The sequence below is a fragment of the Tursiops truncatus genome, chromosome 14 (genome assembly GCF_011762595.2).
Source record: "Tursiops truncatus isolate mTurTru1 chromosome 14, mTurTru1.mat.Y, whole genome shotgun sequence".
Lineage (NCBI taxonomy): Eukaryota > Metazoa > Chordata > Mammalia > Artiodactyla > Delphinidae > Tursiops > Tursiops truncatus.
This window is the reverse complement of record NC_047047.1, coordinates 38,813,812-38,885,900: the sequence shown is the minus strand read 5'-3', so window position 1 is coordinate 38,885,900 and position 72,089 is coordinate 38,813,812. Positions and strand designations below refer to the sequence as shown.

The 72,089-nt window shown below is 41.9% G+C and overlaps 1 long non-coding RNA gene across 1 annotated transcript; it reads right to left on the bottom strand.

Moving 5' to 3' along the window:
* Window positions 1-36,429: 36,429 nt before the first annotated feature.
* Window positions 36,430-63,054, bottom strand: LOC141276393 (uncharacterized). Its single transcript, XR_012325891.1, has 3 exons — window positions 62,957-63,054; window positions 46,981-47,095; window positions 36,430-36,566 (listed from the first exon to the last, which is right to left on the bottom strand). It is a non-coding gene; the product is annotated as an uncharacterized lncRNA (long non-coding RNA).
* Between the last annotated feature and the right edge of the window lie 9,035 nt (window positions 63,055-72,089).

Here is a 72,089-nt window from a genome sequence, read left to right as displayed (position 1 = left end):
TCACCAGACAGGCTGACCAATGGTAACCAGCTGTGTCCCTGGTAATGTATTTAACCAATCTTGGCCTATGTTTCCCCATCTGTAAGTGAGGAAGGTGGTCTACGATCTCTAAGCCTCATGCAGTCCAAACGTCTTCTAGCCACACTTTTTTTTTTTTTTAACAAACTCAATTTTAACCTCTTCTCTCAGGAACACAGGTTTGAATTGATAAATGAATCCAGAAAACGATAATGCTTCTAAACTTCCAAAGTGTTAGAATCATTAGGTAAACTATTTTTTCCTGGTTGATTAAAGAGTTGGAAATAAACTGCCAATGCCAGACACTGGACTGGGTACTTTATCCATAGCCCTTCTTTTAATCTGAGCACCTGAAGGAAGAGAGGTAGGAAACCAACACATGACAAGGGCTATAGATTCCACGTACTGGGGTGTGTGCATTATATATATTGATATTACCTCACTAGGGGGGTATCATCACCCAGTGCTTACAGATGCCTAAAATGCCAAGTATGAAGCACAGTCACAATTCAAATATAGGTCTGACAGCCTCCAAAGCCCAGAGTCTTTCCTGGGCTGCCCGCATGGAGTCAGAATAGCTGCAGAAGCTACATAATGTGAAGCAGAAACTTACCCTCTCTGGCTGGGCCTTAACAACTGCACAGCAAAATTCTCCAGGTTAAGCCTCAAAGTTCTCCAAAGACCTCACAGCTCTAAAATGCAGTGATTCTCTAGTCAACTCAACAACCACAAAAAGTAAATGTATTACGTATCTGAGAAGCAAGGTTCATCTCTGTCTAATTGGATTTCATTGCTATCTGAATCCTATTCATCCCCTAGTTCTTCCCTTTTGTTTACCACCCCTCCGAAATAATAGCTAACCTCCAAGGATTCAGATACTGCAGAATAATTCAAATTAATGGAATATATACTGCATGGTAATATATTTAACCATAAAAAAGGCGGGACAATCAACCTACGAGAGCTTCAAACTCAAGTGACTTCTTATTTCTCTTACAGCTAATCAACCGGGGCTCAAAGGACAGCTATTTGTTGATCTTTGAGTGTAAGGCGGTGTCCTCTCTGGCCCTTTCAATTCAGACATCAACCAAAAGACCTAAGAAGTTATTGTATTTCTGGGACTTTCCTTTGTTTAAAAAAAAAGTGCAAGAAGATATTCAGTGGAATAAAAGAGAAGCATCAACGTTTCCATTGGTAATCTGGTCCGTGTGTTCCCTGCTACTGAGCATTTTCAGAAGGCCTGACTGTCTGGGTTAATTGTTTAATGCTTTTAGTTAGAATTAAACTTTGCACCTGCTCTGACAGTGATAAATTAAATGTGCTCCTTTTCCAATACTGTTGCCCTCTTTAAGTAGAGACCAAGAAGTGTATCTCCCTTCTTCCCCAGCGTTTGAGGAATCTCTGCTACACTGGAGTGTAAACCAGCATAATTTGTCACCAGAGCTAGCGCCAATTAAATTGATTGCGTTGGACTGAACTCTGGGACCCCTAATGCAAGCACTAAGGGAAAAATGGGCTCTTTGCTGCCCATTCCCCCATGTGGCACTTAGGCATAGCTCAACAGTGGAAGGCTTTCAAGGTTCAAAAGGGTTTTATTTTCAAAAGAAATGGGCATTGATCAGCGGCATTTAAAGGCAAAGATAATTCCAGAGCTTGAAGGCTGGATTTGTGTTTAAGGTCTAAATCTCTTTCTTTAACCTTGGGGGGCCAGTATAACATAAAAGCAACAAAGAGATTAAGATTACAAAGGGTTTGCAAGTGTAAATGATGCGGTGGTATTCTCCAAACATAACACAGTCCCCATTCACAAGCCCAGGCACAGGCCAGCATTTGATCTGTTGGTTTTACACCTGTAAAAACAACTTGTGTTTATTTGTCACTCAGCAAACCGTTTTGGGCAAGAGGGGATAAAAAAAAAAAGGAAAGTGGAGGAGGAGTGAACTTGTTCATACCGCAGAGTTCAAACGGGCCTTCCCCAAACCAACTGAAAAGTAAACACGCTAAAGGTCAGCATGGTAGAGACAATCAGAAAATTCCCTCTCTCTGTCGGTGTAGCACACACCACGCAGGAATACAAGGAGCAGGACGCTCTGTTCCAGCCCTTGGTCATTCCCCTCATTATCCCAGCCTCTGATGCTTGGGTTTGTTATGTCACGTCCCACCGAGGGAGGCTGTAAATAAGCTTGAAGCTAATACGAGCCCCTTCTTGATCCTTTATTTATGAGCTACCAATTATGTGTTCCTCCATCTTGCCTTTTAGCCCAACTTCCCACAATCAGTCCTAGAGAACAGCACCATTTGAGGAAGATCAGACGTAAATCAAGGCTACAAAGTTAAGAGACTCAGACTCCAAATTAGCTTATTCTATCACTGCGCAAGGTGAGACCAGTGGTAAGTGTGCCAATTCCCTCAAATTCAGATCTCTTTTCTCATCCGTCCTCTTTCTCTCTCAGCAACATATACCTTCTCACTTTATCTCCTGGTTCTTCACGTGACAAACTGAGGCCTTCTCAGGGACATCAAGCCTTATTGCTAAGCCAATGGAGTAACAATGGAGTCTTCCTGCTTCACAGAAAGAGAAAAAGTGATGCTTGTTGAGGCTTTCAAGGTCAGATCACATGTCTGGGCACCCTGAGAAGGTTAATAATTTGGTATGAACTTAGGTGGCTAATCATTCAGTGCTCCTTTAAAACAAGCAAGCAAACAAGAGTTCGCCATTACTTAGGAGAGAGACTATGTGCCAGTCAGAAGAAAAGTGGAAAGGGATAATTCAGGCGGCAGCTCTCTATCTCCCTAATACCCTGAGCAATTCAGCTCTGGCCCCAAACTTGCATAATCTACCCAGAAAATAAAAGCCACATCCCTCTGACCAGAAGAAATCTTGAACCTAATTACTGCTGCCTGATTATCTCTCCCAAAATACTGCTTTCAACCAGTCACTCTCTTATTCAAGGACCACTAAAGGCATCCCATGTCCTACCACATTCAAGCCAAACTGCCATATCAATTTTATTGGTCTCAGTCTGGCACTCAAATCCTTCTATCACCTGGTCCTACTACCTAACAAACCAGATTTCCTAAAACTGCTCACCACAATTCCTGTAACTCTGTGCTGTCCTACAAACAAAAACACTCATTCTTCTTGCCACAGTCAGCCTATCATGCCTTTCCTTGCCCTTCTTACCCATCAACTCTTAATTCTCTTATTTTATTCACCATCTACTGTCCCAGTTGCTGAAGGCCCAGATTCATTCTTACCTCCTCCAGGAAAACCTGAGACACTGACTTGAACCTCTTATCTTCCTCCTCTAAACCACGGATTGCATAATCTGAGTTGAATTTAGCTCTCATTGGAGATCTTCTCTAGTTTGCTGCTCCACAAATCTTGTTTTCTGAGATGGTTCTTTGCGCACTTCAGAATAGGGTTTTTAAATCTATGGGGGCAGTAAGATGTGAAATGAAGTTATTAGGTTGCAACCGGAATTTTTTATTGAAATGGTTGGACAGAAAAGAAATAGAAAGGAAAGATCAGTAGACTGTAAACAGCAAGGGCATTTGCTTTTATGAAAACTTTGTTTCTGACATGTAACTGTGTGCATATGTATAAACTGAAACCTAAGTGTGTGGTATTGTACAATGATATAAAATATATTGATAATTCTGGATTTAAAAACAGGTTTTAAAGCACCAGAATGCACTGAAAAAAGCATAATGTACATAGCTGAAGTTCATGCAAAAATCAGAGTAGGTCAAAGGATGTCAAAGGAAATCAGACAACCAACAGCCCTAAGAAATGGGGTAAACTGCCTTTGCAATCATGGAAGCAGATCATGCATCCTCCCTACAGATAAGGGGAGTGTTAAGAAGTAATATTTATACGTGACTTTACCATTTGCAAGAGGTTTCACATCCTTTATGTCATCAGCATTCCGTAAGGAAAGCCAAGCAGACTTTTTTCAGGATTCCCATTTTTAAAAATATGAGGCTGGAGAGGTTAGGTGGCTTGTGCATGGCCTAGAGTAGGTCAGTTTTAGAAAAAAAAACAAATCTTCTGACACAAATTCCAAGTTCTTTCCTCTACCTGCTTAGAATAGATTGGTTCATCAGAATCCTTCCCATTGTTAAGGCACTAAGGGAAATTCTCCCTCCTCCAGGAAGACTTCTCTGATAGTCTCTGTGACCTCACCCACAACTTCTAGCACCGTCCAGCAGGCATGGCTCTTAGTTGCTCCATGTGGGTAATGTTTTCTTAGTAGCTCCATTACAAGTCCCTCGAAGTTGGGGGCCATGACATTTCTCTTGCTGACTTCTCATTTATTGTTTAATCAATGGACTGCCTCAGCTTCCCATACCAGGCTAGGTATTAAGTAGCAGAAAATAAACTTAGTGTGGGACCAGGAATGGTCAAAGCAATTGGCAAAGTTGGAGTACCCCAGTACCATGGAGCCCCGTCCTTGTATTTCAAACCACCAGGTATTTAATGGGCACCTACACCAGGCCAGCACAGTGAAGAGTGCTGCAGAGTTTACAGCTTAGGGGTGCAGACAGGCAGGCAGGCAATTAACTGAAATGCACAGCAGAATGGAACGAGGGCTAACTCAAGGTCTGAAACAGTCTATGGAGACAGGAAAGAGTGGGGAAGGGAGGATGAGAGAGGGCTTCACAGTGAAAGCAGTATCTGAGCTGAGCCTTGAAAGTCGACAAGATGTCACCAGCAAAGGTTTCATCACTGGCTCCATTTGCAAGACTCATTTCAGATTCCCTGGAGCAGTAGGATCAAGAGCAACAGTGATTAAAGCAGGAGGTCACACGCAGTCCAGAAGGACACGCCCTGCTCACCTTCAAGACTTCTACCAATGTCTAGGCTGCAGAGGAAGTCAATCAGCTAAAGGTCAAAGATTTATCCCAGAGGCTGGCTGCCCAGGTCACCCTGGTGGTCAGCTCTGAGTTGCAACAGAGAAATCCTCATCATTGGCACCAAGGAGCCTGTGAAACCAGTTGCAATCACGTTGCTCTTTTCCATGGTGTAGACTGTATCAACCAGCGGCTCTAATCTGCGACTGTCTGGAATAGGAATGAGCGGATTAGCCTTTCAAACCCTCCCAGAGCAGGTCGAAGTCTGCAGGGCCAGTGCTCAGAGTCAGGTCGCAGCCACCCTAGAGAAAAGAAAGGCTTGTGCTTTCACATCATTGGGTTGGTGGGAAGGAGGTCCCTCCTCCTCCTGCCCTCGATTTGGCAGTTTTTCTGGTTGCAAGACAAACTATTTTCACATTTCTCAGGTGGCCCTGAGGGGCAGGGAGAAGAATCCATCGACTGATTTGCGGTCTGCATGGACCCACCATCCGGGGCTCTCAGGCTCTCTTGTTCGTCTGTGAGTGCAGACAAAGGGGCATCCAAATACTCCTTCTCTGAGGAAGGCCAATGTGAGCCCCAATAGCAAATACTGTCTCTAGGAAGGATGTGCAGGGGTAAAGTCCGTGGTGACAGAAACCTCAGCCTCCCCCGAAGTCTCCTGATCAGTTTTTGAAGGAGAAACCGGTTCAGTTAGGATTATTCCGTGCAAATTTGCCAAATACCGGCTGAGAGGATTTCCACGCGTCACTTCCAACACAGCAGGAGAATCCTGAGCAGCAGGATCCAGTCTTGTCTTTCCTTCACATTCCGGAGGCCTGAGCTGAGTTTCTGTGGGTCCCTTCTGTCATTACCACCCACTCACTTTGGCCTCTTTATGGCCAAGGATTTAAGACTTCCAAGGTGCTTATGAGTACGTACAGCTCCTTCCCACATAGATCTCCCTCTCCTTCCCCAGGAAAGGCAGAAAGATTATACCCATAAGAGAGTCCAGAAGACTGAGAACAGAGAGAGATCAAATGATTCTGGCCCAGAACCAATAAAGGAAAGAAAATTCAAATTCTGAATTCACCTTTCCTAGCCTTTCACCAGAGGTCCTGTTGCCAGGAGCCAGTTTGACAAGCCACATTTAGATCTGAATTTTAGATCTAAAAATAATGAGGTTTTTTGGGAGGACTGTATATAAATCTTCCTAATTTAGACTTTTTTTTTTTTGGCTGCATTAGGTCTTCACTGCTGTGTGCGGGCTTTCTCTAGGTGCGGGGAGAGGGGGCTACTCTTTATTGCGGTGCGCAGGCTTCTCACTGCGGTGCCTTCTGTTGTTGCAGAGCATGGGCTCTAGGAGCACAGGCTTCAGTAGTTGTGGCACATGGGCTCAGTAGTTGTGGCACGCGGGCTCTAGAGCGCAGGCTCAGTAGTCGTGGCTCACGGGCTTAGTTGCTCCACGGCATGTGGGATCTCCCCGGACCAGGGTTCAAATCCACGTCCCCTGCATTGGCAGGCAGATTCTTAACCACTGCGCCACCACGGAAGTCCCAGACTTCTTTTTTTTAAATAACATCTGTTGTTTCTCCCTGACATAAAAGTAATAAATCTCATAGAAAAAAAAACTGGAAATATGGAAAAGAAGAAGGTAAAGATCACTCCATAATCCAATATCCAGATATAACAATTGACAACATTTTGGTATCCCATTTTTGTGCACATGAATTTATTTTTTTTTCCAAACTAAGGTTATACTCCTATATACATAAGTATTCTGCTGCTTTACACGTGACACTCTACTGTACTTCTCCGTGTTGACAGCTATTATTCTACAGCATCATTTTAAATAACTAAAAGATAATGCATTCTGGGCATGTGCCATAATTTACTTTACCCATCTCCCTTTTGGACAGTTGAGTTGCTTTCAAATATTCTCAAATATAAAGAAGGCTATGGTGGAAATGTCAGCTATATTAAGGAAGGAATGGGCAACATGGTAGAACTCTCAAGAGACCTCATCCCTAGTTTTAATTCATTCTTTCTTTTATGGACATGGCGCCCAGGTGAGTTTTGGTATCTGCTTCCCTGGGTCCTCTTATGAACAGGATATATGGCCAACATGCCACAATGACACAGATGGCATCACAAAGGGGAAAGAGCACTAGACTAAGAGTTGAAAGACCAGATTCCATTACCAGCTCGTAATTCACTGTGTGACCTTGAGTGAATGACCTACCTCTCTGAACACTTTCCTCATCCATTAAATAAGGGGATTGAACTAGATGACTTTAATATCCCTTCCAGCCCTAACACCATTGTCCTACAATATTGTTAGGGAGATAACACTCAAACCCCAAACGGTGAACAGTATAGGACTGTATATTATCAAAGGTAGACTGTGCATGTCAGAAACACAGTTCAACTGTGTTGGAAAGCAACCGTGTGTCTCTAACAGATATGACCTAAGTCACAGGCAAATTGTTCCCGTAACAATTTATGGTTTGAAAATAATTTGTTTTGTTTTAATAATTGAGAAGAGATTCAAGATTTCCCCCATGATAAGGTCACTGTCACTTCCATCCCAACATGCTCTTGAGAGTAAGAGAGAGACTCCTCAAGACTGAGTCCTGTGGTTTCCGAAGTGTCCTAAAAGGACGTTACTGCTCTTCCTCAGCCCCTTCCTGCTCCTTCCCCAGGGGAAAGCAGACTAATTGCCTCCATTTGAGAGATGAGGAGCTCCTTCTCGAGACAGTGGAGGAGCCTCCCATCATTCCAGGCCCTGGTCCTAGGCCTACCCGCACCAGTCTGACATCAACTACTCACTGCCTGATGTGGGCGTGCCTGTGACGACGCCCCGTGCATCCTCAAGTGCGTGGCCATGAGATCCAGCGGACAACATGACCAGTGCTCCCCTGCCAAGACAGGGGTTTCTCAGCAGAACTGGGGTGTAGAACTGGACCCAGAGAAAGCAGGTGTGGGTAGGCGGAGAGGAGGGACGAGAAAGGAGACTCTCTACAGGGCAGGCCAAGGCCCGGAGGCTCTGTGCACCTTGCTCGCAGGCCTTCACCTGGGTCTCAGGAGCTGCCCCTGGATCCGCCCTGATGTCCTAGGGTGGCCAGAGCCAAAGGAGCCACTTGGCTCACATCCAAACTGGTCTCTGCTCCTGGCATCCACATTCACTGAAGTGAGCAAAAGCACGCCCTGCGCTGAGCAGGGGAGGGGAGTCGCCGTCATAAAGCTCTCCAGGAGGCTGGTGTGTGCATGCGGGGCCGGCTCCACCCTGTCTCTGAAATATGCAGGGTATGCCGAGGTGGACCCAACTCATCTTAATTCCCGCATCAGTATACTATTCCTGAAGGGTTCAACCTCTAGTGAATCATTCCCTCCAAGCCAGCGAGGATAAACCATATTTTATCCCAAACTGAGAATACAGAACAGAGCAAACCAAAGAGAGCTGGCAGTAACAACCAAGAGAAAGAAAAAAGCCTCTGGTGTGGGATGACACAGACTGATTCAAACACTCCAAAATTACCACCAGGGCCATGTTCCCAAAGGGAGCTCAGCTGAGGAGGGAGGAAAATTCAGTCACTCCCAAAGCAGCCATAACATACGTGTGTATAGAGATATAAGTATAGATATATAGATATAGAAATATATAGATACATACAGATATAGAAATATAGATATACATATCTGGTATACATATATATACTTATTTTGTGTGTATGTGTGTGTGTGTGTGTGTACGTTGTGTGTCTGTAGGGAGGAAGGGGCAACAGCAAGATTTTCCTGCCCCTCATTCAAGGCGCGGCTCTGGTCGAGGGGCCCACAAAACTAGACATTCTGTAAGACTACACTCCTCCTCCCCTTCCCCTCGCCCTCCTCCTCCTTCTCCTCTTCCAGCACGTCTCTACCCCATCGCCGGCACGATTTTCCCAAATCTCAGAGACCAGAAGTTGGGCAGTCTCAGGAAGTTTCCTGATCATTTTGGAAGGACCTGGATATCTGAGAAAGAATAACTCATGGTTGGTCAGCCAAAAATTAGGAGGACCTGGAGGCAACTGCAAGGAAAAGGATGGTCCTAATTTTCCATCCCACTGTCCCACTCACGGGGAGATGACGTGAACAGGAGCATAGAAGACTAGGCTCTTGGTGAAGTTCTACCAGGAACTCACTGTGGGAGCGTGGGCCACCCCAAGGCTAAGCCTGGCTCAGCCCTCTTACTGTCTGGTCCGGGGATTGTAATACCTGCCCAGCTCACCTATCCAGGTTCTGATAATGCTGCATGTGCACAACCAATTCAGCCAGCACTGAGGGTCCCTCCACATGATACTCCTAGGAGTACAGATGTGCATACAGTAGGGTCCCTGCCTGACAATTCAGTACAGACTACATACAGGTGTGTGAGCCAACACGTTACAATGTGAAACAACAAAATCTAAATGAGATTGAAAAAAAGGAAGAAAAAGGGCTTCCCTGGTGACACAGTGGTTGAGAGTCCGCCTGCCGATGCAGGGGACATGGGTTCGTGCCCCGGTCCGGGAAGATCCCACATGCTGCGGAGCGGCTGGGCCCGTGAGCCATGGCCGCTGAGCCTGCGCATCCAGAGCCTGTGCTCCGCAATGGGAGAGGCCACAGCAGTGAGAGGCCTGCGTACCACAAACAAAACAAAAAAAGAAGAAGAAGAAGAAAAAGAAAATACATGTACACAGAACACAGGTATATTAAGGAGGGTGCTCAAGACTCTGTAAGAGCAAGACCTGGCCAGCTGTGGAGGCAATGTGGCAGAGCATTTCAGCTGGAGGGGAAAGCACCGCAGAAGCACAGTGTCTGTGAAAACGCTTTGGAGACAACAAATCCATCCTTCCGATGGCATCATCCAGCCCTTCACAGTCTCAAAGGGCTTTAATACGTATTTCTCATTTTGGCCTTCAAAAATCTATGCAAGAAGTGATTCCCCATGTCACAGGTAGGGAAACTAAACTTGTCAGAACTTCAGCATTCATTGAGCACCAACTACACATCAGGCAGAAGAGCGTAATGGTTAATAGCTCATTCTCTGGCCACACCGCCTGGCTCCTCACTTACCATGTGACTGAGGAATTTTATTTACCTATCAGAGCCTCAGTTTTCATACCTGCAAAATGAGTACAATAATTGTACTGACTCATAGGGTTACTCTGAGAATTAAATGATAATACAGGGAGATCCTACAAAGAACTAAATGAGAACTTACAGTGTTTAGCCAGGTTTCCAGTGCATGGTGAACAACTGCTCAGTAAACCTTGGAAATAATTAGGGCATTTAATTGAAGTACACAGCTGGCTAGCTGTGTGATCCTGGGCAATCTTGTGTGATCTTGTGACCTGGGTCTTTCTGAACTTCAGTGTCTCTGTTTGTAGAACAACTTGGTTAGATTGGGTCAGCTCTAAAGTCCCATAACATTCTATGGTTCTAAAACACATCAAAGCCTGTGATACAGCATCTCAAAAATCACCCTTCAACAAAATCATTCTGAACGCTCTCGACCTGCCAAGCTCTGCCCTAGAAACAGAGAAACTCCCTCGAGGACCGCAGAACTTGAAAAACCAGGCAGACATGTGGGAAGATACTCCAGCACACTGGGATCACAGCTATCTACAGAGGTCACATATGGAGTCAGGCAGTGGGCCAGGGCTCGCCCCAAGCTTCAGGGGGTCTCCAAACGCCATCCCCGGACCTGTGGGACCAGCATCACCTGGGAGCTTGTTAGAGACACAAATTCTCAGGCCCACCTCAGATCTACTGAATCAGAAACTCTGGGAGTGGGACCCAGAAATCTGAGTCTAAACAAACACTCTAGGAGATTTGGACATGTGCTAAAATTTCAGAACCGCTGCTCTAGGATAAGAGGAAGTCTCTGTGGTTGGGAGTTAGCCCTTGTTATTACTCAGCTTTCCTCTTCTCAAATCATGGAAATCTAAGCTGGGACAGCAAAGGGAGGCTCTCTCCCGGCTCCCCTGTGCCCTATTTCCTTGCCCTGTGCTCTCAAGAATAAAAAGTTACTGGGGGGCCTCCCTGGTGGCGCAGTGGTTGGGAGTCCGCCTGCCGATGCAGGGGACACGGGTTTGTGCCCCGGTCCGGGAGGATCCCACATGCCGCGGAGCAGCTGGGCCCGTGAGCCATGGCCACTGAGCCTGTACGTCCGGAGTCTGTGCTCCACAACGGGAGAGGCCACAACAGTGAGAGACCCGCATACCGCCAAAAAAAAAAAAGTTACTAGGACTTCCCTGGTGGTCCCGTGGTAAAGAATCCACCTTACAATGCAGGGGATGAGGGTTCAATCCCTGGTCAGGGAACTGAGATCTCACGTACCGCGGGCAACCAAGCCTGCATGCCACAACTACTGAGCTCGCGCACCTCAACTAAAGAGACTGCGTGCTGCAAACTACAGAGCCCACACACCCTGGAACCCGTGCACCATAGAGCCCATGCGCCCTGGAGCCCGTGCACAACTAGAGAAGAGAAAGCCCGCACGCCACAACTAGAGAGAAGCCCACGTGCAACAAAAGATCTCCCATGCCTCAACAAAGATCCCGCATGCTGCAACTAAGATCCTGCGCAGCCAAAAATAAATAAGATAAATAAATAATAAATAAATCTTTAAAAAAAAAAAAAAGAATGAAGAGTTACAACCAACGTGGGGCTGTGGCCAGACCTAACCCCGGGAGAGGGTGACCTTCTGCATTCCCACCCTCCATCCTTTTGCCAAATGGTTCTCACTGCCAAAGCCATGTCCCCAGAATGTTACCCAGCAACCCCACAGGAAGAACCTGAAAACCAGAAGAATTTCTGCAAGGACTGGATGAAATGTGAGGCCACCTGCGGGAAAGGCCTGGGGAGGAGGAAACTGCTTGTGAGGAGCTAACAGGAGGCCCCTTCTTCAACCTCGGGGGTTTGGTGTCTCCTGGTCCCACAACTCAACGGCACACGGCGTCTGTCAGCCTGGCCCTGTACCTCCTCCCTGGCTTCTCAAAACACCACTTGAAAACAGTTGCATTACCACTCGCCTCCATTTCATCACTCACCATCCCCTTTGTGTGTCACAAGGAGAAGCAAAGCAGAGGTGTGTTTTGGTTTTGTTTTTTAAGATCAGGCAGGGCTTTTTTTTTCTAACTTAGGAGAATCCTTTTCTACATCTGGATAAATTGCCAACAGGCCACAAACCCTATCAGGAATGTCAAGCAATTACAAGAACCCCAGACCCAGATAGCACCCTGTGCAGAGGACTAAAGCGCTTCAAAGCAGAATCATCTTCCTCCATCCCAGCTCCCAATCTCTCCTGCTAATTCACTGCCCCTTCTGTCCCACAGTCTTCAATGAAAGCTGGTGAGCTAGTTTCAGGCCCCTTTCTGGGCACAAGGCGGGCACCCTGACTGACGGTGGGCTCAGGTTCTTACACAGCAAGGCCAGGGTCGCCTTCCTGACTTCCAGGCACTTCTAAATATGTTACCATGGAAGCCCCATGGACCCATTCACTCTTATCTACCCACACCCTTAGTTCCCCCATCTATGATTCAGGAGAAGAGAGATCAAGTAGGAAGGATAACAAAAGAGTGAATACTGAGATGACAAGATGGTAAACATAATAGAAAGAGAGAACATCTAGGTACTCAGAACTGAAAGGTGGTCCAGGTAAGAAGAGAAGTTCAACTCGGCTTCATATCCTCTGGCTAAATGGCATGGCCATCCCATTTTGCTTTTGAAAAACTGATGAGCATATCTTTGGATTTAGAGACAAACTGATTATTAATACAGAGGAGCAGCCAATGCAAAACTCTCCACCACCTACTGGAAGTTCCTCCTTTACCACTTCAGCTCTCCTCCGTGTTCTGGACAGCTGTCTTATGAGTGGATCTCAGCCTCAGGAGAGCAAAAGTAGACATGGACTTCAGACTTGTGACTAAATGATAAGCCTAGGCCATTAATAACCATGACTCCAGCCCCACAGACTGTTAAAGCCACTTCTCTATCACCTCTCATCTGATCTCATCTTAATTCCTTTCAAATGTTTAAAAACATCTGAACTAAAATTAAGACGACCATTCAGTCCTGATCCATACAAGGACAAAGTTGTCTCCACAGACAGTAAAGGAGCTGTTGTTTACTAACACTGTGCTCTGAATGTGAGCTATTTATGTATAAGAGTTGTTAAATTTGGAAGGGAATGTGGTTGAACTTGGAAGGGAAGGTCTGAGAAATCATCTCAGCCTCATGGCACAATATTGTCACCTCAGTGCCGTACTTTTTCAAAAGAAAACGTGTCCCAAGTTTTCTTTCTCTTCCTCTCTTTCCTCTTCTTTCCCTCTCTTCTTCCTTCCCTTCCACTATTCCTTCCCTTCTTTATAGTCTTCCTTCCTTCTTTTCTTTCTCATACTAAAGAAATATAAGACTTTTGCTAGAAGAGTGATTGCTCACAGATTCAAGTGGCTGAATTTTTATGCATTCCTTTCTCTTAAAAAAAACGGGGGTGGGGGGCATTCCTAGAAGAGAAGAGCTAATAAAGTCCTGTATCTTTGATGATAGTGATGCAGCAGTACAAATTATAGTGTTCAGAAAGTTTGAGAGACTGAAAAGAAATGCACGACGTGAAACACCAAATTTGCCTGTCAAGGTTTTTTTTTTATTATTATTACTGCTTGTTTCATTTTATTTTATTCTTAAAGCTGAGGTTTGCAGCTATTTGCTTCACTGTAGGAAATTCCAGATCTAAGAATACTGATTTACAGCTTCAATCATCACCTGACAAATACAGCCCTTGCTAAGTGAGAGCCGGTCCATAACAGGTATTTCAAATTCTCATAAGTCACAACATATCACCCCTAAAGTGAAGAGTTTCATTCACAGGAAACAATTTTCCAAAATCACCAAATACTTTTTTGTAAAGAAGAAAAAAAAAAAAGTAAAGGATAAAGGGGGAAAACCTTCCCATAAAGATAACTTCTTACCTGAATGTAAGACTCTATGTTGAAATATGGTGAGTTCTGTGGTTTTCATTATTTTTATTATACCTGTCTCCCATACGCCAGATTTAACTCTTATCTTCCCTTTCCCAGGTAGCTTTCCAGGAACTGATACAGATGGGCTAGTAGCCTTAACAGAACACCCAGAGTTGACCCATAAGTCCCAAAGCTTCTGCTGAGGGCTGCTGGCTGCTTACTGTCACAAAACGTTGTATCTGAACTATTCTGACATCCTACTTCAAGTTTTCATGGAACGTGAGACCATTTCAGCATTGAATTATTGCCTCAGATCAATTATGTATGTACCCCCTTCCCCCCAAAAAAATAGCTGTTGCTGCCACAACTGTTAATCCCTAGTCCGTTGCAGAATTACAAAGATGAGAAATGTCACTCTTTCAGTAAAAGTCCTTTCTTCTTTGGAATTCTTTCTACTACCTTTTTAAAAAACAGAAAAGCATATTTTCACTTCTTTCAAAAAATTCAATTACACCTGCAAAATTTATGCAGTTGCCAGTGAAATCAAAATATCTAGGTAATTTCTAGCTTACTCAGAAGAAAGAGACTAAACATTTAAACAATAAAAAAATTTATTTCAAAGATAGTTCCCAAGTTATTCATTTTGAATATATTTAATATATTTTCTTGTAAGAAAGATCTTTTTGCACGAAAAAAAAAAAAAGCATTCTGTAAAAGTGAAACCTGATAGCCTTCCTAGAATAGCTCACTAATTTATTTTACAAAAACTTAAATGCCAAACTTGGAAATTTTTCAGGTTAGGGCTGTGGCTTCCGATTTATTTAGAAGAAACAATATTTCTTCAAGCAAAAAGGTACCAAAATTTTTTTAAAGTATGGGGTGCTTTTGTGTCCTCAAATTAGTTGGGGTGGGGTGGGGGGAGGGGAATCACTGTATTACATGTTAAATGTTAAGGAGCAGCACCTAATGGTAAAATCAGGTATTGCAGGCTAGCTCTCTTAGGCATTGGAAATAAGCCTGACAAAGGAATATTAAGAAGGGCTGAGTTCTGAGTGTTTTCAATACAGAAAACGGACAATTATCCAAAGTAAAATGTGTTCCTTTGTCTCGAGTAAGTACAGATAAAGGAGGTGATAAATAGTGTCTTGTATTTCTAAAGTAACTGCAAAAGCACACCCAATACAGTTCCAGGAGCCCGCAGACCTGGCCACCACGTTAACATTGTCTTCATGTAACAGCCTCAGCTCATTATTTGGTGACTTTTTTATGGATATCCAAGTAACAATCTATGGAATCATTTGGAAAAATGAGATTTGATATAAAGCCAATTTTGTTAAACAGCAGCGATTTTGTAAAGTAAAAGATACTGATATCTCTGATTACTCTTGAAATAAAGAGGTAGGACAAGGACAATGCAAAATTATGCATCGTCTATTTTATTTCTATTTGGCTTTGAAATGCAAAGGCACAGTTTCACCGCACACAGAAACTGCCAACCCCACAAAATTCAGTGATAAAAATAATTAAGATTATATAGACTCATAAAAAATTATTTGACTCCGTTTTTTTAAAGGGGCTTCATCAACCTTTACTAACATACACAGTCTACACAGACAAACCATTTTAAATGAAAGGACCTTTTTAGAGAATGGCATCTTTGGTTACTCACCTACGGGCTGATTTGAAATACATTCAAAATGTAGAGAACCATTTTTAGAAATAAACAAAGATACCCAGATATGCTCCCACCCTGACTCCATGCCCAGCTTATCTTGCGAATTAGTTTGAATGTTGGCAACCAAGTGAGTAGAAGTAAAGGAAAGAGAGCTCTTACTTCTATGAATAAACCATGATTAAACACCAGTAGTTTATAAAAGAGCTGAATCTGTGGCCCTGTGAATTCAACAGAGCCCAAACCAGAAACTAAGCCTTTTCACTTTCAGAAGAGAGCTTCATTTTCCCCTAGATTATGGTGTTGGATTCAGAGTACTCCAAACCTGGTGCAGAGTTCTATTTTGTAAATATCCAAATGAAAGAAATGCATCTAAATGAGGGGTGGCTATGTTAGTTATTTATTGCTAGATAGATTACAACAAACAGCAGCTTAAAACAACACACATTTACTATCTCACAGTTCTATGAATCAGAAGTCCGGGCCTGGCTTTGCTTGGTCCTCTGTAAGGCTGCAGTCAAGGTATTATCAGGTCTGGGGTCTCATCTGAGGCTTAACTGGAGAAGGAAAGCGGTTCCTGGCCACAATCAGTTCCTTGCAGACTACTGGACTGAGGCCTCAGTTTCTTGCTGGATGTCATCTACATGCCACCCTCAGTTCCTTGCCAAGTGACCCTCTTCATAGGCAGCTCACTACATGGCAACTTGCTTCTTCAAAACCAGCAAGAAGGAATGTCTCTTAGCAAGACCAGTGTTATAATCTTATGTAATAAAAATCACATGCATGTAATCACACACATTGTTTTACCTTTGCTGCATTCTATTGGTAGAAGCAAGTCGCAGATCATTTCCTCTCTCAAGGGAGAACTGATTACATAAGGGTGTGAACACCAGGAGGAGAGGATCATGGGGGTGACCTTGGAGTCTGTCCAGCACAGGTTACTAGAAAGCTAACTGCAATCAATTTGTGGCAGCTATCTGGAGTATGAGAGTAGCAAAGATTCTGAGCCTCATCTCAGCTCATTTATTCAATAGCATCTGTTTTTTGAACATGTACTATATCCTCAATAAATGAGGAGGATACAACAGGGAAATAGTAGAGAACAAAACAGATACAGACTTAGTCCTCAGGGAGTTTACATTCTAGTAGGTGGAGACAGAAAATAAACAAATAAATATGTATTATCAGGGAGTTCATGAGGGTTTAGAAAGAAACATCATACCTTAGAGTTGAAGAGATTGTGAAATCCACTTACTTTATGCCATCACTAAAGAGGCTATACGGATGGAATGGTCAACTAAGACTGCAGCAATTTCACTAGCCCCACTGCTATCATTTATGAGCTTTGTGAACTTATATGAATCAGCTCCCCAATCTGAGCCTTACTTTTGGCAATGATAAAATGGAGAGAAGATGGGAATAAGTGGTCTCAACAGTCCTTTCTAGTTTTAATTTTCTATATATTTTATGGGTAGATTTTGCATAAAAACAGGAGTCAATCTGTTGAATGTTCTTAGTCTAAAAAAAATGTCAACTAAAAATAAATTTTTAATTCTTATATATTCCTCTTATATTCAAAACATTTAATGGCAATCCATGACAACTTACATAAAAGAGCAAATGTTTTCCTTATAACTCCCCTCAAGTGAGTCTAATTTACTATCTCTAGCCAACAAGTAAGTTATTGATTTATCAAGGCAAATTCCTATCTGTTGTTAGCTATACAGTTCTCTCTCTGGGTGATAATTTTGATCTCTTTTAATTTTGCCAATCTCCAGCTCCTTTGCAAACCCCGAACAATGACTCAGGGAGAAAATGTGCCATGATAAATGTCTGCTGTGGGTGAGGAAAGGGTTGAATGTCACATGGCACATACTTCCATTCCTGTTGTATCAATAGATGTTTCTCCTTTCAGACCCTGAACAGTTAACTATTTTAACAGAAGAATGACTAACTCCAAATCCATGCAGAAAACTGAGACATTTACACTTGGAAATATGCATCTACACTACCTGAACTAGGACTAATAGAACTCATCTTACATTACCACCATCACAAAGGTAAATATATAAAGTTGCAAAGTATTCATACCAGGTTATCACTGTGATCAGTATTCTAATGCTAACCTTTCTATCCTTAACTGTAGTTGTTCAACAAACATCTTTCTTTAACTCTTTTATCTATGTCTTACCATAATCTGATCCCTTTGTGAGCTTATGCTAACAGTCATACTATCATAAACCTGATAATCTACTTATTTTGCAGACAAGACTTGATAAGGAATCATTCCAAAGAAGCATCTGTGCACCTTCCCTTACAAAGTCTTTACAAACAGCAACAGTGTTCAAATCAGAAAACACTGGACCACCCCCCCCCCCCCCCCCCCCCCCGGCTATTAAAAAAGAAAAATCTGCCAAGAATCTCTTCAAGTCTTTGACCAACTGGAGTACAACGTGTTTTTTTTAAACTTTAATTCTTCAGTATTTTTTTCCAATGGAAAAGATTTTATTCAGATTTAGGATAATAGTTTGGTTGGTTAATTGAGTCTAATAATAAACACCATTCCATTTACCTACATGTTCTGAAAACAGATCTTTTAACCATTCTTTAGATGAGATTTTTCTTTTTACCCTTTTCTTTGTTTTCACTAAACATCTATCAATTTTTCAACCTCAAACCTCAGCAGGGATAAAAAATTTCACAACATGCTATATCAGGCCAGTACTAATATTTAAATAAGTTTTAGGTAGTCTAGTAATATAAAGCTCAGTAGGGATCAGACTCTTAGCTATAAAATAAGAATAAATGTATTTTTAAAACAATGTGTCAACTTTTCATATACAAAAAAGATTCTTAAGAAATTGTAATTACAGATATTTTGCCATAACCATTCCTTTACTTAATAAACTTTTGTTGAAAGCTTCCTCTGGGCTGGGTGCCAAGGTTGGTACTGAAGATACACCTGACTCTATCCCTGCCTTCAAGAAATTCACAATCTAATATAATTGAGTGCTTCCAACACACATTTTTAAATTATATTACTCGTTACCTAACAAACGCATCCCCAAAAGTCACATTAAAACTCATCTTTGATAAATTGAGTCATTTTGAATATTCCATTTAAATAATCCTGTGGTATGGTGAATGCTTTTATAATGCAAGCAATACTTCTAATTTGGTATTTCGATTTTTATATCTTGAGTTTTCTAAGAGCTATATGTAATTTATTTAGTTAGCCATATAGCTATGATATGTTGGAAAGAACACTTAGAGGGGAATAAACTTGGATTTAAGTACTGAGTTTAATCTTAGGCAACTCGCTGTCAGCCTTACTGCGGCATTCACCACGTTCTCTTATACTACTCATTCCGGGGAAAGCCAGCTGCCACATCATTGAGACACTGAAGCGGTCCTATGGAGAGGCCCATGTGAAAAGTAGCTGAGGCCTTCCAACAAGAGAGCAGTAAGGGAGTCATCCTGGAAGTGGATCCTCTAGCCTCAGTCAAGCCTTCAGATAACTGCAGCCCTAGCTGACATCTGACTCCGACCTCATGAAAGACCTTGAGTCAGAGCCACCCAGCTAAGTCATTCCTGAATTTCTGACCCACAGAAATTATAAGAGTTAATACATATTTATTATTGTTTAAGCCACTGAGTTTTTTGGTAATTTGTTATACTGCAATAGATATCTAATACAGTTTGCAAAAGTTCTGTGTAAATAACAAGTAGAAAAATAAGTTAGTAAGAATATCTTTTTTCAATCATTCTCTCAACAACTATCCACAAACAGACCTCTCTGTGCCCAGTTCTGCGCTGGGTCTAGAGTTACAGTGGTGAGCAAAACACAGGCCCTGCCATTGCAGAGCTTACAGTGTAGCCAAGAAGATGGCCGACTAAATAAATAATGACAATGAAGTGTGAAAAGTGCCATGTCAAGGAAATGCAGGATACTTTTGGACCCTGTTTCAAGAGCAGCTAATCTATTCCAAGAAGTCAGGGGAGGCACTTAGAAGGAAAACTTCTGAAGCTAAGAGACTGTTCAGATAAACAGAAGAGAGAGAAGGAGTTGCCTTTTTCGCTTAATCAGCAAATTTGGAAAAGATGAATTTAGCATTGAAAAACTCAGAACTGCCAATATCAACTTCCATTCATTCTTCCAGCCAAAATGCACTGAGCGCCTATTACGGGCCAGGGACTGTTCTAGGCTCTGGAGGTTCATCAGTGACTAAAAAGAGACCAAAATCTCTGCCCTCAATATTGTTCTTAAAGAAAATATGAAACTATACTTGGAGGGGTGGTAAAATAACAATGGTTAGGGGTACAGGTTTTGAATTTAGACCTGCCTCTTACTGGCTTTGTGAACTTGGGCAAGATTTTTAAACTCTCTGTGCCTCAGTTTCCTCAACTGTAATAAGAGCAACTAACTCCTGGGTTGCAGTAAGAAAATAAATGAGTTAATGCACATCAAACCCTTAGAACAACATCTAGCACATAGTAAGAGCTCAATTTATTTTAGCTAATTTTGGTTTCCTTGTGATCATACTTACAAAGCCCAGAACTTCACCATTCTGCACTCACTTTCTCCTGTTCCCAGCTGAAGAAAAGGCACAAGGTTAAATTTAAAATACATGAGATCCTCGCAAAGTAGGTCATTTCTGTTTCAGCATAAGGTTGACATCCTGAGTAATTTATTGTGTGAATAATTCTGAAACACAGAAATGCAAATGTACAAGAGTTCTAACCATGTTGCAGATGGAACAATGCTGCTTATCCAAGAATTCGTTTCATCTGTTAACCCCTAAAACAGGCTCTTTCTATACAATACTAAAACAACCTGCTGAGAAATAAGAAATTTAGTATGGTCTAGTCCCAAAGAAACTGCCTTTATATTCAAATACAACCTTTAAGAATAGTTTTGCAATTGATCAAATATTTTGAATGAATAAATACAGACTAAAATAATAATACCAGCTCTGAGAACAATAAACTCTGATTTCTTGTTTCCTTTATCCTGTTCATTTCTCTCCAGCCCAGTTTTGAATGGAAAAAGATGGCCAAGAACGAATGGTTCCTCAAAAATGTTTCATCGCTGGATTTCTTACTAACAATTATTTCATATGTTTCAAGCCCCAGAGAGTAGCTGTAGTTGGAACGCTTCAGTGAAGAGCAGACGATCACAAAATCGTAGACACAAAAGATGGAAAAACCTCTGAGGTCATCTTGTCCACTCCTGTCAACTCAGTCCTGTTCCCCACAGCATATTCTCAGGGGCTTTCAACAGCAACTTGTAAATGATTCCAGCACCACTGGCCCTGCCACCGTTCTCCTGGAGACACCATGCCACGATTTAATAGACTTATGTGTTAGGTTAAGTTTTTTCCTTGATATTCAGCCCAATTTTACCTTCTATTAGCTTCATCCCATTATTCATTGACATACTCCTTTGGACCAGGCTAAGTATCTCTTCTCCTCTTTCAGTGTAGATACCTTGTCAGATTAATTACGGCATGTGCAGCTTCAGCTAGCCACGTTCACAAGGTCCAGCACAGTAGCATTTAGGCAGAGATCCTGGCTCAAAGGCCTCATCGAGAAATCTACAGAAACAATGCCACGGATGCAAGGAGATCTTTTCTTCTTTGTCCCTCATTATCTATTTCCACAGCTTGCTCAAGGTTCATGTTTGTTAAAGGCAGCAATGTTTGATACCCTCAGTTTTCCCTAAAAATCCTTCTCTTTCTCTCCATTCCTTTTTCTGGCTCTAGGACGATCAGAAGGGGCCTCAAGAATGCCCCCCTTCAGACGGCAGTTTACCAAGCCATGGTCTTTTACATCCCAATAATAGATCCCAATATTGACTCCAGCCTTTTGCCCTAGGACAGAACATTCCTATTCTAACTCCCTAGATTGCCTTGGATTTATAAAACTGAGGAGAAACTGGTTTCAACTGGGCTTTATTCATATTTCCAATGTAAGATGCCAAGTCTGTGTGTTGCTTTGGGGGAAAGCAGTTAACTCTGTGTGTGTGCGTTTGTGTGTGTGTGTGTGTTCACGCGTGTATGTGCATATGCCTCTGTCTTCGTAAAATCACTCGTGGTTTGTGAATTTTGTAATTGTCTTTTGGTCATCAAAATTAGTAGTGACTGCGGAACACATTTTGCCACATGCTACATCCTAAGAAATTTTGCCACATCCTAAAAGAGAAACATTTTCTATCACAACTCAATGCAGAATATGTATGTGTATACACATATGAGTATATAAATTTTAAATATATATATATGTATAACTAAAATAAAATGTCAGGAAACAATATTTATCCTCACCTAATAGCAAATCCTCTATTTGCTATTCTCATCTTTTTCAATTATTTAAAAATGATGGGGGACTCCCCTGGAGGTCCAGTGGTTAAGACTCTGCACTTCCACTGCAGGGGGCATGGATTCAATCCCTGGTCGGTGAATTAAGATCCTGCAAGCCATGCGGCGCGGCCATAAATAAATAAATAAATAAAAATAAAGGGACTGCCCTGGTGGCGCAATGGTTAAGAATCCATCTGCCAATGCAGGGGACATGGGTTCGAGCCCTGGTCTGGGAAGATCCCACATGCCACGAAGCAACTAAGCCCGTGCACCACAACTGCTGAGCCCACATGCCACAGCTACTGAAGCCCACGTGCCTAGAGCCCGTGCTCCAGAACACAACAAAGAGTAGCCCCCACTCGACACAACTAGAGAAAGCCTGCGTGCAGCAACGGAGACCCAATGCAGCCAACAATAAATAAATAAATAAATACATTTACTTAAAAAAGTAAAATAAAGTGAAATTAGGCTATCAGCACTGGTCTCAGCATTGGCAATAATCAACATGGTGATGAGAACAGACAAAGTTCTCTGCCCCTTAAAGTTTATCACTGAAGCCAGGGATCCTTCATTAACGCTGGAAGGCAGACCCCTTGCAAATAGTAAGCAGTGCTCCCTCTGGACATGAGGTGGTCCTCGCTCCCTTCCTTCCAAAAGGATCCTTAAACCCTGTTTTTTCCATGGTTATAAGTGCTGCATAGGAGAAACTTCAGTCCAACCTTGACCTTTCTGCTGAGGCCAACATGCAATGTGTTTATACACTCAAAAAGCCTCGTAAATCATTTTGGCTTCAACAGAAACCTAGCTGAAGAGACAAACTAAGGATAGTGAAGAGGAAATGAGTAGCCAAGGTAATCTGAGATGGAACACGTAGACATTTCAATTGACGATTTGGAGTCAATCTCCAGCCAAAGATATTGACTTGCAATTTTTACCACATCAGGCCTCTGGATCATTTTAAAATAATGTTGACCTCCCTCCCTGAATCTTTTAAGGCTTAGGATACATGTGGGGTAATAAAAAATGTGAATAGATTGAGAGCTTGGTTCTTATGAAGTAAGATGGTTCACTTCAAGTTAACCTGTCTAGACATGTGAATAAAGTCTTTTAAAAGTAGAAGGCCCAACAGGGCCAAGATAGGTTTTTCCAGGGCTGTCCTGTGGCTGAATAATGTTCCATGAGCTCAACTCACTTCATGGAACAACTTTAAAAATAAGAGGGAAATAATAAATCCCACCGTATGGAAATCTCTTTGGCCTCCACTTAATCTTCTGCCTCCTCTCTGTATCATAGCTTTCCATAGGTGGAACTAAATGAGCTAATATATGTAAGGCGCTTAAAGTAGTACCTGGGACAAGACCAGTGCTCTATCACTGTGTGTTATTAACCAGATGGAGACCCCACAGGAGGCAAAGCCAGACTAGAGCCATTTTAAGTCCTGCTCAAGAGGACTGGGGTCCTGTGTGGACTGGATCCCTGGAGAAGAGGGGACTAGTGGGGAGCACTTGGCCATGTCAGGGGCCATGCTAGCCACAGGGTCTGGAGCCTCTGGAGGCCCCAGGAAGGTGTACATGAGGGAAAGTATCAGCTGAAGCATCAGCTGGATCCAGAGATCCTGAAGCTGGCTTACAAGAGTGCAATTCCCACCAGGACTTTTTATGCTCTGTTCCCTAGTCACTCCCCATGCACTAACCATGGGGGGTCAATTACAGCAGCCAGCCAGAGGGCAGAGAAAATTACCAAGAAAGAGAGAAGACGGGAATTCCCCCCACCTCCTACCCAACCACAAACATGCAACCCACAAGGGGCTCTCACCCCACACAGAGAGATGTGACCTTCTCTCATACTGGGACTCTAGGTTACTACAGAGGATTGGGTATTCTAAGGACAGTGAGAGAAGGACAGGTTCTCCAGAGAGCCAATAAGATGTATTTAGAGATATATATACATATATTGTGTATATGTGTGTGTATATATAGATAGATTGCATATATATGTGCACATATCTATATATACATATATATTTATAGAGATAGAAAGAGAGATTTATTTTAAGGAATTGTGGAGGCTGTCAAGTCCAAAATCTGCAGGGTAGGCCAGCAGGCTAGAAACCCAGGGAAGAGTTGTTGTTGCAGCTCAAATCCAAAGGCAGTCTGCTAGCAGGGTCCCCTCTTCCTATTTTCTATTAAGTCTTTTTCTATTAAGGCCTTCAACTGACTGAATGAGGCCCACCTACATTATGGAGGGTAATCTGTTTACTCAAAGTCATCTCATTTAAATATTAATCTCATCTTAAAAATACCTTCACAGAAACATCTAGAATAATGTTTGACCAAATATCTGGGTACTGTGGCCTCCCCAAGTTGACACATAAAAGTAACCATCAGAGGTAAAAATGTTTCACGTTGATGTTGATCATATCCCCAAAAACAGGCTTTTCTGATGTACCTTTTACACACACACACACACACACACACACACACACACAATTCATTGTGTGCTTTATGTGTTAAATACATTTACATAGATATGGACTTTGTTTTCATATTTTGTTACTAATGTTGGATAGTTTTCTACTCACCAGTAGTAGAAAGTAGCATTAACACACCTTGTCTCCCCCAAAAGACCATAAGTCCTGTGTGGGAAAAAAAAGGTCCATCTTCCACGTCTTTGTAGCACCACCCTGGTGCCAACACGTATGTACTCTATGTTCAAGGTGTATGTACTGGCTGATTAGCCCTCCTTTTGAAACAGGAATGCCAGGCCTCCATCTAAATCACATGACTGTATTTTTAGGTAATGAAGTTAACAAATGCAGAGTCCCTGGGTAGAGAATTTCTCCTTTACTTGTAGGCAAAGCCAGGAGCGGAAAAAGGAGGGATGGAGGGAGGGAGAGGGGGAGGGAGGGAGGAAGGAAGGAAGGAAAGAAGGAACAAAGGAAGGAAGGAAGGAAGGAAGGGAGGGAGGGAGGAAGGAAAAGGCCAAGAAGAAAAGCAGAGGTATTTACCACATTAGCCATTGGATCGCATTTGCCATCAGTCACCCTTTTCCCTTCCTCTGCTAAACAGGATGGCAATTATAATGACTTAACTACTCGTGGACATGTTATAAAGATCAGTGAGGTAATGCACGTGAGAGCACTCTTTAAAAAATACAAGTGAATACAAATATCAGGTATTTCTAGACTCTGCCCTGGAGAGTTTTCCTACTAGCCTCCCTTTAGGAGGAGCCAACAGAGCTAATTGGCAAGAACGTAAGGCAACAGCCACGTTAGGGTGAGACTCTGGAACTTTCTATCCGCTTGGTACCCCCACCGGGGTCCCTCAAAGGGAACATACCAGCAAGGCCTGCTCCCAAATAATTCTCTCATTAGCCTACTGTACATACCTAATACTCACCCACCGAAGTGTCATTCCTTTGGGTTAATTTTCCTCCAAAGAATCAGCATATTAAGTTATAATTTACAGCATTTTCTATTTTAATGTGCCTTGGTTTACTGAGCCCCATTCTAACATCGCAGCCCAAAGAAAGACCATCGTTGGAGAGTAGAGGAAAGAGGAATCTGTGAAAAACCTTATTTTACGGATTGGGAAACTGAGACTCAAAGGAATGAATATAATTGTCTAGCATCACATAGCTAATCAGTGACATAACTGCAGCAATCTCTCAAGCCACTGTCTTCTCTCCTATACATACTCCCTGTTGACAGTTTCTGTGTACCAAATGAATTAGAAAAACTACTTTGTTATTAGAAATCTACTAGACTAATGGACTCTATTTAGCACCTAGCCAACTTACAGGCACACAACAGATAATAAATGCTTTTTGATTAATTATTAATACAACTTTATGGTAGGGCACTAGTGTTATTTTTCCAATTGCTTTCACATTTATAATCTCATTTTTATCTGCATAGCTAATAGGGCAGGTGTTACCAATTCAAGAACAGGAAGCTAAGGCTCTGAAAGGTTACACGCCTTCCAAAGTAGGCAAAGAGCCTAGTTAGAACTCAGGTGTCCTGACTTGCTGCCAGAGTTCTTCTATGGCCCAGACTCAACGACACGGCAGGAGCCAAAAGAGTTAATATGGGTGCAGCAGCAGCAGCAGCAGATGGCTGCTTGCCCACTGATGGAGGTGACTTTGTATCCTCAGGAACCTTTCTCCACCCTCATGATAAGGGAGGGGACAGGCAGGCACTGGCTTTATGAGCTCGATTTATAATGGGGAAACACCGGGCTTGCCAACAGGGCTCAAGAGGCATCTGGCCTCGTCCTTCAGGATTCTCGGGGTTTCACCATCAGAGAGTCAGCCCGAGTAGTCACATCATTTCTCCCTGTGTCCTCTAAATGTTCTTTGGGAAAAATTGATACTTTTTTCTTTCAGGATGCACACACACATACTTTTTTTTTTTTTTTTTTTTGGTGGTACGCGGGCCTCTCACTGCTGTGGCCTCTCCCATTGCGGAGCACAGGCTCCGGACGCGCAGGCCCAGCAGCCATGGCTCACGGGTCTAGCCGCTCCGCGGCATGTGGAATCTTCCCAGACCGGGGCACGAACCCGTGTCCCCTGCATCAGCAGGCGGACTCTCAACCACTGCGCCACCAGGGAAGCCCCACACACATACTTTTTACATAGTTTTGAAATTAATTATTTACATATGACTATTTTTTCCAACTAGACTCTTGGACAACAGTGTCAAACCTTTTGTCTTGTTTTTATCTTTGTATCTCTAGCACCCCACTTGAGTAACATAGAACTTTGACAAATGTTTGTTGAAATGAAGTTAGGGTGGCTGAAATACTCCTGGGGCGGGGTAGAACATTAAGTCACAAACTCTTCAGTGTGAATTAGCTTGTCCTGGGTCTTTAGTGAGGACAGGTGCTCTGGGACAAATGGAGCCCCAGTCTCTTGAGGGCATGAAGCAATGAGAGATGGAAGGAGGAGCTGGCTGAGGATGAGTCCCCAGTGGACAAGTCCTGACCCCAGAATCCCAGACTCCAAAACTGAGGTGCATCTTACGGTTAAGTCCCTTCAGTTCCATTTGAAGAGCAAGACTGTTCAAACATTAGGATTCAGGACAGGAAAGTTGCAAAACCTGACACCAACTAAGCTCATGGAGGACTATCAAGGCATTAAGTCCCAGAGAGGGTCCTACAAGGTCTGCCCAGGCCTCACCCTCCCCTCCCACAAACAGGGGTTCAAGGAGCAGGTCTGGCCAGTATCGTTGTTCAAAGAAAAGAAGTGAAGCAGAAATGACTGGGGCTACCTGGGTGGACCACTGATGTCTTCTCCAGGGATAACTGGGGTGCTCATTTACCTTCTTACTTCCAGGTCAGCTTTCCCCAAAGGAGTACAAAAATGTGCCTCTCCTGGGATGAGGCCAAATATTCAGTGATCTGGACACAGGGCTTGGTGGGGTCTGATGGGATTACTCAGTAAGTGGAAAAGTGGAAGAAGGAATTTCCCTGTGCAACATATGGAAACAAGATTGAGTTCTGAATAAATCAAAACTGTCAACTGTTTGTTTTATAGTCACGGGCCACATTTTTGAGAAAGGGGAATATAGGGTTGCTGTTCTTATCTCTATGGCTCACTGTGGCATTCTTGGATTCTGTTTCTGTTCATCTGTTTGTTGATTTTAGTAGTCTAGTTCTTACTATGTGCCCAATACTGCTCATATATCATCCTATTAAATCTTCCCATTAGATCTATATGTTAGACATTATTATGTCCACTTCCTGGGTAGGAAAACTGAAAGAGACAAATTAACCCAAGATCACACATCTAACAGCCAGCACAGCAAAGTTATCCATAATCAGTCTCAGTTGACTCCAAAACCCTTGCATTCTCCAGTATTCAAGGCCACTTCTTTGTCCCACCATCTACCTCCCCTGCTTCAATAAGCCTTTTCCAAGGACCAGTTAGGTGCAGAACATTGTGTTGGTTCAGGTGGGAGTGACAAAAGTAGTAGAAGGCCTGGTCCCCTACCCTCAAGGGCATCATCAATAATGAATAGAGAAAGCATTCAACAAATGTTCATTACTTGAATTATAGTGCATGACTAAGGGATCTAACTCCCTTTGTATGATCTGAGATATGAAGATAAGTCAAATGCATGGGCCCCCCTCAAGATGAAGACTTGAAAGGGCCTTAATCCACCTGGAAGAACTTGGAAATTACTCAGTGTACACAAAATTACCATCCATGGCTAAACATTTTGGGTTCAATCATTTTTTTTTCCTGTAGAATTTTAAAATCCAGGAATTAGGAAAGCTTTCTTCCATTTGTTTGGGAAATCAAGGTACACAAGTAGTAAATTTAAGCTAGGTCAATTTTTCTTCTTTAGGTTATTAATGTTAGGATCTTAGAATAAAATTGGAAAAAAACAAAACACACATTGAAAGAAAAGTAGTTACAGGAAGGAACTTAAACCCAGAATGAATCTGTATACGAAGTAGAACCTGAATCATAGTACACAGCCAGGCATTTCAAATCCAACAAATATTTACTGACTGCTTTTCCATAAAGCCCACACTTACAGAGTCCCAATGCCTTACAATGGACTGTAAGACCCTTTATGGGTCTGGTTGCAGCCTAACCTCCCAGCCTACTTCCTCTTCCTAAAACACACCCTGTTCCCCAGACATGAGCTACTTCACTCCATGCTCTTCCAGGCTGCTGTACCTTTGAGCACACTGCTCCTTCTGCCTGAGCAGATTTTTCCCCCACTCACCATCTAGTGATTCATCTTTCTAAACCTTCTCTGGTACCTCCTCATTAATGTCTTCCTCCACCCCCATATAATACTTGGGACATAAACAAAGTAGCAAGAAGTTCTGGATTGAGGCCAGGGTGAGTGCACTGCTGAGAATCAGAGGTGTTTGGGGCTATCTGGTGAGCTGGTAGGGCAGGAGCTTCCTGGATCATAACTTTTCCTACAGGAAATGCAGTCAGGTAGGAGTTCATCATTGGGGCAAGAGTCACCAAGCAGGGTGGGATGTCTCAACTGCAACCCCCAATGACCTTGTGTCTGGTTCCCAGGGACAGAGATGGCTATGAGTAAACCCTAAAAGCTCTATTCCCTCCTAAACCTCTGCAGGATGTTGGAGGCAGTTCCCTTGGGTTCCCCTATCGGTGTATGTCGGGTGGTGTTCACACCACAAGGAGGCTACAGTCAAAGCAGCACTTGTGGCCAAAGAAGGGAGGGGTGGGGAGGGCATCTGCAGAAGGGTAGCATCCAACAGCAAGGACAGCTGAGCCCAGAGGTTGGGGTCCAGAGAGTGGCCATGACAGAACCAGAGGAAGGAGAAGAATGGGTAGATGTCCTTCAGCTGCCCAGACTTGGGTGTGAGCACACAGGAGACAGCTGGGGAGCCCAACGCCAGGACGAGCTTCCCACAGAGCTGCGGCAGGAACAGAGAATGGTGACACACGACATACAACACCATCAACTTGTTTGGTGTTGGATGGATGTCCATTTCCCACCCTGCCCTTTCTAGAAAGAAAAAGCCACAGAGGCCAAAAAAAGGAAGTGATCTTGCCTAAGTCTTTTGTATCCCTCCAATGGAAACTTGCATAACATCTGACACATAGTGCCTGGTATTCAAGACATGAATGAATGAATGAATGAATGAATGGCTAGGGACAATGTTAGGGACATTGTGCTCGTCTCAGGAAAAGTAAACAACATAAACAAGAACACAGAGATGGGACTGAGGAGGACATGGAGAGAAAACACCAGTCTGACTCAAGTTAAAAGTGAATATTAGGGAGTGGTGAGAAATTAAATTAGAGGGGGAGGTTGGGGCTAGGGATGGAGAGCCTGGAAACGAGAAGGAGAGGAGTTTAGACTTGGGGCAACAAGGCAAACAAAAGTATTTGGAGCCAAGGCTTATTCTATACACCAACCAGTTTGTGGTCAGTGAGAAAAAAAAAAATGTAACTTCAGTCAAACATTTGGTTTGTTAGGTTCTCCATGAGGTTAAACGATCAGTTGAAAAGTTGTTCTCTCAACCAGTTAATTTACTTAGTTTTCAGATTTTCAGGTTTGGTTGTGGGGCGGGGGGGTGTATTTTTATTTACTTATTTTTTATTGAAGTATAGTTGATTTACAAATATTGTGTTAGTTTCAGGTGTACAGAAAAGTGAATAGTTTATACATATAAATATGTATATATCTATATTCTTTTTTTTCAATTCTTTTCCATTACAGTTTGTTACAAGATATTGAATATAGTTCCCTGTGCTATACAGTAAATCCTTTTTATCTATTTTATATATGGTAGTGTGCATCTGGTAATCCCATACTCCCAGTTTATCCTTCCCCACCCATTCTGCTTCGGTAGTTTGTTTTCTATGTCTGTGAGTCTGTTTCTGTTTTATACATAAGTTCACTTGTACTGTTTTTTAGATTCCACATGTAAGTGATATCATATAATATTTGTCTTTCTCTTTCTGACTTACTTCAGCTAGTATGATAATCTCTAGGTCCATCCACGTTGCTGCAAATGGCATTACTTCATTCTTTTTTATGGCTGAGTAATAGTTCATTGTATATATAAACCACATCTTCTTTATCCATTCATCTGTTCATGGACACTTGGGTTGCTTCCATGTCTTGGCTATTGTAAATACTGCTGCTATGAACACTGGGGGTGCAGGTATCTTTTTGAATTAGAGGTTTCATCTTTTCCGGATTTATGCCCAGGAGTAGGATTGTTGGAGTTATCATATGGTAACTCTACTTTTAGTTTTTTAAGGAACCTCCATACTGTTTCTCCATAGAGGCCACATCAATTTACATTCTGGGGGGATATTTTGAAGACAAGGTGCAAGTTTGTTTTTTGTTGACTTAATTGTACAGACATAATGTTCATGTTAAGCCTGTTTCATAGACAAGAACAATGAAGATCAGAGAAATGAAAAGAGCTTTCAATGAGACTTGGCATCAAATAGACTCCCACATACCTGGTCTGATTGCTGGACCAAGAGTCTTCTCCAACTCTGCTCCCTTCATGTGGGTATTTGAGTGAGTAGCCTATCTCCACTAGATGTCTGTGCAGTTCTCAGAGCCTTTTATAACTGAATTGCTCTGTTTCTGGCTTCACTCACCTCACAAGCCCCCAGTTACTGAAATCACCAGTGAGACATTAATTAAGATTTTCAGAATTACCACACTTCATCAGAATCTGCTTTAAGTTCCAAAAGATTTCTCTGCAATCTGCTTTATTCTGTTTCTTCTTTGGCTTGTGAGCAAAGTCTGGTAGGGCTGAAGGAGACAGAAGAGGAGGGAGGGAGAGAGGAGCAGGACAGTTTGTTTCCTGTTAGGCAGCCTCTTAACCTGGGTTTCCCCAACCTGAGAGGGAGCAGATTTCATGATGCTTACTGGGAGATTTTCCTTCCAAATTTCTTTAAAGCCCTCTGAAAATCAATTAAAACGGCAGAAGGAAAAAGGAAAGAAGGGACAGAGGGAAGGAAAAAAAAAAGTCCCCCCGGTTTTAGGTCTTCTCTTTGTCCCTATGGAGATGGCTTCCAAGTAATTCGTGACCACCTAAAACATCTGCCCCAACTGTTACACATGCCCTTCAATTGGCTTAGAATTTTACTACATTTTTAGCTAATAAAGTTCTCCTGATTCATAGAAAATGCTCTCCAGGTAGAGCATGCATTGCCCCAACTCCACTTCTGAAACTTGCTCATTGTAGGCAGATGTGCCATTATTGGCTGATTATATTTTATAGATGATTTCCCTTTTCCAAAACAGATGTTCCCAAAGTCTTGTCTCCATGACAAAGTGCCAAAGGCCCAATCCTCATAAACCATTTAAAAGGAGCCAGTGAGAACATTCACTGTGGAAAAGGTAGTACATACCCCCGTGCAGATCCCGGATAGTTTTTTAAGGTGATTTAATTATAATGATAATAACTTGATGGTCATATTTCTAAAAGGGGAAAATATTAAGACTTTTAGGTACTTTTATGGTCAGGTATTACTACACCAGTGAGAAATGGCTTGTTATCCAGGTATCCATACCTGATTATAATAATGAAAATAATGTTATGTATTTATAGGCCCCAAATTGCAAAGGCCCTTCGGTGCTTCATATCATCATCATTATTACTATAACAGTTAATCATACACAGACAGTCTGGGCATGCAAGTAAGAACACTTGTCTATAATCTGACTCATTCACAATGGTAAGGCCAGTGGTTCGAATCCTGGGAAGGATGCTGGTGAGCAAAGGTGGCTGCTGCTTCACAAGTGCCTCATGTCAGCAGGAATGGAGGTGATGGTCTCCCAGGGAAGGGAAGCTTGAACTTTCAACGCTGCTGCCAGAGCTCTGACCTGGGGATGAGCCTTCGATGGAACTGGCCTGAACTGGCTGGTAACCACTTGGTTTGGAGACCTCTGAGACCATCCCAATTTCAAAGACTTTTCTCTTTGGACAGTATATTAGTTTGCTAGAGATGCCATAACAAAAAAACCACAGGCTTGGTGGCTTAACTAACAAATTTATTTCCTCACAGTTCTGATGCTAGGTGTCCATCACCAAAGTGTTAACAGAGTAGGTTTCTTCGGCCTCTGTTCGTGACTTGTAGATGGCTGTCTTCTCCCTGTGTCTTCATGTGGTCTTCCCTCTGTGTGTGTCTGTGTCCAAATCTCCTCCTCTTAGGACACCAGGCATATTAGATAGAGCCCACCTTAATGACCTAATTTTAACTTAGTCACCTCTTTAAAGACCCTATTTCCAAATATAGTCACATTCTGAGGTACTGAAAGTTAGGACTTTAATGTATAAATTGGGGGAGGGGGGGGCATAAATCAGCCCATAGCAGACAGTATTCCAGTTCTGGGCTAAGAAAATGTGTATTGTGAGTATGATCCATACAGTCCCTTCCACCCAATCTTCAACCAAAATCTGGCCTTCTAGTTAGAAAGGTGAGAGGTAGACCATTTCCCCATGATTTTCCCATGGCTCCCTTCCCTTGGTTCCCATTCTGTGTTAAGTCCAAAGTCACCTCCTCAGAGAGGCCTTCTCTGACTGCAGAAACTAATATTGTTGTGCACCCCAGATCACAATGCCCAATTTACTTTTGTCTTAGCGCTTACCACTATCTGAAATAGCCTTGTTCCTTTGTTTACTTTGCACAGTGTGTCTCTCCCACTAGACTCTCAATGCCAAGGCAGCAGAAACCTTTGCATGGTTTATAGCCGTAGAGTTATGGTCCAGGGCCTAGCAAAGAGTCTAGCACACAGCTGGGATCAAAATATGTTTGTAAATGACTGATTTTAAAGGGTAACAAGAAGAGGAATGATAAAAGGGGGGTGTAGTCTGCCTGGATAAAGGACAGAAGGCTGTTTCCCAATAGTTTTCCAGAGGGCTTTCGTTCCTTGGTGAACATACCAAGACCCAGACATAAAGGCTCAGGGACCAGGTTTGTCAGCACCCAAAAGACAAATCTATACTTGGAGGAGGACCCGCATGATACCAAGCTCACCAGCCTGATGTACTAAAAGGGATGCTTTTTTAGTAATTCACACTGAGCCAGAACTGTCCCAAGGACTGGATACGTAAAATGCATGGGACCAGCACATTCTACCCATGCAGATAGGCCTATAGGGGAAGCCAAACATAACCACAAGGTGATACATGGACGCTGAGAAGGGGAGTGTGATTGACTGAATATTTAATCACATCTAGCTAAATATTCTGATCTCACAATAGGAATGGTCTTGCCAATCGCACTGGAAGAGGCATATTCCAGTGGCAAAGGCTCCTGGCCAGTGCTTTCAGGGACAACGCCAGCATTTGCTTCAAGGGCTTTCTAGCCAATCCCTCTTCTCACCGAGGCATTCTTGCTTTAGGCCCAAAGAGAAAACCACAGAGAAAAAAGAAGCATCAAAAGTTAACCAATAAGCAAACCTCACTGTTTCCTCACTATAAACCATCTTCTCCCCAAAATCATTCCACCAGAAAGCACCAATTTAAGGACTTATTGTGCTATCCCGACAGCCAGTTTCTGAGGAGAAGAGATTATAATCTATTGATGAGGAATGAAAAAGGGATATGTACTCCCTGGGGGCTAAAAGATTTAATATTTTTGTTTGGTTGGTTTTTTGGTGATTTTACTTCTCTCTTCTTCTTTTTGTTTGGCTCTTGATACACCAATGGCTGGAGAAGGTATCGGTCTGTCAGGGATGCACTGCAGAGCCTGCCCAGAGTATGTAAATGATAAACATACTTATGTTAGCTGTTATCACTCTGGAGCCAGCAAGCTGGAGGGTAGGTATATTAAGTCAGATCATTCCCAAACACGGTGGGAGAAAGAGAAGATAGAATGGAAGAGTTTATTTTGTTTCTCCCAGTAGGTCAGTTTTAGAATCACAAAGTGCTCTAGGGTCACTTGGAAAATAAAGAAAACGGAATGTATCCGACTGCTGCCCAGGCTGAGGAAGCAAATCCCCAAATCACACAGAACTAGGAAGGATTTGGTTTCATTAAAAGCAGCCACTGGCATTTGGCCCCTGAAGATGAAAGCAAAAGCCCCTTAAACAGGCTCGAACACAAGCTGAATTTCCGGACAAGTCCCCGGGGTGCCAGGATTGTTTCAAAGCAAAGCATGAACGTCCACATCTTCCCAGAGATTGGAAAAAGCAGGGAAGTTCCAAACGCATTTATCCCAATAGGAGGAGGAAACAACATGCTGGGTGCTACAGAGACTCTTCAATTAAACTCATAACAACCATATCCAGGTTCCTATTCCCATTTTACTGGTGAGGACACCGAGGCCTCCGTGAGGTCCTAGGGCTTGCTGAGGTTCACATAAGTGGCAGTCCCAGAAATCCAACAGATTTGTTTCTTTCTTCCTTCCTTCGGGCTTTCACTGATGCACGCAGGCCTTCTCTAGTTGCAGTGAGCAGGGGCTACTTTTCCTTGTGGTACTCGGGCTTCTCGTTGCAGTGGCTTCTCTTGCTGAAGAGCACGGGCTCTAGGCACGGGCTTCAATAGTTGTGGCACGCAGGCTCAGGAGTTGCGGCTCGCAGGCTCTAGAGCTCAGGCTCAGTAGTTGTGGCGCACGGGCTTAGTTGCTCCGTGGCATGTGGGATCTTCCCAGAGCAGGGCTCGAACCCATGTCCCCTGCATTAGCAAGCAGATTCTTAACCACTGCACCACGAGGGAAGCCCCCAACAGATGTCTTTCTGACATCAAAGTCCAAGTTATCTCAACCACATAGAAAAATGAATATTTCCAAGTCAGTGGGTCAGATTCTCACCAGGCCTAACCTCTCACGTCATCATAAATCAGGCCCTTGGGCCTCTTATCAATACTTTGAGTCCACCAAAGTTTATACTCTGCGCTAACGGAGTTCCCAGAGCCAACTAGTAAAAGCCTACGTCCCGGCTCAACGTCTGGGTGGGGAAGCTCATTTACCAGTTTGGGTGTTTATATCAACCTTCCTCTAAAAAGGACAGAAGTTGGCTCTCCAAGATGACAAAAGGGGTAAATATGAAGCCAGGAAATATGCATACCCTAATGACATATGCTTTTATGCATAGTAGGCCACAGATCTGAGGTTCTGAACTTTCTAGCAAAAAAAAAAAAAAAAGGGAGGAAGGAGGGAAGAAAGGAAAGGGAGGGCAGGAAGAAAAAAGTAACTTATCAGATTCCTTGTGTCCACAAAATTAAAAAAGAAAAACACCAGATGAAATAACACCACTACCTCCAACATCCCTATAGTAACAGACTAAGGACATACTGCATAGAGCTGTCTGTTAGGTTAGCTCTTATCCTACAGAGCATTTCAGTAAAAGCAGTTCTGTAGGGATTCAGGACACGTTGTCTCCTAAGTGCCCTGCTTGGCTCCCTGCTATGACAGCAGCCAGCATCTCAGTTGCAGAAGCCTGAGACCACACTCTCTCCCCAGGGACATCTCATACCTGTTCTGGGTCACAAGGAAGGTCACCAGAGAATGTGCATGGATCCCTGCAACCCCAACCTGGGAGAAAAACATCAGCCTTCTGGAAGTTAGATGTCAGCCCCACCACTTCCAGTCCCAAGGTGATTTTGAGAGTATTCCCAAAGGCCAAGAGTCACATCTAAGGGGGTGAAAGCTCCTTCCTTCCCTTCAGGAGTAGCTCTGGTCCTGGGAAAGCTACTTCTTAAGGGTCTATCTGAAGTTTCCACCTAAAATAGTGCCCACCAAGACCTAGCTCCTGGTTTAAAGGGTTCTCGAAATTTGATTTTTCTCTCAACATACTCTCCTTGTAGGAGCTCCTAAATCCCAAGGAATAATCTAATTTGTCAGATGATTTCCAGCCTGAGTTTGCAGGCCCAGTTTAAGTCTGCACACAACCTTTATTTCCTGCTCCAAAATTATACACTCTCTTCCCTCTCACTAAACCCCACCTGGAACAGCAAGGGGACAAGGAGACACCCTCGCTGCCCCTCAGCCATGTGGGAGCGGGGCAGGGAGGTGCCAGAATGTGGAGCACTGGGAAGAGGCATGTCAGCACGCACGACTCCTGTACCTGTTGTTGGACAAGGCTTAACAGAACCCTCTCCTGGCCCAGCTCTCCCGCATGGTGTGCACTTCAAGAGGTGAATCCAAGTTCCTTTTCCAGCCAGGGTTTCTGAGTGTCTCCATGCTGAGAGGTGCAGCACTTGACATTTGGCTGCCATGCTGCTGCGAGCACGTCTGATTCTGCACAAAGCATGTGGAAATCAAAATGTACCTGTCACAGGTGTCAACCTCTGTCTGATGGGTACAGATCTGGAGAGTGGTCGCAACTTGCTGTTCCTTATTGCAAATATCGTTCTGTGATCTTTCATGTGTAGATGGGCAGGCACCAGCCTTTACATGCTAATGTGTCCCTTTATAGTCCATGGGTTTCCTTCTAGCTCTATGACTGTATGATGGGGATTCGTGAGAGACAGTAACTGGGGGGTGAGAGCTGTTCTCACTAAAACCACGTGAAGCCTGCTTGGAAATGGCATTGACTTTTTCTAGCTAATAGGATACCAGTAAAAAGTTACAATCTTAATATAATAAATTAACATGCCAATCCTTTATGCATTTAAGAATATATGCTCCGTCATGAAGAACCTAGGGGTAAGACAGGAATAAAGACACAAACCTACTAGAGAATGGACTTGAGGATATGGGGAGGGGGAAGGGTAAGCTGTGACAAAGCGAGAGAGAGTCATGGACATATATACACTACCAAATGTAAGGTAGATAGCTAGTGGGAAGCAGCCGCATAGCACAGGGAGATCAGCTCGGTGCTTTGTGACCGCCTGGAGGGGTGGGATAGGGAGGGGAGGGAGGGAGATGCAAGAGGGAAGAGATATGGAAACATATGTATATTATAACTGATTCACTTTGCTATAAAGCAGAAACTAACACACCAATTGTAAAGCAATTATACTCCAATAAAGATGTAAATAAAAATAAATTTTAAAAAAAGAATATATGATCCAAGCACATTCTAATTTATTTTTCTATTTATTTAGGTGTGCCCTGCCTCATTTGACAAAGGATTACAGAGAGCTATTACATTTTGTAGAGCACAGGCAATTCTCCTACTGTATTAAGTTTTCATAATACTCATTGGACACAATCAACTGCTTACTTTTTAGGGGACACAGTGTTTCATTAAGCATACCACCATTGGTAGTAACACAGTTGTTTGAGTGGCTGGCTACTCCAATGGCATTGGGTTCTTTCTTTGATGAATGGTGGCTAGAAATTTATTACTCTTATGAAAGTTTAGAATTTTCTCAGTGATTTTTTAACAAGGGATTTCAATTTTGATTTACTGCATTATCACCTTGGCTTATCAAAACAAAATATATTTACAGCCATTAAATTTTTTATTAAAATCTATGACCACAAAATTACTTTGCAATTGTATTTTTTGTGCATCTGAAACTCTCTAAACCCAAACATTCCCAGATGAACACAGAGTCACAGCTTACCTGGAGCAGAAATCACTAGAGCCACAACTAGAAGAAACACTTAAAGAGTAATTTTGACAAACTGCTGGAGGCTGAATGTGAACTAGCAGGAGAGTGAGAAACTCCTGTGGGCCACAGTCTTAGACCCCCCATGGTTTTGTGGGTTTCCCTTCTAGGAACCCCAGCAGGTTCTCACAGTGAAAAGCCAAGAAAGAGATCTTGTAAAAGCTAAGGGAGAAGGAGGGGAAACAGCTCAAGAGCATTCTCCATACAAAGGCCTATTCTCTAGGAAAGGCTTTGCCTTATCCCACGTAGAGCTTTATCCCGTATATGAAAAATGTCAGTTACCCCACATCAGCACCCTCTAGCCTTCCTGTCTCACCTAAGGGAAGAAGAAACTAAGTACACCTGTAGAGGCCCAGAGACACAGGTCCACTAAAAGACTAAGATTTTATTGTAAAATTGCCACCATATCAGGAGGACTCCAGTATAACAGTGGATTTCTGTTGAAAGAGCTTCAAGGTACAGACTCTACTTAAGTAGGAATTCTAAGAAAAGCCCCCTCCCCTAAAATAGGGGAGACAAACACAAATACACCTGAGAACTTTAAGACTCCTGATACCTAAAGCTAAAGCACAACCCAACTCCAGGCTAGGTTAACTTAAAATCTCACACTAAAGGCCTTTTACCCAAGTTCTTATTACCCAATACATCACGTACAAATTTCAACAAAAAATTACAAGATATTCTAACAACAAAAAAAAAGCAATGGGAAAAAATAGTATGAAGAGATAAAGCAAGAATCAGAACAAGACTCAGATATGAAACAGACTGTGGAATTATCAGACAGAATTTAAAATAACTATGATTAATATTTTAAGGGCGCCAATGGAAAAAGTAAACAACATGCAAGAACAGATGGACAAGGTAAGCAAAGAGATGGAAACTCTAAGAGAGAATAAAAAATAAATGCTGCAAATAAAAAGTACTGAACAGAAATGAAGACTGCCTTTGATGGGCTCATCATTAGACTGGATATGGCTGAGGAAAGAATCAGTGAGTTTAAAGGGGTGTCAACAGAAACTTCCCAGAGTGAAATACAAAGAGAATAAAGAATGTTAAAAACAGAATATCCAAAACTGTGGGACAATTTCAAAAAGTGTAACATACGCATAATTGGAAGATCACAAGGAGAAGAAAGAGAAAATAGAACAGAAGAAATATCTGAAGTACATTAGTTCATAGAATATGTTCTAAGACCCTCAGTGGTTGCCTAAAACTGTGGGCAGTACCAAACCCTATATGTGCCTATCATGTTTTTCCTATATATACATACCTATAATAAAGTTTAATTTATAAATTAGGTAAGTAAGAGATTAATAAGAATAACTAATAAAATGGAACAATTATACAATATACTGTAATAAAAGTTATGTGAATGGGGTATCTCTCTCACTCTCAAAATATCTTACTGTACAAATTTAATGCCTTTTCCGTCTTAGTTAGTTAACTAAGTACTACACACTGTGGTCTCAACTTTTGCCGTTTTAGGTGCAATGGTAAAACGAGCACAAATTTCTTTTTCCTTCTTCACAATTTCACAGATAGAAGACTCATTCTTACCATAAGTCTTAGCAACTTCAGCATACGACTTTTTTCCTTTCCTTATTGAGACAAGAACTTTCACCTTTCCACTTAAAGGAAGTATTTTACGGCTTTTCTTTAGCATATCCAAATTGCCAACATCACTGCTCTTGCCCTTTAGGGCCATTATTAAGTAAAATAAGGGTTACTTAAAAACAAGCACAGTGGGCTTCCCTGGTGGCACAGTGGTTGAGAGTCTGCCTGCCGATGCAGGGGACATGGGTTCGTGCCCCGGTCTGGGAAGATCCCACATGCCGCGGAGCAGCTGGGCCCCTGAGCCATGGCCACTGAGCCTGCGCGTCCGGAGCCTGTGCTCCACAACGGGGAGGCCACAACAGTGAGAGGCCCGTGTACCATAAAAAAAAAAAAAAAAAAAAAAACCACAGTGACACCATGACAGCAGTGACACCATGACAGTCAATCTGATAAACAAGGAAACTACTAAGGGACTAACCGGTAGGACACGCTGGCCAAAAGATGATTCACATCCCAGGTAGGATGGAACAGGGCAGCACAAGATTTCATCACACTCAGAACAGTGTGTAATTTAAAATGTATGAATTGTTTATTTTTGGAATTTTCCTTTTAATATCTGTGGATTGCAGCTGACCACAGGTAACTGAAACCATAGAAAGCAAAACTGCTGATAAAGGGGAACTACTATAATAACGATCAAGAGATTAACAAAATTAATGACTAAACAACAGATCAGAAACCTCAGCAAACACCAAACAGGATAAATACCAGAAAAAAAAAAAAAAAACCCTCTATTTCTAGATATATCATATTCAAACTGAAGAAAACCAAAGACAATGGAAAAAAAATCTTAACAAAACAAAAAACCTTACCTACAGAGGAACAGTACAAGAGTTAAAAGAGTTACAGTAGACTTCTCATCAGAAGCCATGTAAGCAAGAAGAGAATGGAGCAAAATATTTTAAATGTTGAAAGAAAAACACCAAACTTGAATTATACGTCCAACAAAATTTTCTTTCAAAAGTGAAGGAGAAATAAATACTCAGACAAACAACTGAGAGAATTCATTGCCAAACCTGCCCTGTAAGAAATGTTAAAAGAAATTCTTCAGGGAGAAGAAGAATCATATAGGTCAGAAACTCAGATCTATATAATAAAAGAGTAGAAGAGAAGGAATTAAAAAAAACATAAGAGCTTTTTATTTTTCTTATTCTTAATATTCTTATTCTTGATCTAAAATATACCATTTGTTTGAATTAATAATAATAACAATATATTGGATGATTGTAGCATATGGATAAATGAAATAAATGACAGGAATGTCATAATGGATGGGAGGGAAGAATTGGGGATACTCTGTTATGTAGTACCTACACTAGAAATGAAGTGGTATAATGATATTTGACATAACCTTATATTAATTGTAATTGTGTATTACAAACTCTGGGGAAAAAAACACTTTTAGCGGTATAATTGATATGCTGAGAGAGGAAATAAAATGAGTCATATAAAATGTGCAATCAAAACCAGCAAAGACTGAAAAAGGGGAGGGGGAGAAACAAGTAATAAACAGGTGGAACAAACAGAAGTCAATTCCACCTGTATCAATAAGTATTTTAAATGTGAATATTGATCTAAATATACCAATTGAGAAACAAGATTGTCAGAGTAGATTAAAAAAAAACACAAAACTCTGGGTTGTCTACAACAAAACCCACTTTTAATATAAAAGCTCAAGTAGATTAAAAGTAAAGGAATAACAAAATATCTACCATGATAACACTAATATAGAACAAAGCTGCAGTAACTATAATAATTTCAGACAAAGCAAACCTCAGAATAAAGTAAATTATCAGGGCTTAAGAGGATATTACACAATGATAACAGAGTTAATTCTCCAAGAAGACATTACAATCCTTAATATCAATATCTATGTACCTAACAGCAGTGTCAAAATGCTTGAGGCAAAAATTGATAGAATCATAAGAAAAAAACAGACAAATCCACTATTATAGTTGGAGACTTCAACACCCTTTTTCACTTGATAGATCATGCAATCATAAAATAAGTAAGGATACAGTGGACCTAACAGCACTATAATCAACTTGATCTAATTGACATTTATAGAATATCTGACCACAAAACAACAGAATACATAATCTTCTCAAGCTCACATGGAACATTCACCAAGAGAGACCACTTTCTGGACCATAAAACATACCTTCACAAATTTAAAGGGATAGAAATCATATAAAATATGTTCTCAGACTACAATAGAATTAAACTAGAAATCAAAGAAAAAAGGTAGCCAGAAAATCCACAAATACTGAGTTTAAACAATTCACTTCTAAAACACATGAGTCAAAGAGGAAGTCTCAAAATAAATTAAAACATATTTTGATCTAAATGAAAATATAACATTAAAATGTGTGGGTTGCAGCAAAAGCAGTGCTCAGAGGCAAATTTACAGCACAGAATGCACATATTAGAAAAGAAGAAATATCTAAAATCAGTACTGTAAGCTTCCACCTTAGGAAGCTAGAGAATGAAGAGCAATTTAAGCCTAAAGCAAACAGAAAAAAAACAAATTTTAAAAAACTAGAGCAGAAATCAATGAACTTGAAAACAGTTAAACAATAGAGAAAAATCAATGAAACCAAAAGCTGTTTCTTTGAAAAGGCTAATCAAATTAATAATCATCTAGCCAACTTAACTAAGAAAAAAGGGGAGAAGACACAAATTACCAATAACAGAAATGAAAGAGGGGTTATCACTACTAATTCCATGGGCATTAAAAGGTTAATAAAGGAATACTATGAACAACTATGCCAACAAATTCAATAACTTAGATAATAATAGAACAATTCTTTGAAAGACACAAACTAATAAAACCCACACAAGGAGAAATAGATAATCTGGATAGTCCAATATTCTCTAAAGAAATGGTTAATAAATCTTCCAAAAAAGAAAGCAGAATGCCCTGTGGTTTCACTGACGAATTCTACCAAACATTTAAAGAAGAAATTATACCAATTTTCCACAATCTTTTCAGAAAATAAGAGGCAGAGCGAAGACTTCCTAATTCATTCTATGAAGCCAGCATCACCCTAATATCAAAACCTGAAAAAGACATTGCAGGAAAGGAAAACTATAAGTCAGTATCTCTCATGAACCTAGATGCAAAAATCCCCCCCAAAAGTATTAGAAAATCAAATTCAACAATGTATAAAAATAATTTTTAGTTTAATTTCAATTTAATTTTTAAACCCATAATCAAGTGGGATTTACTCTGGGTAAGAAAGGCTGGTTCAACATTCAAGAAGGCTCAAGAGGAAAACTCATACAGTCTTATCAACAAATGCAGAAAAAGCATTTGACAAAATCCAACACTCATTCATGACAAAAGCTCTTAGCAAACTAGGAATAAAAGGGAACATCCTTAACTTAGTAAAGAACACCTACAAAATAACCTACAGCTAACATCATACTTAATGGTGAGAAACCAGATGCTTTCCTACTAAGATTACAAACAAGCAAGGAGGTCCACTCTCACCACCGTATTCAACATCGTACTGGAAGTCTAGCTAGTGCAATAAGACAAGGAAAGGAAATAAAAGGTATACAGGTTTAAAAGGAAGAAATTAAATTATCTTTGTTCACAGATGACTTGTTGCCAGTGTAGAAAATCTTAAGGAAATGACAAAAAAACCTCCTATAACTAATACATGATTATAGCAAGACTGCTATACAAGTTAAACATAAAAAACTAAATTGCTGGGCTTCCCTGGTGACACAGTGGTAACAATCCACCTGCCAGTGCAGGGGACACGGGTTTGAGCCCTGGTCCGGCAAGATCCCACATACCGCGGAGTAACTAAGCCCACGCACCACAACTACTGAACTTGTGCTCTAGAGCGCATGAGCCACAACTACTGAGCCTGCATGCCACAGCTACTGAAGCCCGCATGCCTAGAGCCCGTGCTCTGCAACAAGAGAAGCCACCGCAGTGAGAAGCCTGTGCACCACAATGAAGAGTAGCCCCCACTCGCCGCAACTAGAGAAAGCCCACATGCAGCAACGAAGACCCAACACAGCCAAAAATAAATAAATAAAATAAATAAATTTATTAAAAAAAAAATACCAAACTCAATTGCTTTTCTACATAACAGCAGTAAGCAGTTGGGATCTAAAACTTTAAAAAACATTACAACAGCATCAAAAATATGAAATACTTAAGCAAAAATCTAACAAAATAATTACAAACTTTATATGCAGAATTCTGATAAAAGAAATCAAAGAAGATCTAAATTAATGGACAGGTATTCTGTGCTCATGGTTCAATTATTCCCAAGACAATCCCAAACAAAATCACAGCAAGCTATTTTGTAGATACTATTGACACAATGAATCTAAAGTTCATATGGGAAGGCAAAAGATCTGGAAGAACCAACACAATACTGAAGAATAACAACAAAGTAGAGGATTCACTATAAACCTACAGTAATCAAGACAGTATGGTTTTGGCAAAAGGCTAGATACATAGACCAACAGAACACAATAGAAAACCCAGAACTGAATCAAACAAATCTAGCTGACTGATCTTTGAGAAAGGAACAAAGGTAATTCAATGGAGAAAGTATTTCAACTAATGGCACTGGCATAGTTGGACATTCATATATAAAAAATAAATAAATCCAGACATAGAATTAATACCTTTCACAAAAATTAACTCAAAATGGATCATAGACCTAAATATAAAACTGAAATCTATAACACTTCCAGAAGAAAACATAGGAGAAAATCTAGGTGCTCTCAGGTTTGGTAATGAGTTTTTACATAGAATACCAAAAGCACAGTCTATGAAAGAAAAGTTGGACTTTATTAAAATTTAAAATTTCTGCTTTGTGAAAGATAGCATTAAGGGAATCAATAGACTGGGAGAAAATCATAGACTGGGAGAAAATATCTGCAAAATACATATCTGATAAAGGACTGCTATCCAAAATGTACAAAAACTCTTAAAACACAGCAGTAAGAAAAAATACAATTTAAAAATGAGCCAGAGCTTCCCTGGTGGTACAGTGGTTAAGAATCCGCCTGCCGATGCAGGGGACACGGGTTCAAGCCCTGATCCAGGAAGATCCCACATGCTGCGGAGCAACTAATCCCGTGAGCCACAACTACTGAGCCTGTGCTCTAGAGCCCACAAGCCACAACTATTGAGCCCATGTGCCACAACTACTGAAGCCCGCATGCCTAAAGCCCGTGCTGCACAACAAGAGAAGCCACCACAATAAGACCACGCACCACAACAAAGAGTAGCCCCCACTCTCTGCAACTAGAGAAAAGCCCACGCGCAGCAACAAAGACCCAATACAGCCAAAATTAAATTAAAAAAAAAAAAATGAGCCAAAGATCTGAAAACCTCACCAAAGAAGAAATGCAGATGGCAAATAAGCATGTGAAAAGATGCTCAACATCATATGTCAATAGGGAATTACATTTAAAACAACAATGAGATACCACTAAACACTTATTAGAATGATTAAAATAATAAAAAAAAAACTGATAATACCAACGGTAGCAAAGATACAGAGGAACAGGAACTCTCATTCATTATTAATGGGAAGCAAAAAGTTACAGCCACTTCTGAAGACAGTTTGGCAGTTTCTTACAAAGCTAAACATAGTCTTACCATACAATCCAGCAATGAGGCTCCTAGATATTTTCCAAACTGATTTGAAAACTTAAGCCCACACCAACACCTGTACTCAAATGTTTATAACAGCTTTATTCACAATCCCCCCAAACTGGAAACAACCAAGATGTCCTCAATAGGTGAATGAATAAATTGTGGTATGCCCATACAATGGAATATTATTTAGCAATAAAAAGAAATGAGCATCAAACCACACAAAGACATGAATGAACCTTGGATGCATATTGCTAAGTGTAAGAAGCCAGTCTGAAAAGGCTACATACTGTACGATTCCAAATAGATGACATTCTGGAAAAGGCAAATCTACAGAGACAGTAAAATGATCAGTGGTTGTGAGGAGTGCAGGGGAAGAGGAGCAGGCTAAATAGGGGAAGAACAGGGCATTTTTTAGGGCTGTGAATCTTACCGTGTAATACTGTAACAGTGGATACATGACATTTGTCAAAATGTATAGACTTCTACAGCACAAAGTGTGAACTTCAATGTATCTAAAATTTTCAAAATCATATAGGATGTCAGGTGATCACAAAGACGGAATACAGACAATGGAATATAGACAAAAGAAACTAATTGTATCGCAAATTCATGAAACAATGTCACTGAAGGAGGTAGAAAGAAAGGGTGCTGACCCAAGTAACTCTGGAAATGAGTGGAGTTTTTAACACTAAAGGTAAAAAGGAACTGTATATAAGCACTGTGCTATAGTTGACAGTGTTGCATTCCATAGGAATACAGGTTAATAATTCTGATACAACTGTAATGTATACTGGAATTGAACAATTAAGTAACGGGATGACAAATGGTAGGAGTCAGGTTTCTCACTGTTGGAGTGGGTATTTAACAGATAAGCAAAAGAATGCTAGAATGATCCATGTGGCAACAAACTAGAGTTGCAGATATCAATATAAACTTATATTTAGCCTAATACTGATATATCAATAGATGGTTACACTTAGACATATTTATAGATATATGTATGTATGTGTGTGTGTGTGTATATATATATATATATATATATATATATATATATATGGATTTGTATACACGTATATATTTCTTTACCCTGCCAGCCGAGAGAGCCTAGAATAAACACTACTACAGTAGCAATGAGCACACCTACAATCCAGATCTTGGTTTCTAATACCATTCTCCAATAAAAGGAAACAGAGGTCCTTGGAGAAAAGCTCAATTCTATAAATGGGGCAGGAAATACAGAAGATGAGGCTGGAGTATCTTGCAGTGTCGAAAAGTAGGGAAGTGCTGGGGTAGAGGGGACAACTTAAAATGCTGAAGGCATGTGATAGGAACATAGGAGCCAACTAAAAGAGTTCCCAATGGCCAAAGCTAGAATAATTTGAACAACAAAATAAAATAGTATTGGACTATAAACTGAAGTAGAAAATAAATGAGTATGTACTAATATAAACAAATAAACTGGAGATAATATATAAATCTCCTATGCAAAAGAATTCCCAATTATTTATAAGTACTCCCAACCTCAAGCAGGTAGAGCATAGCTCCTTATCCCTTAAGTACAGGCTTCACATAGTGACTTCCTTCCAAAGAGGACAGTATGGAAAAGGGTGGGGAATAACTTTACAGTGGAGAAATTAGACAAATATTACTTCAACCAGGTGATCTTGGTCAATATCAACAATGGTAAATCATGTTGATAGTATGTACCCTTGACATGATGTGAGGTGATGTGATGAAAATGGGAATTTACCTCTGTGATGTTCTTTCCAGAAACCTATAATAACCCCAGTCTAATTATGAGAAAAACATCAGACAAATTCTTATTGAGGGATATTCCCCAACACACCTGACCAAAGCTGTCCAGGTCATTCAAAACAAGGAAGATCTGAGAACCTGTCACAGATAAGACGAGCCTAAGGAGACATGACAACTAAATGTATGGTGGTGTCCTGAGTGAGACCCTAGAACATAAAAAGAACATGATTTAAAGGTAAGAAAGTATGAATAAAGTATAGACTTTAGTTAATAATAATATATCAATATTGGCTCAATTATTATAACAAATGTACCATACTAATATAAGATGTTAATAATAGGGGAAACTAGGTGTGGAATATAGGAGAACTCTCTGTACTGTCTCCCCAATTTTCCTGAAAATCTAAAACTGTTCTAAAAAGTAAAGTCTATTTTTAAAAAAATAATTAAGCTTTACACAATTGTGTACTTTTCTGTATATGTAATTCTTCACGTACATTATATTAAAATTTTTAAAAATTAAATAAATTACATGATCTTGAATAATCTGTAACTTTTGCCCTAACAGCAAAGGATCCAGGTTTTAAGAAATTCAAACTTATTCTTATGCCTGCTTGTCACTAAGGTGATAATTTAAATAACCCTTTCATGTATATATTTCTTAATTTTATATTACATCAATGTGACAATATTTATTACATATTTCATCCTACTATTCGTTAGTTCTAAAAAAGTTGGTAAGTTTTTGTAGTACTGGCTAGGGGGTAAAATTAGACAATGGAAAAAATAAACACCAAGGCAACAGGCTGCAAGCAGTATCCTAAAATATGCAGAGGCACAATCAATGAGAGAGACTGTGAGCTCAGCTGGCCTGACGTGATCCTCTTTCCATTTTTGGTTAAGAATTTCACATTTCATTTTCTCATTTACTTTTCCAGCATTTTCTCCAATTCAGATCCATATTATTTTATGTCTTATAATTGGTTTCCCCCCTGAGTTCTTCCTTTATCTCTGACCTACTGACCCCAAAGGATGAGTTCCGAACTACATAAGAATCTCATTTCCCTATATTGGTACAACCAGGGTTCACCGATGTCATCATTTGCTTTTGATGTACGTGGCTGGTTGGCCCCTGAGAAGGTTGACCTGCCTCTCCCTTCCTCCCTCTCTTCCCCTCACACCCATCAGTCAACAGCTGCCCCATGGAAGCCAGCAGGAAGATCCTTTCTGGCTACTGCTCCTCTGAAGAAAAAGGAAGCAGGATGTCTGTAGTCTATAGCCTGAAGTAGGCTTGGCATTAAATCCTGAAACTACCCTGCCTCCTCCCTGTGACAGAATCTATCCTTAGCCTGCGATGACCTGAGTTTGATTGAGCTCAGAAATGTGTAAGGGCCAAATAGTAGTGAGCACAGCTGAGAAACTTGTGACTTTGTAGAGGAGCTAAAGTGCTATTGGGCCCTTACTCAATATTTGTTGAATGGATAAATTTATGAATTTAGAAGGCATTGCTTAGAAGCCATTGTAATGTTTCACTGATGTGTAACTTGCACAAATCCCTAGAATAACAGCATTTTCAAGTGGCAGAAAGGCCTTAAAGAGAAATACTGTCATCTAACCCTTCTACTTTCTAAATGAGGAAACTGGTTCAAAGAGGTCAATTAACTGGCTTAAGGTCACTCAACTGGCTGATCCTTAAACCAGAACCCTTTTTATCATTACCAGCTTCCTACTTAAATATACTATGTAATGGTACACACTTGTTGGTGTTCAGCCTAGTTAACCCCTAGGTTCCATCATGTCTCTCAAGGAATCATTTATAACTTTCCCTCTCTCTCCCCCCAACCCCCCTCGCTTCTTCCCTCTCTGCCATTCCCCTTTTGTACTTTGTATGAATGCATGTGTTTTTCCTCTTCCCCCGCACTTATCCTCAGTTACTGCAATATCACTGCAGATTTAAAGAGTTAATCTTGTGACCAATACACCCTACCCCCAGGAAGAGGGCATTATACACCTCCCTATGGCTTAACAAGGAGACATCCATGTGTCTTTCAAATCAAATCAGCAAACTAATATTTGATCTTTATTTTTATTTATTTTTTTGAATTTTATTTCATTTATTTTTTTATACAGCAGGTTCTTATCAGTTATCCATTTAATACATATTAGTGTATATATGAATATTTGATCTTTTTTAAATCAGAAATTCTTTTGGATCACTGCTTCACTAGCAATACAGCTAATTCAATTAACAATCAGTTTAATCAATATGAAGAAATCCAACCCTGATATTAACCTGACACAAATCTGAGTTTCAGACATGGTGCTTCCCCTACATAAGTGCATTGTCATTGCCTCAAACATGAATTATGTAGTTATTACTAATGCAGTCCTCATCCAAGAATTTATTCTTGGTCATGCCTCACACTTTAGAATGCATACGTGAACTGTCTCATCTACCCTCTAAATGAAAACAAAAACCTCATGGAAGCATCCCTTATACTTTGGTATGTTCAGAAGCATAACAGGATACAACACCAGTCCAATTTGAGCCCAGCATACAAGTACATATTCATTCTAATTTCTTGGTCCTGCTACCCAAAGGGTAGAAAGTTTTAAATGGTTCCAAAATTCTGTCATGACCAAAATTCTCTCTTTACTAGCTTTGTCTAAAAAGATAATTCCTCATTTTAGCCTTCAAAGGTTACTCTTTAAACTGCAAGGCAATACCTGTCACTGTCAGTCAAGAACCTCCTGGCTGTAATTAGCTTATCAGCTTATCATCACTGGGTCACAGGACAGCTGAGTTTTGATAGGACTGAAGACTTCATAGTCCAGGATAGAAAACAGTACCAGAGTAGGTCCTGAATAGCTAAGGATCAGCTAAGGGTACTATGGAAACCCTACGGGCATTCCAAATAATCAGTGTACAGGACTTTAGATAAAACATGCAGTATGAAAATAGTTGATTGCTTTGTTAATAGTCGATGTTCAATTAATATTAGCTAGAGTGAATTGAGAGATATTTTTCCTGGCTTCAAAGAATTTCCCATCACTGGCAGTAGTATATACACAGAGGGTGGATGGTCATGTTGAGGCCAATTGGGGAAGAGAGTGGTCTAGTGCAGGTAATGACCCATGAGTGGCCCACGACATTAATGTGGGGGGTCATGGTCAGTATCATTTAATGGAATAGAATGGAAAATTGTAAAGTGCATTACACAAAGTAAGGATAAATATTTTTGGAGAAACTTTTGTTTCAGTTGTCTGTGTATACACGTGCCTAAGTGTAACCCAGGGATTGTCGTAAGAAAAGCAAAACACTGGTTTAGAAGGCATTCTGAAACTGTTTTCATTGATTCTTCTTGCCTCTAGACTCGATTTTATACTGCTTGGTCCATGGTAGGTGCTCAACAACTGCTATACATAAGATCAAGTAAAAATAATAGAATCTTGGAATCTCAACAGTTCTACAGGGTAGGTATTCTGATGTTGGTTTTACGGAAGATAAGATTAAATTACCTGCCTATGTTAAATGACTTGTTCAAGGCCACACAGCTGATAAGCCTGTGTGTCCAATACTTGAACCCAGTCAGAGCTGGACACTACAAGTCCAGATGACAGCTGTACTCCATAGTACTCTTCAGAAGACTGGTGCCAAAGAGCAAAACTTAAAAGTAGAAATGCATTAAAAAAAATTTGGAGGCTCTGCTAGAACCACCAATGATTTCAACCTGAAAATTCTCATCATTAAGATAAACAGAACTCTGAATCGCATAATCTAAAGCGGCAGTGCCCAAATGCCAGTACATAGATTGGCTACATCACAATCACTGGAGGAGCTTTAGAAAAATATAGATTCTCAAACTTCTCTCCCAGAGAATATGACTGAAGAGGTGTATTTACAAAGCTTCCAGTGCTTATGCTCAGACAGCTTTGGGAACCACGGACCTAGTTTATATTCCTACATTGAAGATCTAACAGAATTTTTAACTGGAAGAAACGTTGGATACCATCTAGTCCGTGGGTGGCAATAGGTTTCATCTTCAGTGCCAACTGCAAACGATAAATGATGCTGCTTGGAGGATCAGTAGAGATAGATTCCAAACAGCATTCAGACTTGATCAGATACAGCCCCAAGATTAATTAATAATGTCTGTTATGGATGAGGAGGTGTAGAGAGAGCATTGCTATGATCCAACCCTGTTAATTTCCAGTCCTGTGTGCCCAAAACACACTTTAGTGACACAGGATTGAAATCCAGGCTTCCTCCCTCCTAGTCTGGTGCTTTGTTTAAAACAATTTCCATTGACCATAGTGAGGCTTATCAGAAATGTTGGTTTCTAGAGCGCTTCTAGCTGGTGTATGGCAGGAAAATGCCAACATTTACTTTTACTTGAAAGGTTAAAGCAAATCTACCCTAATTGTTCCTACACGTTAATGCCTCAGCTACTAAGGCAGGTAGAATATTTTGTTCATTAAATATAAAATTTTAAATACTGAGATCCCTTGAGAATAAATCAAGAAAAATCATGTGTTTAAAAAAAAAGCCTAGCACGGTTTCTGACTTGGGTTTAAATTCATACTAAAGAATATATGACTAATATAAGATCTTAAAAGTAGGTTTTGGTGAAAATAGAGAACATAATACATATACTGGATGCCTGAAGGAAAGAGGAAACATCACTGAGGGAGAGGATGCCTAGGGTACCAAGGGCTCTGGTCCACTTCAACTGTGCCTAGAACAGCCTGGTCAGAAACCAGGCTTCCAACTCCCTCAACTGGAGCCTTAGGCAAGTTACTTAGCGTTAATTTCCTCAACAGTAAAATATGAGTAATAAATCCTACCTCTCAGGGTTGTTTTGAGAATTAACTGAGAAAACTCTTATGTTCCAGAAAGGGCTCAGCACATTTGCTGGCATATATAGCTCCTCAGTAAATGTTTATTAATCTATGTGTTTGACTTGCACAAAGCAGTTCCTATGAACTGATTCCATGAACATCAAAATTGAGGTCTATTCAACTCAGGGCCCTACTTAAACTGAGACCCATGGATCATCTAAGACTAAAAGCCAAAGGCAGTGGTCATTGGGAGGAAACATTCATGGTATTATAGACTCAGGAAGTCTGGGCTAGTCACTGAGTCAAAGAATTCTGAGATGGAAAGGTCCCTTCCATCTCTGCCCATCTGCTACTGTCCATCCCACTCATTAACAAACAAGGAAACTCTAAACCACAAGAGACTCTCAGGAAGGTGGCCCTGCATCCCAGCTTCTTGAAGCAGTGTGTGGGTGGCACCCCAGGAAAACAGGTATTTCTAGCACTGGGAAGCTCCATTTGTAAATTAAACACAAGGCTTTACAAGAAACTAAACATTTTGACTTCTCCCCTTCTCCAGTGTGTCTGCCGAATAGTTCCAATAGGTACTTTGAACAACACCTATTCTGAGGTGATATGGGTAAATTGCAAAACATTAATTTACTATTAACATAATTACAGGGTTTTTTCTGCTCTCTAAAATTTGTTTAGTGCTTGGGGCCAAATCCCTTTCACTCTCACAATACCTTCTTTGTTTTAAAAAGGAGATACTACAGTGTCTGGCTGGTGGGGGGAAAGTGCCCTTTGAAATTTCCTGTTATCACAGTCATAAGCTGCCCCTAATCAGAGGCAGCACAATAAATAGACACAAGCCTTCTTTAAAATGCCTACAGTCTGCTAAGAATTAAAGGTCTTCCTTTGCGTCTCTCCTCAGAATATATTTTTAAATAGTTGCTCAGTCCTAAGCTTTCCCTAATAAGGTTCCATTTAAATAAATTTGGAAATATTTTCCTTCTTTTAAAGAAAGCCACTCAATTTGGAAATGTCAGATAAAAATACATGTACATTATTATAAGGCTATCACCTATTTTCAGCTATGTTTTTCCAGGCTCTCTCTTTTCCTTTCTTTCTTTTTTCTTCTTCTGTTTGCTGTTCCCAGCAGCTTCTGGGAGCTTCTTCACCCAAGAGGACAGGGCTCATCAGATCACAAACAATTTCATCTGTTTTCCTGGCGGTATCCATTATACGAACAAAACTGGCCCCCATCGTCCTATACAGCCCTTCTGAGTCACCCCAGCTCCCCAAACCCCAGCGGAGGCCATGTGACTGAAATGAAACCAACCTGCCCTTAACTTTGGAAAATCAGCCACTCTCCTCCTTGCTGTGCCATGTCAAAATTAAAGAGTAAACAGAGGTCCCCCCAATCCCCCTGATTGCATTAATCATTCAAATGACGTATTAGCATTCTTCAGACTCTTCTGTTGTGCTTCCAAATTAACACCTCCAGGTTCAAGGGAATAGAAATTAACTGAATTATCTGGCAGCCCCAGATGTCCTAGCATGCTCTTCCTTCTTGCTGATTTAATATGCCTGAAGAACAGTTATGAGGCAGAAACACTGCTAATGGTCAAGAAATAATTTATGACATATGTAACCGACAGCCTTGGCACCCTCCCGCATTCCAAAGTCCAGGGTTCCGGGTGAGTCCCGGCTGCCACTGCCACTGGGCATGGCCACCTTTATCCACCCCCTTTCTATCCCACATCCCCGTTGAGTGCTGGGGTGGCAGGCCCTGCTATAAAGCTGGGAGTCAAACGCCCCAGTACCAGCTGGGTCACACCCGGCAGCACAGGCACAGAGATGATCCAGGAGTCTCTCCCAGAGCAGGACAAGGAGAAAATGGTGTGAGGGCAGAGCCCACAATCAGACAGGGGCCTCTCCGGCCTTTCCCAGCTCCGGCCACTGGCAACCTTCTTGTGGAGGCATGAAAAGGATCAGCGGTTCCTCAGCGCTGTGGAAGGGCCTTTTAGAACTTGGATGTAATCCTTCACAACAGAAGCCTGTTTCCCTTGGGGGTTAATCCTGTCATTTGGGAGTGTCTCCAGGGCATTAAGCCGTAATTGCTTGCATGCCTCCAAGAGGCAAACAGGAAGCTGGCGCACACAGGCATTCACAAGCTTCCTAAGAGCAGGCAGGTCCTGTCCTTGGCATTGCAGCCCCTTCCAAACCAAAGCTGCATGCCCCTACCCATCCTGAGAGGTGCCCCCAAGAAGAGGTGGAAGCCTGAGGGGGTCACCCAAGAACCTCACCCCTATCCCAGATCCCAGCTGCCTGGATCGCCCGGAGCAGGGAACAAAGGAATGGGCACAGGGGATGTCAATGCCAGGCATCACCTGAACACAGAGGCCTCGTAATAACAGGCAGAAATTCAGATACTTTCTCCATGCCTTGGTGGGAACCAAAACATCAGACGTTTATTAAATGACATAGCGGTGGTGACTACTTTGCACAGTGAGCCCAGAAGTGTATGCTGTCACTTTAAAAAAAATTGAGCCGATGCCAGGCTAGTCATGGTAATGCTCCCATGGCATGATTAGATTCATGCCCAGGGTTGTATTTGCATATGATATTCAGGGCATGATTTTTTTATTGTTCTTAATCAGAGCCGAATGTCAACAAAATAAATGAAGTTGCGAGTTGAAGTGAAATTTTTATCACATCAGGGATGTGCTTTTTCTCCCATTTATCACAGCCCATATTGAGAGAGTGAAATTTTTTGAAAATGTGGTAATCAATGGAAGAGCTCCATATGGCAGGGATCAAAGGTGTTACATAGTGTGTGGTTCTGCTTTATTGCCAGCCAGTACTGTTAATTGGACAACAAGATCAGAGGCAATATTAAAATCCAATTAAATTGATATGAACAGATTGCCAAGTGATGTACACTAATGTATAATTGAGTATCAAGCAAATGCAAGTCCCCGTCTTCTGCTTCTACCTCCTGAATAAATGATGGCGCCATAGAGGACAGAAACAAGTTTGCACATTAGCTCCACAGCTCTGGGCCCTCATTTGTTACTTTCGGAGCTGACGACTTTTGGTTTTCCTCCTAGTCTGTCTTAAAGAGACAGACCCTTCCCCTGTCCCCCAAGCCCCCACCCCTTGCCCCCCACCTGGGGTGAGTTTTCTGCCCCGAAATCATTTTCTCCTTTTGGGGCTGGGAAATGAAATCCATGTTTCCTATGCTTCATTACATGTCTATTACATAGCAGGTCCTAAAGAGCAGCACATCGATAATATATTGCGCTAGTTGTAAATGATCTGTCCATCCAGAGCGGAATGCTAACACACTTCTAATGCTGTTTCCCAGATATAAATTATAGCAGAGTGTTTCTCAACCCAAAAGGAAAGCAAGAGAAAACAAGAAAGCAAAGCCCAGAATGAGGACTGTTGGAATACCTCCTCACACAATGAAGGACCAGAGCCGCGGTTGTAAGAGGGCTGGCAAGAGGGCTGGCGGTGATATGGATCCCAGCAGTGGATCCCAGGGCCCAGCCGGCCTCAGGGCTGCCAGCAGGAGCTGAAGTGGGCCTCCATTCATTCCTCTCCAAACAGGGCCGGAAAGGGACAGGAGTGAGAGGAAGGCAGCCCCTCCCACTCAATTAGAGCAGTTAGCTCACAGGCCTTACTGGGGCCAGGCCTGGCTGAATAGGATCCCCTGCCCCACGTTTGTTATCCAAGCTGAGCTCACACAAATTAATGAGGAGTGGGAATGAGCAAAGCCAAGGGCTGTTGCTGGCAAACACTCTGGGGGCCTCGTCCCTCCCTCCTGTAATCACAACCCCAGATTACCCCCAACAATAAAACCTGTTAACTTATGCAACTTTGCTTAAGAAACAAGCCTGATGGGACGTTGGCAGACTTCCCTGCTGCCAAGCAAGAACTATTGCGGGCAGCCGCGAGCTCCTCAGGATTTAAGCCCATGATGGAATGGTAAACGAGGGAGCAGACTGTTTATTCCAGCAGCCAGATTGTCTCTGGCCATAAAGTTCTGTGTTTGGAAAGTATTTTTCTCCCCCGTATATTACAAAAAAAAAAAAGGGCGGGGGTTGAAAGAGGTAGGGGAAGGGGTATTGAGCAAAGATCACGTTTTGTTATCATTTATTCAAGCAGCTCAAAGAAAAGCATCGACCTTCCAGGTTTTGAATGGACTTGCTAAACATAAACCCATTTCCGCACCTCAGAGAGAGGGAGGGAAGGAAGAAGCCTGCTAGAGCTGGGGGTGAGGGGGAGAAACGAGGGGAGGGGGTATATTTAAAATCAAGTCTAAGGAATGGGGTTTTAAATAATTTGGAATTTGAGTTGCTAAATTACGCACATTTTAAATTTTGTCTCTTTACAAACAGGCAAACACTTTTAAAGATTAGATTTTATTTGTGGGCCTTAAAACACTGAGATGGTATCTATGCTCATAAACCAGTTTGAATTTTCTTTTTTTGGCTCATAATAGTCAAAACAAGTGGTGGGTTCCTGGTCGGCAGCTACTTACTAAGCAACTGTTGAATCAAAATGTTTTGTTCCAGCTTACCCTTCCCCCTCCCCGTCCTGCCCCTGGGTTCTTCAGAACCACCGTTTTTAGATTCCATATATATGTGTTAGCATGCAGTATTTGTTTTTCTCTTTCTGACTTACTTTACTCTGTATGACAGACTAGGTCCATCCACTACAAATAACTCAGTTTCATTTCTTTTTATGTCTGAGTAATATTCCATTATATATAGGTGCCACATCTTTATCCATTCATCTGTTGATGGACACTTAGGTTGCTTCCATGTCCTGGATATTGTAAATAGAGCTGCAATGAACATTGTGGTACATGACTCCTTTTGAATTATCGTTTTCTCAAGGTATGTGCCCAGCAGTGGGAATGCTGGGTCATATGGTAGTTCTATTTTTAGTTTTTTAAGGAAACTCCATACTGTTCTCCATAGTGGCTGTATCAATTTACATTCCCACCAACAGTGCAAAAGGGTTCCCTTTTCTCCACACCCTCTCCAGCATTTATTGTTTGTAGATTTTTTGATGATGACCATCCTGACTGGTATGAGGTGATACCTCATTGTGGTTTTGATTTGCATTTCTCTAATGATTAGTTATGTTGAGCATCCTTTCATGTGTTTGCTGTCAATCTGTGTATCTTCTTTGGAGAAATGTCTATGTAGGTCTTCTGCCCATTTTTTCATTGGGTTGGGGTTTTTTTTGATATTGAGCTGCATGAGCTGCTTGTAAATTTTGGAGATTAATCCTTTGTCAGTTGCTTCATTTGCAAATATTTTTTCCCATTCTGAGGGTTGTCTTTTTGTCTTGCTTATGGTGTCCTTTGCTGTGCAAAAGCTTTTAAGTTTCATTAGGTACCATTTGTTTATTTTTGTTTTTATTTCCATTACTCTAGGAGGTGGGTCAAAAAAGATCTTGCTGTGATTTATGTCAAAGAGTGTTCTTCCTATGTTTTCCTCTAAGAGTTTTATACTGCCCAGTCTTACATTTAGGTTTTTAATCCATTTTGAGTTTATTTTTGTGTATGGTGTTAAGGAGTGTTCTAATTTCATTCTTTTACATGTAGTTGTCCGGTTTTCCCAGAACCATTTATTGAAGAGACTGTCTTGTCTCCATTGCATATTCTTGCCTCCTTTGTCATAGATTAGGTGACCATAGGTGTGTGGGTTTATCTCTGGGCTTTCTATCCTGTGCCATTGATCTATATTTCTGTTTTTGTGCCAGTACCATAGTATCTTGATTACTGTAGCTTTGTAGTATAGTCTGAAGTCCGGGAGCCTGATTCCTCCAGCTCCATTTTTCTTTCTCAAGATTACTTTGGCTATTCGGGATCTTTTGTGTTTCCATACAAATTGTGAGATTTTTTGTTCTAGTTCTGTGAAAAATGCCACTGGTAATTTGATATGGATTGCATTGAATCTGTAGATTGCTTTGGGTAGTATATGTATAGCTGATTCACTTTGTTATAAAGCAGAAACTAACACACCATTAGTGTGAAGCAGTTATACTCCAATAAATATGTTAAAAAATAAATTAAATTAAAAAAAATTTTAATTAAAAAAACAGACACACAAAAATGGTGTTTTGTTTTCTTTTTCCCAAACCCTCCTGACTTTGGTCCAAACAGCCTCAATGCAATTCACCTTGAAATGCAATGCAATTCACCTAGAGCAAAGGGAAACTCAGGGTGAAATCAGACCTACAAGGCACCCAACAACACCGTTGAAACATGTGAGCCCACCCAGAACACATGAAGTTGGTGAAGGCTGGTGTCCCGTTAACGGGGAAAGCTAGAGCAGACCATCTTCTGCCTAGAGCAGAGTTAGGCTTTTCAACAAGGCAGCCAGCTCAGGGCTGTGACTCCTCTCTGCTATCCCCACTGTAAGTTTCCGCACGAATCACAGAAAGGCTCCTTGGCACTGGGTATCTAAAAGTTTCTTGGAACTAGGATGAGGTAGTTTCTAGAAGCTACTGTTTGACTTCAGTAATTTCTTGGTGCCTCTTTGCCATACCATGACTACTGGGTTGCCCTAAAAGCACTTCCAAGAACTGGGGAGGAAACAGAACTAAAGAAAAAGGCCCTGAAATGTATAACGGAACTTAGAACTTTATGATATTTTAGCAAAATAAGTTGAGGAGCTTACAGCAGACAGAAACCAAGTTGTTTATCTTGAAACAATATCAGTCTCGCTTGGGAACAGTGCCCCAATTTTCCTGGGCCTGCTCCGGTGCTCAAAATGTGGGCAAGCAAAGCACTGAAGAATTGGGTGATGTTGTCACACTTACAGAATCTCTCCTGGGTGCCCAGCATTGTGCTATGCCTTCCACAACCTTTCCTCTTTCATCACCACAATCTGCAAGGTAGGAAATACTATCCTCGTTTTTCAGAGGAAGAAACTGTATCTCAGACAAGTTACTTCCCCGAGGTCACACAGTGGAGAGATGGAACTGAAATTTAAACCTAGACCTGCCTGACTTTAATCCACATTTTACTTTCTTTTTTCTAGTCTACACAATCTAGCCTCCCAGAGTTGCTCCAGAAGAAAAGACCAATCATTCAAAAGTCTATTTAAACTGCAAACTCACCCATCACCTCACAGAGACTTGGCATCAAGATGCTTCAAAAAATGAGAGTTATTCCTGAAAAGACTAAGGAGAGCCATTCATGAAGGTGGTTCTGAAGAGAGCGCATCAAGAATCTGGGGGGCGTATGCTAACACATATATGTGGAATCTAAAAAAAAAGGTTCTAAAGAACCTAGGGATAGGAAAGGAATAAAGACACAGACGTAGAGAATGGACTAGAGGACACGGGGAGGGGGAAGGGTAAGCTGGGACGAAGTGAGAGAGTAGCAATGCCATATATACACTACCAAATGTCAAACAGATAGCTAGTGGGAAGCAGCCACATAGCACAGGGAGATCAGCTCGGCGCTTTGTGACCACCTAGAGGGGTGGGATAGGGAGGGTGGGAGGGAGACGCAAGAGGGAAGGGATATGGGGATATATGTATAAGTATAGCTGATTCACTTTGTTATACAGCAGAAACTAACAGACCATTGTAAAGCAATTATAGTCCAATAAAGATGTTAAAAAAAAAAAAGAATCTGGGGGTCTAGGTGTCAGGATGTCTGCTAATACATTCCATGGCTTTAAGTAAGTCACTAATTCTCCCTCCCTATGTCCTTCTACTTCTTCCAGGAGCAGCGACACCAGCAACCTACCTATCTCCCTTAATTGTGGGTTAGGTATAAACACTGGAATCACTTTATAAATTCTTCAGGAAAAAGTCCACACGAATCTCCATCATTACCATATAATCACGTGGTAGTCATCAGGGCACTTCCCACTTATTCTGAGCTTGCTTCCAGACAACATGGTAGGATTTGATCTAGGTGTGGCCACGTGCCTTGCCTTAGCCGACACAGAAGGTGATAAGCGTCTCTTCTGAGTAGACACAATTCTCGGCATCCTTTCCTCCTTATAGCAATGAAGTGGGAGGACATGTTGAAATGGAGCCTCCATCCCCTTAAATCCCTGAGTGACCAGATGAGCAGGGCCTCCCTGTTGACCCAAGATGGATATGTAGCACGAGTGTAAAGTCACAGAGACGTTTGTTACTGCAACGTAACCTAGTCTACCTGACTGACACTACATAGAAGACACATTTCTGGAGAGTACCAACGGGGAAACAGGCCACAAAGTAAAGAAATTGAATGAAGAAAATCCATTTATTTAGGAAGTACTTATTAGGCACTTATTTTTGTGACAGAGTGTGCTGATGTGCTAGAGACAGATTACTCTTCCTAAACTAGGGAATCCAAAAGGGCATCTTCTAACAAAAAATAAGCAGCGTTCTTTCAAGGAGCTGATTGGAAACTGGGAAAAGATTTGCCTTTGACATACATTTTTAACTACCAAAATTAATTTATAATCTAGAGAAAAAAATCCCCCTCCTCAAAATTATCTACAAATCTACCTCTCAAGCAAATCTAGTTAGATGTTTTCATTCTCTTTTAATTCCCTGTAGTTATTCATTTGTAAAGGTATGGCTAACTACACCTAAAAGAGGGAAAGCTTTAATCCAGATGTATCAGAAACATTCCAAGATGATGACTACCATTCCTATAGACTTCTGCTAAAGGCTACTATTAAAAATCAGGATTAAAAAAAAAGATAGACCCTCCAACTCAATGGGAAATCAATCTTTACTACTACTTAGAGCCAAATAAATAAACTTGTGGTTTCTCCATTTAAAAATGTTTATGTAAACTTCACTTTTGTTTGTGAGAAAACAACTGTCCATTGTAATCAGCTCACCCTACAACTTTATTCTCTTTTCCATCTCCTATGGGCTTACTTCCCAGGGCCATTAAGGTTTTCACATTTCTAGGCAGTGGTATTTCATCATAAGTGACCTAACATTACATAGCATAAGACCTTAAAAAAAACTTTTTAGGAGACTTGTTATGTGAGAAAATGTAAAATTCCATAGTTTCATGACTACCTCTTCAAATCTTTCCAACTTTTATAATCGTTTATAGAACTGTAGTTTGCCATAACTAAGCTTTTGCATATATTAGAGAGCAATTCATGTCTATAAATATATATTTACATGTATATACACACACACACAGACACACACACACACACACACACAAGCTGAAGAGATATGTGGTGTTGGAGGGCAAGTCTCAAGACTAAGGTAGAGAGAGATTGTAGAGTGGGCAGAAGCAGCACTATGATGAGAAAAGCCCCACCTGAGCTCCTCCCAATCTTTGTCCTTCAGGCAAATCCCTTCACCTCTCTGGGCTTCTGCCATTTCACATGCAGAACAAGATCAGGCCACATGCTTTCAGGTGCCCCTTCTTGCTCACCTGTCCATGGATCTACTACTGAAGCTGCGTCCAGTTTGCAAATTTTATTGGGTAAATTAAGTCTGTGTAGCTAGGATTCCAACTCTATAGAAAATATGTAAGCCAACAGCAAAAAAGTAAAAGTCAAACATGAAAAAAGTTACGACACACAAATAGTAAGATTGCTAGAGATTTTTCTTTTCTTCTTCTTCTTCTAAATTCACTTAATGTTATTGCTACATTACTTTTGTAATTTTATAAATCAATACAAATATTTAAATATATCAGTCTGTGTGGAGGGCAGTGTTTATAATTACCCCCAGAGAGTGTCAACACATGAATATAAACACCTTCTTTAAATTTATAGGCACATAACATTTACTACAGACAAATCCATATGATTATCAATTCCAATTTTTCACAGCCAAAATTCTCTTAAGCAACACAATTTATTTGTCTAAAGATGTCAAATAAACTAGTCTGGCAAACAGTTTCATTTTTCAGTTGTCTCCTTTGGCATTGTGCCTACTATATGTCTAATGTCACCCCCCATCTCACCCTGTCCACCCATTCACACATGCTTGTAGACATGACAAAGTTGGCATTCTCGGGTTAATACTTATGCCAAAGGTCAGAAAAGTCATGTTAAGCAGAAGTGCCCAGGGAATTTGGGTCTCTCTCTATTACCTTACTCTCTCCCACTGTCCAAGTTTTGACAACATAATGTGATTACATAATAACTCAAGCAGGAAGAAAATTAGACACCATACAGGAAACCCAGGTGAGGCCCCCATGGAGTTATCTGAATTAGTTATCCTGCTGCATGTGAAGTCAGGCAAGAAACAAACTGTTGAGCATTTTGGAGCCCTGAAAATTCCTACTCACTCCCCCACCCCACTCCCAGCCAACCAAAAGGAATATCTTCCATGGGAGAAAATTTGCCACGTAGAAAATGGTATTTTCTCCAAATCATACACTGATAGTAACAAACGAATTACTTCAATCACAAAAAAAACCTGGTGGTCCAAAGAACCAAAAGTCAGCTTTCTCCTTCTCTGTGCATTCTCACTGTCTCAAAATGGCCCTGAGAAGTTCCATCTGACCCCTGGCTATAAGGACCTAATTTCTGAATAGCATGTCCTAACCTATTAGCACCAAAACCCCCTATAGTCAAGTCAAAGTTAATTTTAAAGTCTCTTTCTTTCAAAATAGTTGAATAGTTTTCACATGAATTCTACATCCCACAAACCTAGGAGCTCACCAGAAAAGCAGGCTCTCTCGGGGGCTCTAAAACCCTTACCTGCAAGATCTCAAATCTGGTTGCTGCCAACACTTCTCTGAAGTCCACAAAGAAAGAAAATGCAACTGACACGGACCCTCCCCAACTCCACAGTGAGTCTGACTTCAGCATTGATATGCCTCCTCCTACTTCAACAAAATAAAACTGCACAGAGCAGGAGGCCAACAAAAGTCCTTGGCAACAACCAAAAGAGTGAGACAATAGTTTCAGCAGCATTTTCCCTTCTCATAAGCTTCAATCTTTCATCTCATTATGATTTTGAAGGTGGTTCCCACTTTCTTCTCCAGCTACTGCTCTTGCTTGTATAATAAAGAAGTGAACACACTTCTTTTCTGTTCATTTTAGAACATGCTTTGTCCATCTAACATCAGGAGATCCTTAAAGAAGACAGGAAACTGGTAAAGGGAGACAGTAACTGGAACAAGAATTGCCTGAAAATCTCTGAGACCATGTACTGTATCATCCAACATATGACAGTGGATAAGTACCTAGACTCTGAAGCCAAGATACATGGGTTGTAATCGCAGCTCCATCACTTACCAGCTGAAATCTTGGGCAGTTGATTTCATCTTTCCATGTCTCAGTTTCCTCATCCACGTAACAGGGATAATAACAGTGACTTCTTCATTGGCTCACTGTGTGGATTAAATAAATACTTATGATAGTATTTGGTACAAGGTAATTGCTACATATTAGCTATTATTAACACCAGTTTAACCGAAGTTTGTCTTTGGATAAGTCATCACTTCCCCTCCTTGAGTCTGCACAATCAAAATGAAATTAATAGTATGCTTAACCACCCAACTTACCTCACAGGGCTGTTGAAAAGATCAAAGAACCCAATTGGAGTGAAAAGTTCTTTGGGATGAAAAAACACAGTAGTACCTGTAATATATCATTTTTAATAAATAATACTATACCTCAATTAAAACTGAGTCTTCCATTTTAAAGGAATTAAAAAGAAAAAGAAGACCCATCCTGGATTGGCCAGAAACCCCACTGTGGGCCAAGTTGAGAGGAAGACTGAGAAGGGAACGTGCCAGCCTGGTGCTTCCTTCCGGCAGTGTACTTCAAGCCCACTCTGTAGAGTGAATACGGGGGACGTGGTGACAAAGCTGCATCAGGGTGGCTTTGTGGCAAGTCACTCGTGTTTGTTCTGAGAGGCCAGGCAATGTCATTCCCGACCAATACTGTCTCACTACGGGAATATTCTGAAATCAGAAATGTTTGGGTGCTTCCAGTAATTGCGGGACAATGCAATTTCTGACCCCAGTAACTGTCCGGGGGGGACTGGCAGATGTTACTGTCAGAATTGCCGGATCCCAACAACCAGCCAGGCTAGATGACGATTGGAGTTTGGGCTTCACAAAGGCAAGTCACCAGCAATCCCTGAATGTTGGCTGGACTGAACTTTTGAACTGAAATGACCATTCCTGCCGATGCCAGGTGAGCATGGCTGGAAGCACCCAGATGCCAAATGAGTCGAAACTCCATCGACACTCCTAGTCAATGGCTGAATTATCTCCCAGTTTTTAATTCTGTCATCCCAATGCTTTGCTAATACGTGCCAATGACTAAATAACTATATGTCTTCCCTATACTCACCGTTTCTTCTCCTCCTCCCTAAAGTGCTGTGTCCTGGGCTATCAGCATTATTTCCACTTATATCAGAGCCCACTTCCATTTCCACGCAGCCCATGTGGTTTTCAGTAATCGGAGTTTTCCCTCCTCCTAAAAAACCCTCTTATTTTTAACTCACCACGCGTGCAAAGACTATTTTACTACTACATATTTATAGAAATAATAATAATGACATTTATTCAGCTTACTTTGAGCTAGGCATTGACTTAAGTGCTCTATAAATTATCTCAATCCCAAAACAAGCCTATGAGGTGAGGACTATTAGTATCGCCTCTTACAGATGAATAGACTAAGGCATAGGGATGGCAAACATTGTGCTGAAGGCCATACAACATTCCTATGGGACATCTAGAAACGGACAGAACCGGGATATGAATCCAGGAAGTCTGATTCACCGAGCCCCTAATTTTAGCAAAGTACAGTATACTAAATATACACACATGGGGATACGTGTCTTCACAATTGTACAACCCAAAGTCATTTCATTTTGTTAGGGGAACCACTGACTGAAACCGCCCACCCTGGCCAGGCACCACAGTAACCATCTGCATGACTTATCTTGCTACAAGAGGTCCTGGTAAGGAACTCGGAACTAACATGCCACCAACAACTGGAAGAATTCGGGAAAGGCCAAAAGGAGAGAGGAGACGCCAGTCCATATGTCTTGCCAACCTCCCAGAATCCTCCTCACTGGAATCCATCTTGGCTGAGTGATGCACGCACCACCAGGAAGAACCATGTGTCAGAATGATTGGCCAGAGACAACCCGGAAACTAATTAATCCCATGACCATAATACCCGAGACTGCAAGCCACGTGGCAGAGCAGTCCTCCTGAGTTCCCTTACCCTGCTGCTCTCCACCTGGGTGCCCCTTCCCAATAAAGTCTCTTGCTTTGTCAGTACGTGTGTCTCCTCAGATAATTCATTTCGAGTGTTAGACAAGAGCCCACTCTCGGTCCCTGGAAGAGGTCCCCCTTCCTGCAACAATTTCACACCAGACTCTCTAGGGTTCGTGACTTAGGTAGTCTTGTCTCAGATCTTTTCAAGAAACAGAAGAAAGAAACACTTTAAGGCTCTTTGAACGATATAGCACAGGCTCTTATGTTGATTCCAAGGATCCAGTTTTCACACACATAACTATGTGCAACTACATGAATATTCCTCCGTGTTATGTACAAACTTTCAAAAATATAATTGCACCTTCCAGGTAGGATGCCATATCCCTGTCAATCAAAATGTAGTCAATAGCTGGTCAAGAACTTCCTGTGCCTCCCCCTGGGAATACAGTGGTGAAGACACCACTCATGAACCCTGCCCAGATGGAGATTTTTACAATCTGATAGAAAAGACAGACATTGAGGGAATGATTGTAAATAATTAAGGCACAATGACAAGGAAGCAAAATGCTCTAAAGGAAAATACAGGGTGCTTTTGAGAAAATGGAGAGAAGGAGAGAGGTAGCTAATTTCCTTTAAACCCATGGCATCCTTCTTGGAATTTGAACTGAATGCTTTCAAAATTGCCCCAAATCCTGAAATCACTTAATAAATATTTCTGAATTAATACCCAAGACAAGGGAAATGAGGTAATGCTTGCAAACCAAAGAAACACGTGGCAGTTTCTTTATACTCCCAGTGTTGGGAGAAAGTTGAAATGAGCTTAAACAGAGAATGACAAGGAATACAGGGCGCACTTTGCTGTGGTCACAGCACTAGCCACACTAGCTGGATGGTTTGGGGCCTCACTTTCATGAGGCTTAATACAATCAGGAAGGGCTTAGACACCCAGCCAGGATAAATACCCCACCAGGAGCCTGATCAAGGAGAGAACCAAAACCCAAGCAGCCAGGGCTCTCTTGCGGTGCCCAGACACACATGTGGGCAGCTCCATCAGCCAAAAATGCTGGCCCCCTCTGGGGCCTCCCCAACCCCTACCAATCAACACATTCTTAAAGTAGCCTCAGGCTGCTCAAGCTCATGATCAGACCTGGGCTGGATTGCAAACATCTCTATAATGCCAATGCTGGCTAACGTGATTAGGCACAGAGCATTAGCCAAATAAAAGGGGTGGGGGACAGGGAGACGGAGACAAGAAAAGGAGTATGCAATCTGCACAAAAGGGAAAAGGAAGTGGAGAAAGGTCCTGCGACACTCCCAAAGGGAGGAAATTGAAAGTCAGAGGAGCACCCGAATCCAAATCATTTACTGCTTAGCCAAGCGGCCGGTCAAAGGGGTTACCAATACTGAGGATGCTGTGGTGAACAAACAGGTATGACCCCTGCCTTCTTCAAGCCCACAGCCTACTGAAGGGCAGACTCAAAACAAACGCCATGATAGCCCAGTGCTTAAGACATTCACGGAGATTGTACGTACTTTTATAGTACATTTTTTGGAGGAGGGAATGAATGAATAAAAACAAACAAACCAATGACTACCCCACTGCAGTGGTTAATTACGTGTGTCAGCTTGGCTAGGCCATGGTGCCCAGCTGTTTGGTCAAACACTAGTCTAGATGCTGCTGTGAAGGTAATTGTTAGGTGTGATCAATAGTTACCATCAGTTGGCTCTAAGTAAAGCAGATTACCCTCTACAATGCAGGCAGACCCAATCGGTTGAAGTCCTTAAGGGTGAAGACTAAGGCTTCCCAGAGAAAAAGGAATGGTGCTTCGAGACTGCGATACGGAAAGCCTGCCCGAGTTTCCAGGCTGCTCTTCTGCCCCGCAAAGTTTAGGCTTGCCAGCTTCCACAGTCACGTGAGCCAATTCCTTAAAATCTCTCTCTGTACACCTAGAGATAGAGATAGAGATGGGATATAACTATATAGATAGGATATGATATATAATAGGATATATATATCCTATTGGTTCTATTTCTCTGGGGAACCATGTCTAATACACCCCTTAAATATGCCGAATGATTGTAAGGCAGGCCCTAATTCAGAAATGTGAAAAACTGTGCTTCTTAGAATTGAGGAGATAAGATCACTACAATTAACTTAACAATTACCAACATACTGAGGATTGCAAAGAAGAAACAGAGGATGCTGTGGGAGTGAGTGCAGAGAGAGCCCACCCCCACCAAAGGAGTGCCAGAGTGCCGGGTCAGCAGAAGCATGAAGCATAAGGAGGCTTCACCCGCCAGGAAATAAGACGGGCTCAAGTGGCAGAGGGAAAAGGAGGGATTCTGATAAAAGTACAATGGAACCTGAATGTGCTGCCCACAAACTCAGCGCGACCACTCAAAGCCGTTACCAACTCACACTGCCCACAGCCCAGCGCCTGGACAAGCCCCACCAGCCTCTTCTCTAGGTCCTGGGAGAGCTGCCCTGGAGCAGAGCATTTCGCCCGTGGGCTCAGGCCTCCAGTTTTCCCAGCCTGAGAAGGAAAGCCAAGAGCTGGGAGCCCACACCCTACTTGCACAATCCCAAAAGGGTTAATTCCCAACTCCCACCTCCCCCACTGTAAGTAGTGGCAATCTTTCCTAATCGTTTCCATTTCTATTCCTCTTTACTTCTCCCATTCCCCTCTTTGTTTTCATGACCTGTGGGAACCTGAACTCCAGCTGGAGGTAGAGTCTGCCTTTATACTTAAAGCAGACATTTAAGCAATTATCCTGTCACTGGGCCTAGCCTTGCCTCCTCCATATGGGTAGCTCCTAAGCAAGGCATTTGGTTTCTCCTTTGTTCCCAGTGCACTGAGTAAAACGGTTCCAGAAAGCACTTGCCCTTGAGCAACAGGGCTGGGAAGATGGGGGTAAACTGGACTGGGGACGCTCAATGTCAAAAAGGGGCCGGGAATGGGAGCCTGTCAGCCTCTTTGGCTCTGCATCCCCACCCCACCTCTTGGACAGGCCATCTCCCTCCTGCAGCAGAGTCGATGAGAGGACTCACATCCACTCCTGACCAGAAGCTCAGGTGGTGGGAAAGGGCAGGGGTGTGAGGGTGAAGCAACTTTGCCTGCCGTCCAGCGCTACAGGTGCACAAGCTTCCCTAAGGCCCTGCTGGCCCAGCAGTAGGAGGCAGCAATCAGGCACCCAAAGAAGAAGCGAGCAGACCCCCACTGGGTTTGCTGTGACTTGAAGGTACCACCACAGAGAACCTCCGGTATTAGTTTCCTGTGGCTGTTATAACAAATTACCATGTATTGGGTAGCTTACAACAGCAGCAATTTATTCTTTCACAGTTCTAGAGGCTAGAAGTCCAAAATTAGTAACACGGGGCCAAGACTCCCTTTGGAGAAACCAGGAGAGAATCCATTCTTCCAGTTTCTGGTGGCTGAGGCCATTCCTCGGCTTGTGGCCACATCACTCCGATCTCTGGCTCCACAGTCACATCTTGTTCTCCTCTGTATGTGTCAGATCTCTCTCTGCCTTCCTTAGAAGGACACTTGTGATAGTATTTAGGGCCCAGGGCCCCCCACCTGCATAATCCAGAATAACTTTCTAATTTCAAAATCCTTAATCACCTCTGCAAAGACTTTGCCATATAAGATAATGTTCACAGGTTCCAGGAATTAGGACCTGCTATCTTTGGAGGGCCATAATTTAGCCTACAGTGATCTTATGTCTACCTTATCTCAGAGTAAGAGACGGAGCCAAGAGGGAAGGTGGGGTGGGCTTCTCTCCCACCCTAAATTCCTAGGTGTTCAGGGGAAACCAGGGTCTTAAGAGACAAGCAGCAGCAGTCGCCAGCTCATTCACAGCTACAGAGGTCAAAGGGAAGAGAGTGGGGTGGCTGGGTTTCAATGCACCACTGTCAAAAATAATGGGTAGAATTAGGTCATAAAAGGAGGTCTGGGCTAAATCTTATATCCACCATTTACTGTCAATGTGGCTCTGAACAAGTTAACTGGATGTGTCTAAGCCTCAACTCCCAAATCTATGAAATGGGCACACTAATCCCTAACTTAGTGAAAGGTTGTAAGGATAATATCTGAGTATTCACCATGTACCAGGCATCACTGTCAGCACTTTGCAAATATTTTCTCCTTTAATCCTTAGAGAGATGTATAAGATAAGTACTGTTATCCCCATTTTATAGATGAGTAAATGGAGACCCGGAGAAGTTACATAATATGCCCAAGATCACACAGCTTAAAGGGACTCAGCCTTGTTTTGCAGCCAGGTCTGATTCCAAATCATAAGGCAATCAGCACAAAGAGATGTTAACCCTGGTTCTCGTCCCTGGCTGCACATTAGAATCACTTGGGGAGCTTACACTGCTTAGATGCCCAGTCTACCCTGACCAACTGAATCAGCATCTCTGGGGGTTGGTATGGGCATTTGATAAAAGCTCCCCAGATGTTCAATGTGCAGCTTGGGCCAAGAACCACCCAGTTAAATAAATCCCTTTCCCTCCTCTGGCTGGGTGATGGCAGGCCTTCTTCCCCTGCACACACCCCACTCCAGCCAGAGCACCTGCTCTGATCTCTAACTGCACATCAGTCAGCTGTTCTTGATGGTCTTGATACCTAGTCTAACAAGAACAAAGACCTTCCTTGCTAAGCAAAGAATGTCCTCAGTTATTCATTCATTTGCTTAATGATGCAAGTTTCACGCTGCTTTCTTTCCAGCCCCTTAGAACAGTGCCTGGCACTTAGTAGGTATTTGATGAATATCATTATTTCATTCAGTGTCTACTATAATTCAGGCAGTCAAAAAGGTTTCTTTGTTACCCCTTAGATATGTTTCTTTCCCATTTTGCCTAATTTCCTCTGCCCCATTGGGACAGGTCCCCTGATTCCTAATGCCTTCATTCTGGGCATCCCCTATGTGGGCCTGTCTCCTGCTTTCCCTATTCCCCGCCCAATGATATCCCCCAAGAGATATCCTCATTTTAATCCCTGGAATCTATAAACGTTACCTTCTTGGGGAAAAGTATCTTTGCAGATAATGATTAAGAATTGTGAGATGAGGACATTATCCTGGATTATCTGTGTGGGCCCTAGACGCCATCACAAGTGTCCTTCTAAGAAAGTGGCAGAAGAAAGAAGAGAAGAAAGCCAAGTGACCACGGAGGCAGAGCCTGGAGCAACGTGGCCAGTAGCCGAGGAATACCCCTAGCCACCAGGAGCTGGAAGAGGCAAGGAGCACATTCGTCCCTAAAGCCCTCGATGGGAGCATGAGCCTGCTGACATCTTGATTTGGGCACGGTAATACTGATTTCAGACTTTTGGCCTCTAGACCTGTAAGAGAATAGTATAGTCTATTTGGTAGTGTGTTACAGCAGTCAGAGGAAACCAATACATCACTTACCCTGACCTTTACCTTCTGCCTACCTCAGAGCTCTGATCACACCCTGTCTGGTCCCCAACACCTGGTCCTTCCCATGCCACAGTTACCGTCCCACATCGTCCCTCCAGAGGGGCTTTTAATCCTCCTGCTCACTCCCAAGAGCAAGGGCCTGGATTCTCCTTGCTAGGCCAAACAGACACACTGCCAGATACCAAGTTCAGGGTCTCCAGGACAAGACCCTGAGATAAGAGAAATGGAATACAAGACTGACCCTAAGGGCCCATCAAAATCCCTTCCATGGATAGCCCAGAGGAATAGTCCGCGTGCTGGGAATGCTGAGAGTAGAGTCATGCAGAAACAGAACAAGCTCGGAAGCTCAAGTAAAATGTTGGAAGCAGCCCCTTCCTGCCCCCTCTCCTGCAGCCTCTCCATTTCATCCATCCCTACAGAGGATCATGGCTTTTCCATCACCGTTAGTGACAGTCCCTCACATTTATACAGCACTTAGTGCTTTTGCACAAGATGTCTACATCCATCACTTCATCTGAGATCCACCCTGTGAGGTAGACTAGCATGTAACTGTCCTATTTGACAGGAAAGGTTTGAGGACTGAACTGAGGTCTGACATTTTGGAAGTTAATCCAAAAAGGAATCTAACACAGCAGTGGGTCTCATGACGCTGAAGCCAGTGCTCTACCCAGTTCACCTTACCTCAGGCTTGTGGGCCTTTGTGGCTTACACACACAGAGATGCAAGCACAGAAGGGTTAACACACCAGTTACCCCAGTCAACAGCTCACCCTTCTACGCACATCACGTGGAGAAACTCATTGAATCCTCACACCAGCCCTGTGAAGCTGGTGCTATTCATTACCTTCATTTTATAAATGAGGGAACCAAGGCACAAGGAAATACGTCCCAGGTTTAACTGTTTGTATATGGAGGAGGCAGAATTTGAACCCAGGCCATTTGGCCCCAGATTCTGTGCCCTTAACCCAAAGGGAGCTAACGTAGTACTGCAAGAACTTTTTTCTCAGAGCTGGAATGCTACAGAAGTATATGAAAAACGAATAATGTTCTAAGCACTCTTCAAAATGAAGAACCAGAGGCAAAATGTAACTAAATTGGCCTTTTAGAATCAAAGTGGTAGTGCTTTGAAATTCCCATTGGAAACTCTTTCCACCAGATGTGTCCAGTTGTAATGTGGTCATCATTAGGCACACATGTTTGGGTGGGTGGGTGTGTGTGTGTGTGTGTGTGTGTGTGTGTGTGTGCGCACGCGCATGTGCGCACAAGCTCATGGAGACTAAGATGAGTGGCAGACCCTCCAGACAGTTCACCAGAAATCTTGCATCAGGGCTCTCCCAGTACCCCTGCTCCATCAAAGGGACTTGGAATTTGGAGTCTGAGTAAATTAACAACATCCCTGTTCTTTATTTATCTTCCTCTGACTGTGATAAATAGCCCTGGGGAATCCTTCCTATTTCTGGGTTGAGAGAAAAATGAAACATCCCTGCCTACATTTCACACCAACATGGAAAGTAGGGTACTTATTGCAAGCTAGCTGTATTCTAGCATTATAGTACATGTTTTCAATCTCCCAAAAGTAGCAAACATGCTCATCGCCATCATTCCAAAGCCTTTCTAGTTACCTTGACCAGGTGGGGCAGGATGCCAGCACTATGTAGGAAGAACTGAGCCTTCCCTGTAAACACTGACCATCTAACCCACAGTTCTGATGCATACAGACAGCAGATCAAAAATAATGCTGAGAGATGTATTGGGAAAGTCTTCCAGTCTAAC